Source organism: Dasypus novemcinctus, chromosome 7, assembly GCF_030445035.2.
Source record: "Dasypus novemcinctus isolate mDasNov1 chromosome 7, mDasNov1.1.hap2, whole genome shotgun sequence".
NCBI classification, from domain to species: Eukaryota; Metazoa; Chordata; class Mammalia; order Cingulata; family Dasypodidae; genus Dasypus; species Dasypus novemcinctus.
Genome location: NC_080679.1, coordinates 40,848,587 through 40,920,675, shown reverse-complemented (window position 1 = coordinate 40,920,675; position 72,089 = coordinate 40,848,587). Strand labels below are relative to the sequence as shown.

Sequence of the window (72,089 nt, the reverse complement as noted above, 5' to 3'; positions counted from 1 at the left end):
GAAGTCTCACTTCAGATAATGGATAAGAGGTGAGCCAGCAAAGACAAATAGGCCACCAACCAAGACTGCACATTTTAACTCAAAACATAGAAGGACTTTTTAACAATTGTCAGAGCCCCTAAGTGGGATCAGCCAGCTCAGAAATTGAGCTTATTGGGAGTATTTGGGGACAGGCTGGCCAGCTGGTTAGGTATAGTGGAAGGTATTTCTGCCTTGGATGCTGAGGTCCTTTTCAAGAATATTTCTGGAATATATCATTGACTGTGTAACCCTTTGCCCAAAACAGGGACTCAAGGAGCTATTCTAATTGATCAACCAGCATCGTAGTGGCTTTAGTTTAATATGCTTTCCTAATGATAAGTTTTAATAACAGAAAGGAGAGAAGTAACTGAGGAGGGTACAGGGAGACAAGCATTCACAGGGGTTAGATTATAAACTATGTGAAAGGAAGAGAGAAGAAAGGAGGATAAAAGGAAGTAAGGATGGAAGGGAGAGAAAAGGAAGGAAGAAAGGAAGGAGGGAAGGGAGGAAGAAAAGAAAAAAGGAGGGGGAGAGGAAGGGAAAGGAAGGAATGGAGAAAAGAGAGAGAGAGAGAAGGGCAGGAGGGAGAGACGAAGAGAGAGGAAGGGAAGGAGGGAGGAAAAGAGGGAGAAAACTTCATGGTGTCATCTGGAGCAAAAAGAATGAAAGGAGGTTTATAGAGTAACATTATTCTAGACCTGGATTTTTTAACCTCAGGACTCCTGACCTTTTGGGTTGGACAATTCTTTGTGGTGGGAGGTTATCTTGTACTTTGTAGAATATTAACAGTATCTCTGCTTTCTCCCTGCTGGATACCAGTAGCACTCCCCTACCAAGCTGTGACAACCAAATTTCCCCTGGGGACAAAATCACCCACAGTTGAGAACCTCTGGTTTAGACCTTGTATGTCACTGTATGGAACAATTTAAATCCCCTAAAAGGATGCTATTCCTTCTATTCCTTCTTTTTAAAATCACACTCTACAGGCAACTGAGGATATACCCATGGGTTGGATTATCAGTTTTTAATTTTTAAAAATACATTATTTACTTCCAGGTAGTTTTGTTTCATGGTTTTTAGTTCAACAACGAAAGAGATGTTTCATTACAACCTGTCTGCTATCAGAGCCAAAATATTTCATGTGTGGAAAATAAATTAAGCTGAAAAACAAGTTGAGTTGGTAGGTCACGAAAACGATGTGTGAGTAAAATTTTATGCAAATTCATCTGCATTTTGCTGCTGAAAGAGAAACACTGAGAAGATTTTAAAAAAAGTTGTCACTTATGAAGTACAAATATTCATTTTTTCTTCATTTTCCATAAACCAAAAAGGGTTCAAATCACTATTCTAAGATGCAGAAAAGCAATTTTTACTTGCAAATTATTAAATTGCCCATTCTCCCTCTTTCAAAAGAACGATCTGCCATAACTGGAAAATTTTCTCATTGCAATATTATATGTGTGCCCCCACCCCACTCCATTTTGACACCTTAGCTGAAGGGATTATTTTCAATATTCAAATATGTTCATGTTTTACAGCTTGCCAGTGGTTTCCCACTGTGCTCAGATGAAAGACCATAACCCTTAACAAGGCACCTGGCAGGTTCCCCAGTCACTTCTTAAGACTTGTGGCCATATGGTACCTGTACTTTGGCTCACGTCTGCTCTCAAGTCTTTGAATATGCCACACTTCCTCACATCCCAGGGCCTACACATGTTGTGCCCTTTGTCTGAGAAGTTCTTCCTCAACTTCTTCATTCTAGTTAATTTATTCTCATCCTTCAGACCTCAGCTCAAGCAACAATTTCCTTAGAGAAACTTTAACCAATCCCTACCAAACCCACAATTCAACCAACCTTTCTTTCTCAAATCATCTCATGGTATCATATATATTTTCTTCATGGCTCTCCTCACATTTTAAACTTTATATTTATGTGTCCTTATTTGATTATTTTTCATCTTCTATGGAGGATGGACTGTTTCTGTCTCACCATTGTATCCCTAGCACCCAGCATAGTAGCTTCTCAATGAATATGTGTTAATTTAACACATTAATTAATTAATCAGTACAATATCACAGGCAACCATCTACATGAGGGATCAGCAAAATTATGGCCTATGGCCTGTCATCTGCTTTCTTTTTTTTTTTTTTCTTTCCAGGCACTTTTAGCTCTTCTAACCCTAGAAACAAACTCCATTGTTCCTCCAGTGTTCAGTGAGCACAGATTGGTTAAATGACATGATCAAAAGCTTCTTGTTAATGAAGAAAATGAAGACATAAAAAAAATGCTTAATCATATTCATATCTCAAACCTAAACCCTATGTTCTTTTTTTTTTACCTTCAGGATTGATACAGTACTTTCTTTGCTTTTGTTACAAAACTATTACAGTAATACTAACTATAGTCTATAAGTTACATTGGTTATATTTTTCCACTATTTCCCCACATAGTCTATAACTTACATTAGTTATATTTTTCCCCACCATATTCTTACCACCTTGTGGTAGAAGAACATTCCTATATTTATATTATTAACCACAATCCTCATCTACTGGCAAAATCCCTGTTATATTTTCCCTATATTATCCTCCAGTTGTTCTCCAAATAACATTAGCCTCCCTAGACTACCCGTGTCAGCCCCAATCCCATCCATAGATCAACAGTGTTAGTTATACTCATGATTAATGTGCTACTATCGCCTCCATCCATTATCACATATTTGCAATTGACCTTATTAAATATTCTCGCCAACCTATACTCCATAGTCCAACTCCATAAGGTCATTTTCTTTTTACTTTTTTAAAAACCTCTTTCTATCTTATTGCTGTCATTTGCTTTTGTAAATAAAGTTTTATTGGGACATAGCCGTGCCTATTCATTTACTATGTCCTGTGGGTGATTTCACTTTACAATGGCATTGTTGAGTAGTTGTGACAGAGACTATACACGCTGCAAAACCTAAAATATTTACTATTTGTCCCTTTAGAGTAAAAATTTGCTGACCCTTAATCTAAATCAGTTACTTTTTGTTTGGAATATTAGCCATTTGCCAACCTAATCCCAGGAAAATAGGAAATAAAAGTGACATGCACATCATAGCTCTTCACTGCCTATGCATTAAATAATAGCAATCCTTCAGTGAGCACTTGCCTTATGTCAGCCAGTAGGCTAAGCATGTTACCTACATTATCACATAACACCTTGACTGCATTTTACTTGAGAAAGAAAGCATCCAAATTTACCCAGTTTCCCAGAATTACGAAGGTGTAAACCTGTACCTGCTTTCTGTTTGTTTGCCTGATTCAATCATCAACTGGATGCTGGGGAGACTGGTGAATGGAAACTGTGTGAAAAGCAGAAGTGAAGTGGTTAGTATAGGAGAGGGTGAGGTATAGTGGGAAAGGAGTGAGAATCAGCTGTGGCTCTTATTTTCAGTGAGTCATCTGTGGTTCCATATTGTGGGGTCCTTAGTGGCGAAAGGGAAGTATTGACTAGAAAGGATCAAAATTGGGAACTTGCCTGGAGAAGTTGTGGAGATGGCAGTGAAAGGAGTCATGGGATATTGATATGTCCCAAGGGTCTAATGTGGCCAGATTCGGCAGGAAGAAAATGACAGGCAAGGAACTTGGAAAGTCAAGCATGGAGAATAAAAAACCCAAAATGGAGAACTCATCAATGAGAGTAAGAAGGCAGAGACTTTTTGACATAGGATCAAGAACCTAAACAAAGAATCTGGGCAAACAAAAGTTGGGATCAAGGCAAAGGGTCTGAGACAATAACTATGGGGTACATAACAATGAGAATGCAGCTTGCTGGGAACCTGGCATTCTGACGATCCCCTGCCCAGGAATAGAACCAGATTCTCATAGTGCAAGCACCTAATCCTGATGATAGAGGAAATTTTACCTACATGGCCACCTAGAGTGGGAGGAAGACAATTTTTGCAGGTCTAAGAAAACAAGACTTCAGCACAAAGCCTCTCTGGTCCAGCCAGTTTTGTCTTTCCTTTTGTACCTATTCCTCCCTCTTTCCACCATATTTCTTCAACTCCTCCTCCAGGGACACTTTCTGCCCTTATTGCCAACATAGCCATTATATAGTATATCCTGCCATATTTCCTAAACCTGCCTAGTTCCCTTTGTTCTCTATTCTCTTTCTCATACCATTGGCATTATCCGGAATGCCCAATTTCACCAACAGTAAAACACACACTCCTATAGCAGGGCCCAGGCCAAATTTCACATCTTCTTGTAACTTTTTATGACTCACCTCCCAGCAGGGATTAATTACTTCCTCTCTATGCCCACAGTGCTTCATACAACACTTTCACAAAGGACTTATGGCTCCTGGTAACCTTTAGGATAAAGAAAAAACCCTTCGGGGTGGCTTATAAGATTCTGCAGAGTTCCAGTCCCATCCACCAGCCAAGCTTTGTGCTCAGCCCTTTCCTGTTGCTCCTTGACCTCAGCAGCACTGTCTGGAAGACCTTTTCTCTTTCCCTTTGCCTAACTGAACCTAGTTTTCTCTCAGATCTGAGCTGGGGAGAGCCTCCTTTCAGTTCTCGGGATAGATCAAATCCCTCCATTACAAGCTCCCACAACTCCCTGGGCCTCGTCTTCATAGTCCTGCAATGGAGGTGATTTTACAAATTGTTTGTATGACTGAATTGTATAACCCTTATACCCAGAGTTGAGGAAACATTTCTGTTGTTGCTCGTCCTGTATTTCCAGGAGTCTGGCCCTGTGCCTGGCTCAGGGCAGGCACCGAGCACTAGTGGTCAAGTGAACAGATCGACATTTATTATATTTAGTTGCTTGTAGGTTTTTACCCCTCTCCAGATGGAGAGCACCTGAGAGGCAGCGCTGTGACTCAGGGTCCTGCATACTCCTAAGTGCTATCATAGCACTTGCCACATAGCATGTGCTCAGTTAATGATTTTTAAATTACATTTTGTCTCAATTCACAGTCACAAGTTTAGTCTCAAGTTTGACCAGCAATTGCATCCTAAGTGGTTCTTTGATCATGGGGTTGGCAAGACAGAGAATACCCTGAAGAAAGGTTTCTTTTTTATACTGATTTCCTCTTTAACAGCACTATTCCATCCCTGACACTCTTATTTTCTGTGTAGACTTCTAGGTGAGTGAATTTTTCTTCTTCTCTTGACTTTCTACTTTCAGACTTTCTTTCCTGACAATTTATCAAAATCATATATCCGCATTTCATCCTCTACCCCAAAGTTTCTGCTTTATCTCCAGGACCACTTTTGCTTTCTTAATTCTGCCAACTTTACTCTCATTTTCCCACATAGATTTCCTTTGGCAAAATGACACAATAAAGGGAGTACTAAAAAAGAAAAAAAAGGGAAATTGGATGTGGCTCAAACAGTTGGGCACCCACCTACCACACAGGAGGTCCCAGGTTCAGTTCCCAGTGCCTCCTAAAGAAGACAAGCAAAACAACAAGCTGATGTGACAGGCTGGCAAGGTGAGCTGAGGCAGCAAGATGATGCAATGAAGCAACACAACAAGGAAACACAATGAGAGACACAAGTGGGGAGCTGAGGTGGCTCGAGTGATTGAGCATTTCCCTCCCACATGGGAAGTCCTGGGTTCAGTTCCTGGTGCCTCCTAAAAAAAAAAAAAGGAGATGAGCACACAATGAATGGACATAGAGAGCAACAGCAAATTCAAACAACATGGGGTGCGAGGAAGAAATTAAAAAATCTTTTTAAAAAAAGATTGTTCAAGGCAAATTTGGGAGGAATAGATGTATTTTTTATTTTTATTTTTTTAATAAAAGGGAAGCTGGGCACCTCCTGCTGTTCTTTTTGATTGAAAGCAACAAAGCAATGAAACTTTACGATACTTAAGTTGTAAAATGCTGTGCAAATGGCTTACCCTCTACCCTCGGTGTCCTCATTCTGAATGAGGGAGTGAGAATATAGCTGGGTCTTCCAACCATCTCCGTGAACCTGAGCGCAAAACAGGCTGCTGCGGGAGGTGCTGGATCTGCAGAGGAGTTGGGAAGGGCTCCCAGAGCCTCCACACTCCCCCTGGGCTTCCACAAGAGCAGGGCTGGCCGATCTGTTTGATGCCTGACCTTTTCTCAGTGCCTAGCCTGTGTGTCTGTCTGCAACATAGATGTTTGTTAAATAAATGGCTCCGTTTTACAGACTGGGATTTCTTGTAAGATTCTATTTGAAAATGGAAAAAAAGGAGGGTTTCTTTGATTTCAAAAAGGAGTTTGAAAACCCCTGGATTAAATACTCTATAAAGCCCTCTGTACTCTAAAAACAATCCTATGAAATTTAGAAATTCAGTTACATGAAAATAAGCATTGTAATAGCTTTACGGCCAAAAACGCCTTATAGCATTGTATGAGATACATTTTTTCTTCATGTCAAAATTGTAATTAATAAAATATGCATAAAAACCTTAAAGTGTAAAATAACTGGACACTTAGCCAACTGCTCCAATAATCTTTTGTCCTACTGTTGTCTCCATTTCCCTTCAGCTGCAAGCCCAGCCTCACCAGGAGTTTTCAGGAACAACATGAAAGCAGGTCTCAAGACTTGGGAAACATTCATGTTCTTAGTACTGAATGACTTGTCCTGACTCATCCCTTAGCCTCTCCCAACTCCTTCCTGGATCTCACAGTCAGTACCAAGTGCCCCACCCTAACCTTTGCAGGCCCCAGGCTATAATAAAACTTACCTCTCTGGGTGTGCTGCTTCCGGTGTGTGATATTCCACTCTCTGCAGTCTTGCTCCCAGAAACTCTAACCTGGGCATGAACTGCTAAAGGGGGGTGAGATGAGATGAGAAGTGCAGGAGGCCCTGGTGGAAGCCCAGTCCAGGCAATCCCAAGTCCTGCTCTGGTGGCTCCAGACCATTCTCCCAACAGCTTCACATGTGGTGGGGGATTCATACAGATGTTATACTTTATGGACCCTAAGCCTCAGGTCAGAGCAGTATGTGTGTCAGTTTAGGAATCTCAGCTCCCGGGATGCAAGGAAGTCAGGGTAAGGGGAATGGGTTAGTGTCGTCTTCCTTTACTCCCTCCCTGCTTATTATATCAACAGGATTCACCTCTCCTTTGGAGGACTGTTCCATAGCATTCTATGTGTTAGGCATGTGGCTCTCAGTAACAAACCCCTGTCCTTTCATTCAACCCCTGGCCATGGAATGAGTACATAATTCAGACCTGTCACTTTTCTGTAACCCACTCTCCTAAGAAACAGAAAGGAGTTCATGAGTTGGACATTTGACCAGTAAGGGCCAACAAGAGCCCTCTGAAGGGACAGATCACTGGATGCTGTGGGAAAGAGGATTCTTGTTTTGATGCACCAGGATGTTGGGGGTCTTCTCCCCACCATATCAGGAAGGGCCATCTGCAAAGGCTAGAAAGAGGCCAAAATTCACAGAGAAGCAGAGCTCAGAGGTAGAGACCTGATCGCCTCATCTTCTCCAAGATCCAGCCGTAGCAGAAGCCAACTCTATCCAAGTTACACAAGCTAGTAAATTCTCCTTTTTGTTTGCTATAGATTTCTGGTACTCACAAGCTAACCAGGCTGGGCCAACACTGATCTTGGTGTCTGGAAGGAGGGCATCAACAGTGACAGATGCTTTAATAACATGGAATCACCTGAGTTGAGATGAAATAGGGGAGAGGGAGGAGTCCCCCATCCCAGGTTGGTAAAACAAAATCTTTGTTGTGCACTAGCAAAGCAACGGTTCATTATTGTCTTTGGGATTTTACGACTCAGACCATGAGGCTACCAAGGCTAGACCCTCAGGGAATTTGCTAGAAAAATGCCAGAGTGATAGAGAGTGCTGGCTACTTTTGCAGTTTTCATTATTGCCCTTAAAAGAAGGGTTAGGTTGGTGGGTTGAAAGCAGAGAAAGGAGAGCATATATTCGTTGATAGCCAGAAAAACAAGACTACTGAGGGTCAGATAATTATGTATCTGCGGCATTTAAAATGCCAAAATATCAGTCCCGTTCTCCATTTAGTACAAGGAAATATAAGAGATTATATTGGGACCAGGGAAATGCCAGAATATATGGGAACATATCCCAAAACCTTTCTGCCTGCTGTCATTCCCTGCTTAATAAAGGTACTAATTACCCCTATACTAAGGTCCCATTCAGGGCAGGCCGGGGTTGGATTAGTTTTGCCTCACCACCCCAATTTATTACCTCACATTGTCCTGAAGCAGAGGCCAAGATGGACACATAAAACAGAGAGCTAGGATTGTGGGCAGAGAACCAAGGCTTGTTGCTAAGAGATAGAAAGTGAAAGTCAGGATCCAGATTTACAAATTGCAACTGGGCAAAATTTCTGGCATTGGTTCTGAGCTAATGGAGTTTCCCCAGAATTGATTCAATTAACAGATTACTAGACTTTTAAGGAATTATGTATGCTATCTGAGAAATTCAGATCTGGAAAGGGAACTGTGATTGCTCAACTGCTCATGAAAGTACAGGCCTAACAACCATCCCTTGGGAATTGGGCTAAGAGGCCCAAGAATACCCCTCTCTAACTGTCTTGGGAGGTTTGGAGTTCAGCGGCCAAGAGAGAGCCACCCTGTAAGCAGGACGATGGGCAGGATTGACTTCCCTTAGAACCTCTCCACCCCTAGGGATATATATTCTTATGGTTTCTGTCACATGACATTTGTATTCTTTCCTCATCTCTATTTACCCATAGGAATTTTCAATTGTGGTTATTCTGTGTTCTTCTACCATTTTATACTGGGTATGCTGAGGATCGTTAGCTCTCTTTTTGTCCTAGGTTCTGCTATTGTGAACAGCTATATCTGGACCCAGTCAAAGCAATGTACATGATCTAGAGGTGTAGCCTGGGATGTGATTTAGGGTTGCCTCTCTTTAGGGAGAAGATGATTAAATTCTATGTTAAATGGTGTATTCGCCAAAGGGTGCTGATGCAAAATACCAGAAATCTGTTGACTTCTATAAAGGGTATTTATGTGGGGTGAAAGCTTACAGTCACAAGATCCTAAAGAGTCCAACTCAAGGTACCATAAGAGATACTTTCTCACCTAGAGTCTGTTGCCACGTTTTGACACAAGTGGCGGGTGAAATCTGCAAGTGTTCAGCCTTCTTTCTTCCCTCTTAAGGCTCTGTGGCCCAGCTTCTTCTGTACTCGGCTATAGGCTGGCATAAGGCTTGTCTCTCTTTCCTGGGCTTCTTTCTTTCCAGGCTCAGCTGCTCTGGTCTCTTCACAAGGTCAGCTGTAGACTATCAGGCTCATCTCTCTCTTCCCAGGGCTACAGGATCCTGTCTAATGAGCTGCCTCTCTTCCTCTGTGTTCTCCTTATCCATGCATTAACTTCCATGTGTGTCCATCCACCAAGGGGGATGGGGACTCAACATCCTACTGATGAGGCCGAATCAAAGCCCCAATGTTAATTAATCAAATAAAAGTGAAACATCTTAATCTACTACAATCTAATATGACCAGAGGAACAGACCAGTTTACAAACATGCTCCAATATTTATTTTTCAAATTAATAAATAATATAAAAATGCCACAAATGGGGACATATTTGTAAGTGTGTGTGTATATATATATATATGATAAAGATTAAATGTGCATGCTGGGAACTCAAGGGGTAGAATACAGTCAATATCTGTTGTTTTTGTCATTCCAGGATCTCTTCACCCTTTTTCTAGAAATAGATCCTCTTCCTTTCCTTGGGAAAACTGCCCCTTCCTATTCCATGGGGTGCTGGTGGGGCTATTGGTCACAGTACTCTGTGGTCACAAGGATGGGCAGTCAATGTACCTTTCTGTCTAGAAATAGAGATTGATCAAAAGATTGGGCACATGGACCAAGCAAGTCAATCATAGTTCTTCCCTGAGATTATATATGGATTCTGGGGGAAATAAACATGCCCTTTCTGCTGGAGTTTCTGTACTAGAATGTCTAGGATTAGCATTGCAGTGGTCATTTTGCTCATCAGACAAGGAGAACATCTGCAGAAGTAGACAATGAGATCCCCTTAGACGATGAAGGAGAGGCAAGGGAGGGAAGGAAAGAAATACAAGAAGACAGAGAGACCTGTAACTAATGACTGCATTTAAGTCCTAGTCATTCCTGAAACAAACTCTATTCCCATCTTCCTAGTTACACAAACTGATAAATATTCCTTTTCTTTTAAGCCAGTTTGAGTTGGGTTTCTGTTGCTTGCAACTGAAAGGATCTTAACTAATAGAGTTGGTCATCTAGCATATGAGGACAGGAAATCCCTTCTGAGAGCTTTGTGAGGGGTTTTAGTAGTACTTCCTTCATGCTGGAAAGTGCCAAGGTTACCATTTGCTGCCATAGTTGGGATGTAGGGACAGATAGCAGCATACCTGAGTATGCATACTTGCAAAGCACTTCTACTGCATTGATAGCATTTTGCTCATGCAGTTCTAGAAAGGCTCTTGAAAACTTTCCGTGATGAACCAGTTTGGACTGCTGAGGTCAGCAATCCAGAAAGTCAATTGGATCATATTTATGGTCAGAAGACTGATTCATGTTATAGACTTTCTGAGATTAAAGATGAGCCGTGGCAAGATTGGGGGAGAAGATTCTCGAGTGACTCATCTAATCAAGTCCACTAACACAGAAAGTTGTCAGTGTGACAGGACAGCCAGCAATTTTGTGCCTGGCACTCTTTGCATCAGGATACCCAGCTCCATTTAAAGCAGACTAGAAAAAAGCAAGATTGCCAGACATGACCCTGCTTTCCCTCCTCTGTCTATCACTGTGTGTTATGTTATATTCTGAGTACCAGCTAAAATGATGATGATAGCTAGCACTTATAAACATTTTCTCATTTAAAGCTCACAACAACCCTGTGAAGAAGGCATGATTATTTTCCCCAGTATTATATGTGGAGAGGTTAAGTTCTTTGCAAGGCGAATTAAGTGCTTCCATGTAGTCTCACAGAAGCCTCACAACAATTATATGAGGTAGGCAGTATTATTTTCCATATTTTATATGAGAAAACTGAGGCACAGAAAGGTTAAATAACTTACCCAAGATTAGAGTCCTTGCAATTAACATCATCATAACTATTAATTTATCTCTGTACTCTATTGGTTGGCTTTTTTATTATTGACTTTGTGCAGAACACTTCAGCACATCAGTTTTGGGAGTTCAGAAAATAATGAATGTGTAAGTTAAACAGAGTGACAAAACTGTGGATTGTCATTTGAGGCAATGGGGGAAGGAAGACAGTTACATATTGGATTATATATTATATATAGTTAGCATATCTGCGGATGTTTCAATTTGCAATGGCAAGCTGCTGATTAGGTTTTTGTCTCCCTTTAGCAAATGTTCTCAATATTTAAATATTTACTTATATATAATATAATAGTCATTAAATATTTAAAATCTAGATGATATTTACCCTTACATAAGTAGTTTCCTACTTGCACTGAAATTATAATGACTAGGTTGTCTCGTGACTTATTGGTACATGTTTTTTGAAGGTCACCTTCACCCTCTTTAGCATAAAAGTTCTTGTCCTGCCCTGGAGATGAGGACCTAGGTCTGGGGGTTTGTGTTCCTGAGAGCTTTTTTTAAAAATTGTCAATGAGTATGAAGTTTAATCTCTGTATATAGATTCCCAGAGATCTCAAAAAAAAGAAAAAAGGTTCTGATCAGTCAGGTCACTGGAAGATTTTCCGTAGATAGCCTCTCTCTGCTTTGACAACAAGCAGACAGCACAAATGATTTCAATTTTATCTCCTCTTTTAGGAGGCCAATTAATCTTCTTCATTTAAAAAACCTTTAGTGGCTGCCTGGGAGACTACAATATAAATTTCTAACTAATCTAATTTCACTGTCAAATAATTCTGTACTGCATTATGTGTGAGGCAGTTACCCTAAAACAGAGTATTTCCAATTCCTCCTTCGAGTCTCCATAACATCTCTACCATTTATTTCACTCATCCATATGCTATAATCACAAAACACATCTTACTATTATTGCTTTAAATGGCTATCTTTTAAATCAATTAAGAATAATAAAAACAAATATTTTATTTTACCTCGACTTATTTTTTCTCTGACACTCTCTTTTCTTTATGTAAATCCAAGTTTTTGACCTATGTCATTTTCCTTCTGCCTAGAGAACCTATTTTGACATTTCCTACAGGGCTTGTCTGCTGGCAATGGATCCTCTCAGTTTTTGTCTGACCAAGTCTTTATTTCTTCAGTTTTGAAGGATAATTTTGTTGGATATAGAATTCTAGGGTGGTAGGTTTTTCTTTCTTTCAGTACTACATATTTCACTCCACTTTCTTCTTGTGTATCTGGTTTCTGATGAGGCATATGATTAAATTTTTATCTGTGTTCCTTTACAGCTAAGGGATTTTTCCCTCTAAAGATTTTCTCTTTGTCTTTGCTTTTATGCTGTTGAATGTGATATGCCTAGGTGTAGGCATTTTGCTTGTTTGCTTATTTTTCTGGTATTTATCTTGCTTGGTGTACTCTGAGCTTCCTGGATCTGTGGTTTAGTGTCTGTTTTAATTTTGGAATTTCAGCCATTATTATGGAAATATCTCTTCTGCTCTGTTCTCTCTTCCTCAGGTATTCCAAGTGTGTGCATTTGCACATTTAGAAATTGTCCTCCAGTTCTTGGGGGTTCTGTTCTGATTTTTTTCATTCTTTTTTCTATTTGCATTTGAGTTTGGAAAATTTCTATTGGCATATCTTCAAGTTTATGGATTCTTTTCTTGACCTGTACAGTCTACTGATAAGCCCATCAGAGGCATTCTTCATTTCTGTTAGAGTGACTTTTATTTCTAGCACTTGCCTTTGATACTTTCTGAGAATTTCATCTCTCTACTTACATTCCCTATCTATTCTTGCACAATGTCTGCTTTTCCTATTAAAGTTCCTAATATGTTCTCATATTTATTTAAAGTTCCCTCCTGATAATTCCAAGACCCGTGTTATATTCAGTGTGGTTCTCTTTGTTGCTTTCTGATGACATATTTTCTTATCTCTTGGCATAATTTACAACGTTTTGTTGAAAGCTGGACATGTTGTTTTGGGTAATAGAAACTGAGGTAAATAGTGTAAGGGTTTTCTAGAAAACTGGGTTGTGTTTACTGTTTACTATAGCTATAGGTGCCAATGCCTCATATTCCTCTAGTGCCCTTGTTTTTGTCTCCCCACTTAACTTTGGGGATCCTTAAATACTTCTCAGAAAGAGTTCTATGTCTTGCAGCTCTTTCATTCCATTTCTTTCTTCCATTTCTTCCATTGTTATTATCCCTCTTGATGTGGTGTAAGATATGGGAAATGGGGAGCATTGTATAATCTTACTATTGAATCTCAGTATTTTAGTGACTGCATTTTGGGGATGGGACTTTCAAAGGTGTTTTTCCTGAGGTGCAGCTTTTCATCCCTTGCTTCTTCCTCTACTTCAAACTATTTCCTTGAAGCTCTGATCCCTGCTGGCCATTTATTTTTGTTTGTTTGTTTGTTTATTTATTTATTTATTTTCCCCCTTAGCTGACACAGGAAGACTAGCTGGGCTGGAGTGGGGTTAATTTCCTTCTCTCAGCTGGCAAAGTCTTTCTCTTGGAGAATAAGCTTTCATTATGGAGAAGGCTCTTGGTGTATTTCTTGAGGAGGACTCTTCCTTTTCCCATGCCAGAGCCTAAAGGGCGTCTTTTTCAGATCTATACCATGAGAACTTGGTGAGGTTCCTGGAGGTTAAGCCCGTAAAGGTATGGGGACCTCCACCCCAAGACTTCATCCCCTAGAGGCATTTAACTCTCATTCTAGTCTATACTCAGCCTCCAGCAATTTGTCAAAATTACTGCTGAAATGTTCCTATAAGTTTATGGCTCTAGCAGCTTCTGTTCCAGGACAGCAGATCTTGGCTGGGTCTCTGTGGATGCACAGCTCTCTGGATGCACAGATCTCCAGATTTCAGTGTGGCAGTTTGCCCTGCAGCTTCAGTTCTCTGATAGGTCCAAGAAAAGTCTCTGATTTTTGTTTCTACAGTTTTTTCTTTGTCAACTTCTAAGGTCTTTACATGTTGTAACTGAGACCAGAAATCTGAAGCGAATTTCTATTTGCAAGTTCCTTCTATATGCTTTAAACTTAGCCCCTTCTTTATTTACCATGCAGCAGGAAGAAAAGATATGTGACCATGGTGTTCACACCTTATGCTAATGGCTCTTTGGTAGAAGTCAAGAGTTTAACTCAGCTCAGTGCTCTGTCTTCACTGGGGATAAACCACACACTATCAATCTCTTAAATTCCCTTCAGCACTTGCCAAGTTACATCACTTGTTAATGAGTCAAAAACATCTTTTACTGCAGCTCCTGTCTTCTCTGATAGTAGTTTACCCACAAATCACTCTTCTCACTCCCCGTTTACCACAGTCTTCAGTTTGGTAAATTTCTCTGCCTTTTTTTTTTTTTTATTGCACAGGCCTGGGCTTCTAAGGGAATATAGCAGCACAGATCACAGAGGGGAAAATCACCAGAATGTTTTAACTTCATGGTTGCTCAGCGTAATGTATATGACCTGAGAGCATTTGGAAGAAGTATGGTGCTTGGGTTCCTTGAAATAAAATGAACTGCCAATCTCACTCAAGGGTGTATTCAGCCCAAAGACTATGAAGTTGCCCTATCACGAAGCATTAAAAAACCTTAGAGGACATGGGGCTGGGGAAAGAGAGCTATTACTGACATAATAGTGAAAATGGAAGTTGACATCACGTTATAATTTTCTGCAGTCCTAATGATTGTAGTCTTGTCAGTCAACTATAGTGGTAGAATTTAAACTCTGTCATTGTGTGTCATTTGACCATGAGCCTATCGAGAGACCAAATTTTCATGTGTTCTGTAGAAAAGTATAAGATAAAGCAGGTATTTCATTTTTTCCAAATCTTTTGAGATCATGTGGGCTAGTGGCCAACAAATTTTCCAACTTCTCTGAATGCTAGAAAAGTTTGGAAGTAAATGGAGAAGGACCATTATTTTATATTCGTAAGCTCCTAATTCTCCTAATTCTCTCCTCTTTCCTACCTAAAGTGTTAATTATAAGCATTTTTAAAGGATTGTGTGGTGTGTGTGTGTATGTGAGTCTATGTTTATGTACAAAAGAAGTTTGAAATGTTAAACTAACTATCAGGAGTCATTTCAAATTATTGTTGCTATATTACTAGCACAAAGAAGAAAAATATTGCTCAGGTCTCCTTATTTGCCACAAAGTGAAAAGTTGAATTATACCCAAGGTGATAATAATCTGCACAGCTTATAAAGTCTATGATTAGAAGTCTGGTTTTGGCTTACCATGTGGGGGGCAGTTATATCCTAAGCTAGGGGTATAAGGGTTATCTGCTATCAACCCTTCAATCTCAGACCGGAAAGTCAATCAGGCTAGAACTTGTTTATCTCCCACTGGCAAGCCACTGGACAGGCTTGTGGTTATAAATGGGAGTTATGGATGAATTAAACTTCCTTGGTGTTGCTTTATAGTTATACCCATACTTAACGACTGAATCTTCTGTCCACTTATTTAGCGTTTTGCTTTCCCATTAAACCACAACGTGGAGTGTGTTTCAGGTTCAAGAATGAGCAAGAATGATGGCTTAGACTGAACTCAAGGCTTCTTTTCCATAAGTACTTTTTTTGTCAAAACAAGAGAAAGATGGAAATGGTTAGACATGACTCCCATTCTGCCCATGTTTATCATGGAAACATGGAGAGTTTGGTGGTCATGGCTGTGTGGATAGAGTGAGATGCCCCTAAGGCCAGAAAAGCAGACTTTTTGTCTTTCATGCCCACAACCATGTCCTTACCTTGAAAAACACTTAAACTACTGTATGAGGCAATACTTCTGTTACTTAGTGCTAATACGGATGGTAAGGTAAGCTTTGAAATTCTTCTTGTGCCAGGACTGAGGTAAGTGCCCTTTAACTGCACCTTCACTGCAGAATCCAGGCATTTCTCACGCACGTTTTGTTGGGGACTCTGTGGGTTGACCCCAAATCAGCCTAATACAGTCATTTACAACAGACATGTAGTGGTCTCAAGGAAGTGCTCGGTTTCGGTTCTCTCAAACACTTAAGCTCCACCCAAGCGTCCACATTTATTTTTCGTATTTAATAGTGTCTTGCCATTGCTGCCTACTGTGACAACTCCTCCCAAATTCTCACCTTAGGAAGGACATGTTTGTTCAATAAAATTAACTTCTGAGGAGAGCAGACTCAAGCGGTTGAGTACCTACTTCCCACATTGGAGGTCTTGGGTTTGGTTTCCGGTGCCTCCTAAAAATAAAACAAAACAACAAGCAAAAAAATGAAAAAAGCAACTCAGGGGAGCCAATGTGTCTCGGTGGTTAGGACCTGCTTCCCACATATGAGGTCCTGGCTTCACTCCCTGGCCCCAATACCTCAAAAAAGAAAAAAAAAGAGAAATTAATTTCGGAATATCTTCATTTATGTCTTGGCACTTCTTCTAAGTAAACTTGCAGCTCACCTCCATTAGGTATTGGAGACATCTTGGTAACCTCTTCAAAATCCTCCTGGCTCTAAAAAGTATTATGGTGACTTTGGTCATCTTAAGACAGTTGCAGCTAGATTTGGTTTGTGCCAAGTGTATCTCACTTTCCCTCCTGAGGTGTCTTTGATGAGGCAGCACGGAGATCCCAAGAACTAACTCAGATCTCACATAAATTTAATCTGGATATGCAGGGAATACATGGGACCCCACATGACCATTGGGGAACAGAAGCCGTGGGATGAATGTCTCCCTTTTTCATCCCCTGGACAGATAGTTTGAGTCACATTCATAAGGATCATGGTGGTTTGAAGCTGTAAGTACCTCAGAAAAACATGTTCTTAAATTAATACATTCCTGTGGGTGTGAGCTCACATTGTAACAGGACCTTTTAATGAGGTTACTTCAGTTAAAGTGTGTCTCACCTCAATAAGGATGGATCTTACTCCTATTATTGGACTTATTTATAAGACAATGAAATTTAGCCAGAGAGAAAGGCACAGAAGCAAGAAGCTGAAACCAACGAAACCCGGAAGATAAGGGAGAGACCAGCAGATGCCACCATGTGTCTTGCCATGTGACAGAGGAGCCAAGGATCATGGGCAGTCCATCTTTGAGAAGAAAGCATGGCCTTTCCTGGCCTCAAAACCATCAACAAATAAATTCCCACTGTTTAACCCTACCCATTTCATGGTATGTGCTTTGAGCAGCCTAGGAAACTAAAACAGAATTTGTACTGTTGTTGCTATTACAAATACCAAAAACACAGCAACGGCTTTGGATTTAGGTAATGAGTAGAGGCTGGAATAATTTTAAGTTGCCTGATAAAAAAGGTCTAGATGGCTTTGAAGAACTCTTGGTAGAAATATGGATGTTAAAGGTAAGTTCCAGTGATGCATTAGAAGGAAATGATGAATGTGTTACTGGAAGCTGGAGGAGAGGTTATCCTTATTTTAAAGTGGAAGAGATTTTGGCAAAATTGAGTTCTGATGTCAGGTGGAAGGCAGAACTTGAGAGTGATGAACTTGGATATTTAGCTGAGGATATTTTCAAGCTAAGTGTGGAAAGTGAAACCTGGTTTCTCCTTGCAGCTTATAGTAAAATGTGTACTACATGCAAAACTGATGAGTTTTTTGTGAGATCTGTATGAATGGAAACACTGCCAGCCTGGACTAAAGGGGCTGGAAAAAGAACAGATTGAAAGAAAAATCACTTCAAGGGCAGACCCGTGGAAGCTGATGTATGGACTGAAGATATCTTTTTAGGCCAAGACAGTAGGCGCACCCATGTGTGTGGAGAGTGAATCTGCCCTTGTGCTTAGAGAGGGTGGGCCTTCCACCCTGTCATTCAGGAAATTGCTGTCACCCAAATGCTCTGAGCATGGAACCTGTTCCCCTGGGATTGCAGAGAGTGTTTGAGGAGAGAGTGCCTGCTGGGCAAGCAGTGGAAGGGGTGGGGTTGCCACTGGAGGGCGAAACATAGATGACTCTCAGACTTGAAATCTAATGGAATATGCCCTGCAGGTTTTTAGACTTGTTTGGGACCAGTGACTCCTGTTTCCCTTCCAATTTCTCCCTTCTGGAATAGAAATGTTTATCCTATGCCTGTCCCTCCATTGAATATTGGAGAAGGTAGCTTGTTCTCTAGGTTTCACAGGTCCACAGATGGAGGGAATTGTGCCCCAGGACAGACCACACCCATAATCTATTTTGATGAGACTTTGTATTTAGGATTGTTTCTGAAGAGATTTAAAGCTTTGTGAATGGAGTGGAATGAATGTATTTTGCATATAGAAAGAACTCGTCTTTGGGGATTCAGAGGGTGAAGTATGATGACTGAAGTTGTATGTACCCCGAAAAAACATGTTCTTGAATCTTTAATCCATTCCTGTGGGTGCAAAAATAGGACCTTTTGATGAGGTTATATTGTGTCCCAGCTCAGTCAGGATGGGTATTACTGGAGTCCTTTATAAGGGTATGAAATTCAGATACACAGAGAGAGAGAAAAGCACAGAAGGATGTCACAATGTTGTGTGGAGAAATACACTATCACCTGAATAAAACCAAAATGGAGAAGGATGAGGCAGAAAAGGAGCACAGAGAGTACAGAAAAAAAACTAAAAGGGATCTTGAAATTAAAAGTCAGGTAAGAGATGACACAAGAGTAACTGCTGCAATTAAAGACATAACTAATGTTAAAAAAAAAAAGAGAGAGAAGTAAGAAGCTGAAATCAACGAAACCCAGAAGAGAAGGGAGAGATGAGCAGATGCCACTATGTACCTTGCCATGTGACAAAGGCGCCCAGGGTTGCTAGCTGTTGGTCTTTGGGAAGAAAGCATTATCTTAATGATGACTTGACTTGGACATTTTCCTGGCCTCAAAACCATGAGAGAAAACTTGCTATTGTTAAACCTGACCCATTTCATGGCATTTGCTTTGTTTATTCTAGGAAATTACAACAAAGGTCTCCAGAAGGTCTTGGTGGGATTAAACACCAAAAGCACTCAATTTCCTGCACTCATCAGCAATCAGTTCAATAGCTTTTCCTCACATTGGTGTTCCCTCCTTCCTTGTTTCAATCTCCCTGTCTTGCACTCCTTCCCAAGGCACACTGAGAAATGAATACCTGCAAGCAAGTCTTTATCTCAGGCTCTGTTTTCAGGGAAACCTGAGCTAAGACACAATGATATAAGGATTTAAATTGGGTTCTTTAAGTCTTATACTAAGATGTCAGCTTTACGGCCTTTGTATCATCTATTTCTTGGAGAGAAAGGATCTCTTTTCAATCTCATTGGAAATCCTTTCTGAAATCTGAAAGAAAAAGCATGTGAGAGGGGGTTGATAGGAAATAACCTTGACAGGAAGAAACTAAGGGAGATGATGACTGTTATTTGTTTCTTGAGGGAAAACAGATGGTACACTCAAATCAGGATAATTTGAGTATGACTTTTAGACAAAGAGACTCATTCCAAAGGTGTGGGCAGTGTGTAGGAAGACCACAAGAGTACAGCAGGAACCCAGGGTTAGAAGCTGACAGTGCCCTTGGACTAGGTTTGCCAGATAAAATACAGGATGTCCTATAAAATTAGTATTTCAGGTAAACAAAGAATAATCTTTTAGTATTGCCTGGGAATACTTATATGAAAAATGTCATTCTTTGCGACGGCTTGCTCGGTCGGTAGAGGTGGGGTCTGGCTGCGGACGAGGGGTCGGTCCAGCTCTGGATGAAGGGTCGGTCCCGCTTGGGACGAGGGGTCGGTCTGGCAGCAGACGAGGGATCGGTCTCACAAGGGGTTGCGCGGTTCGGCTGACGGGGTCGCCCGGCGAAGCCGGCGACGAAGGGGTCGCCCGGCGAAGCCGGCGACGAAGGGGTCGCCCGGCGAAGCCGGCGACGAAGGGGTCGCCCGGCGAAGCCGGCGACGAAGGGGTCGCCCGGAGAAGCAGGCGACGAACTGGGGACAAGGGAGGCCAGGCCCTTGTCGGGGGCTCTCAGGACTGGAGGGCGCACGGCAGAAGAACTACCGCGGAGACAAGGTAAACACGCAAGTCCACTTTATTGAGGCAGAGGCAACAGTTTTATAGGGGCTGGGGAAGGCTGATTGGTCAAAGCCACGCCCTGTTCTGATTGGTTGCCAGCAAAAGGTCAGTGGGCGGTACTGGACGGGGGAGGGGTGGTGGTTAGGGATTGGCTGTCGCTGTTGCTGGGGGAAGGGGCAGGGTTTAGGGATTGGTGGCTGCTGTTGCTGGGGTGGAGGGCAGACTTGAGTTTCCCGCCCACGCCTGGCTGTTGCTGCTGTCGGGGGAGGGAAAAGGGCAGACTGGATTTTTCCGCCCACGCCTGGCTGTTGCTGCTGTCGGGGGAGAGGAAAAGGGCAGACTGGAATTTTCCGCCCTGCGCCTGCGCAGGGAGAAGGAAGAAGAAGGGTGCCGCCCCACAGGCATCGTGTGGCGCCATCCGGGAGGAGGGGCGGCCGCGGAAGCATGGCTGCCGAGAAGGGGAGACCCGAGGGCACTCTGCGCCCATGCCGAGCTTCCTTCAGGGGTGGCGGTGGGCCCGACCAACCACCCTATTATGGCGGCAGCGGAATTAGGCCTACCACGGCCGCTCCCCTCGCCAGGCCAGCAAACCACACTTCAGCCCGAGGGGTGACCGCAATTGTTTATATGAAATTAAAATTTAACTAGACACCCTGTATTTGTTATTTGCTGAATCCAGCCACCCTCTCCTAGGCTCATCAGGAAGGGAGAAGATAAGAGAATGGGTAAAGAGAGAGTCATGTAGAGAAGGCTGCATGGGGAGGAGTAGTGAACTTTTGTCTAAGGATGCAGACAAGTCAAGGCAACCTCACTGGGAGGGAACCAGAGAATAAACCTTGTGGTCTCAATCTCTTCACCCTCCTATACCCCACCCTGCCAATCTCCTACAAAGACTACCCACCGGCTGAACCCAACCAGAAGCCAAAGGGCAGGGGAGCCTGTTGATGCAGGTCATCATGTCAGCCTCTGAGGACATGGAGCAGGGGGAAGGATGGCAAGAGTGTGTGGAGGGACAAATGGGAGAGAGCCAGCACAGCAACCATTCCTCCTTCTGCTCTAGGTATACACTCTCTCAGCATTTCCTATAATCTGAATGAAATCATACAAAATGACATTCTTAGACCATGAACCAGGCTGTCTGACTATAACATTTCTCCCTCTCAATGATTCCCTTTCATCATTCTTTTCCCCTCGTCTCAATGGTTCTATGCTTGTCTTAATTCCATGCCTTATATTATAAAAGTCTTGAATCTTTTGGGGTAGTAGGTGGGTATGAATAAAACAAAAAGAGTTTATCTTAGAGCTGTTCTGAAGCAAATGGGATATGTCCAGTATCATGATTCTGCTGATTCTACTCTCCCCTTGGATATTGCTTGTGGATCTTACACCATAGCAGTCCTTTACATTTGTAAATGATACATGGAAAGACATTGGAAAATGTTCATGTTTGAAATGACTTCTGTAATCTATAGCTTCCTGAGTATGGTCCACATGATGAGTATATTCGTGTCAGGGTTCAGGACCATTGCCCAGATGTCAACTTCTAACTGGGAAACCTCACTGTATTCCTTTACAAGGACTTTTCATATATTTCTCATTGCTGTCACTAGCACTGGCATTTGGCTTTTCTTTTCAGGGCTGTTTTCATGAAGAAACAATGTTCTAGTCATACCGCGAGTGAGTGACTGCAAATGCAGCAGTGAGCAGAACACAGGGCTGAGAGGCAGATGCCAGGTGCCCTGACTAGCTAAATGACTCATTCCTCCGCAGAGGGCACGATTCAAATTCACACTTCAGGAAACTTAAAAAAGAATACATACTGAGGAATTTCCCAGTCACTTTTCAATTGTCGAAACTGCAACTATTATTTAATCAAACGTCAGGGATCTAGACTAAGAGCAGTAGCTTGTATTTGTGGAGCGCTCTTTATGCACACGTTCTTATTCCAAGTACTTTCACGGATCATCTCCTTAAACACCCACAACAACCCTATGAGCTGGGTGCTATTCTTAATCCCCATTTTGTCAGTGTGGAAACTAAGATGTTGACGGGTAAACTACCTTGCACAAGGTCCGCAGCCAGTATGTTAAAATTATAGCTGTTTATTTCTTTTTTACATAAAAGAAGCCTAGAAGAAGGCAGGCCAGTGCTAATATGATAGCTCCTGAGTGGCTCCAGGGTCTCTAGTTCTAAATTTCTACACACTATTGTAGCATACCACTTTTATCCTCATGATCACTTCATGGTTCAAAATGGCTGCTGGATCTCCAGCTGTCACATCCAATTGCAATCTGGGAGCAAAAATTTGGTCCCAAGACCACAACCTAGTCCTATGGCCTCCACTAGCTACAAGGATGCCTAGGAAATAGTCTTATTCTGGATGACAATATGGCCAGATAAAAATCTGTAGTATTCTCTACAGTATAAGTGGATATAGGAGCAGCAACCAGCATTCTTGGTTATAGTAGTGGCTGGGTTTAAACCTGGGTATTTAGAGAAGTCCTACTCTTTAGTGACCATACTATGCCCCTCTTGGTATAATACAGCAAAAGTCTTTACCAGGGCGTTTCTTCAAGTAAGTTCTCGTCCTTGCTTTCAGTATCTTACATACTAGTCATTAGTACTGAAAGGGTACGGACTTTGAAAAAGGCTAATGTCTTAGCAGGATAGGACTTCTGACAAATGACCAATGAGGTCTGGGAGAGGGACTGTGATGAGAAGATGAAGAGCTAAGCATGTGAAACCTGCTTGGCTATGTCTTTGCAGGAAAAACTTATATGTCAAGTCCACTAGACCTCAAAGGCCTATCATTTTTGCATCTTTGTTTACATTAATCATTTCCTTAAAATAATTCTCAAAAGAAGATATAAAGTGCAGAAATTTCATAAAACCCATGCTTGCAATGGCAATGAATACTCTCAGCAAAAGTATGTTTGATTAATCATATACATGCATGATTTTTCTCTTATACCATCTGTTTAGAAGATGAAAAATGTATTCTGCTGGTAGTTTGGCATAAAGTATATTTATAGAATGACTTTATTTATAGCCTGCCAATGGATTCTGAGCCTGCCATGACATAGCTTTCAGAACCAAGTATGCTGAAATGTTCAAATATTAATGCCAACAACTTTCTTATCATTAAAATATGAAAGTTAAAATGTTTTCATATTCAATGCATGTTTTGGAGTCTGTGGCTGAAGACTGAACAATCTATTTGGAACCAGGTTTTAAAAATAGTCAACTAGAATTTGATAGCCTTGGTTAATCTCCGTGATGGATGGTATCTAAAAGATTCTGATTAGCCAATTTTATTTTCTGGCTATCCAATATTAAGAAAAACAAGGCTTATCTCAGAAAACATTTCTACAGAATAGAATACATCTAATCACTGGTTTCTAGCCACAAAGAGACTATATTACAGGAACTCTAAAGTAATCAAGTCAACACAGAAGACCACAGGGTGGAATTGAGATATTGGATCTTTGGCTTTAACATATGAGGCTGAGAAATGATTAAGGGATAACACTAGATCTTCTGAAAAAGCATGCTCTCACCCATTGTCAAATCCTTATCCACACACATGTTGCATAAGTTAAAATTTGAATTGCACTTGATTGTATTTTAAATCTCAAGGATGCCTGTGTAAGCTAATGAGCCACTTGAAACAAAAGAAAAACCCTGTTGCTTTTGTGGGCTTCATGAGAAACAGATGGGGCAGTTGGACTCTGGGGATATTTTGGAAGGGTTGTCTTGCTCTTCCTGGCTCCCTGCCTCACACAGCAGTGAGACATAGCAAAACCATCCCCAGGTAGATCTTTTGTGGTCCCTACTGACTTGAAACATTGTTATATTAACCCGCAGAATGAGTCAGATCTGCAGTAGACTAATGTACACTGGGATATGAGAGATCAAGCATTGAAAAATGGAAAGTTTCTTCTTATCAATAAAATCAGGTCATTTTTAACCTTACAAGCAATTAGGCCCATGGATACGTCCCTATGTAACAATATGAGGGAAATAAGTTTATATTGTATGCAGGACCAACCATTCTCGAAACCCAGAAATTAAAGGCAGATCCATGAAGGCTTTTGAAAAAAAATTTTCCCTATTAAAAAAGAAAGTTCCTTCTTTAAGAACACTGAATAGCATTAATAAAATAATTAATATCTTGTCCCATGCACATAACTACCATGCATGATTCTTCAAGTGTTTGTTAGCAGAGTCATGGTGGGAAAGAACATTGTGATACAGTTAAAAAGGTGTTCCTTCTAGCCATATGAGAAAAAAGAACCTAAAAGTAGATAAAATAGAGACAGACAGATAGCACTGTGTATATGAATTTTCAAAGATTTCTTCAAGAATTCCCAGTGGCAAAGTCCATGATCCCATGTTTAGCCAGGTCCTACAAGAACTAAGGTGGCCTTGGAATGGTGAGAAGTGATGGAGACATTTTGATTCTCTTGCTGCATGGCCTTAAAGGGGCAAAAATCCTGTGTCCTCAGGACCCTTTCCTGGACAGCAAATCTCCTAGTACGTGAATATGGTGCTCATGAGGTCAGCGTAGCTTCAAATTTAGTCCTTTTCACATTTGCTGAGACATTTGCAGAGGAGCCAAAGATGAAAGGATCACTAATCACTTAATTTAATTTAATTTAATATGACTAATATCTATTGAGTATAACCACACTCCAGGTATTCTGAGCACTTCAAACTTTTATCTCATTGAATCCTCTCAACAACTCTCTGAGGGATGTTTTAGGGGAATTTTTGGTCAAAATTGGAGGAGAAACCCCTCCAACCCCAAGCTGATAAGTTATTCTTATATGACAGTAAGCGAAGGTTCAGAACCCTGACCCAGCTAACAGTCAGAAGGATTTTTTTTTCAGCAACCCTCCTTTACTTTTGACTCAGGTTATATTTCTTAATAATCAGGTATTACACAAACTGGTTTTTCAGTTCTATGATGCTGAGATCTTTCTCCTTAAGTGCTGAAGAGTTTCAAAGTTCTGAAAAGCAGTCTGTCCCTGTCTCCTTCACCACCAAACACCCATCCCCTCTAAGGCACACCAGGCAAAATGATGTTTGTCTATGAAAAAGTACCACGGGCACAACTTCTTCCCCTTGGGGTGATTTGCCTCCCTCTGACACCTAAGAAGATTGACTTTGATCATGTCAAGCTGCAGGTTCTCATTTGGGGAGCTGAGATAGGCTATTACACAGTGGCCAGGGTGCAAAAATCTCTCATGACAATTCAAAGCAAAGCTAAAGAACATCCAACACTCTATTCTAGTTCCCTTATTCTAATTTAATACATTATTTTGTTGAAAGGCCAAAAAAAAAAAAAACAAAAACCCGGACAAAAAGCCCTAGTCTGTGTGCACAGGATTGTCCAAGAGTCTCCTAGCACAGGAAGGCCTCTTTGTCATCCTCATTTTATAGGAGAGGAAATACAGCCCAGAGAGGTTAAGTAACTTACCTGATTTACATAATTAGAAAGTGGCAGAGGAGAGAGTTGGAACTCAGGCTACCAGAGGCTATTGTCTCTTGGGAGCCAACATATTTGCATCTTTATCTTGACCACTCCCATGGCTATAACAAATTAAAGAACAGAAAAGAAACACAGGCAGGTGGTTCTCAGTACACAATTGAGCAAGGTCCGGTAGAGAGCAAACTCCATTATGTAAGAGTTAGGTAGCGACAGAGAGAAGAGTTTGTTGCTGAAACTCCATTGGAATGAGCCAGGCAAAATGATCTGAAAGTCTCCGCAATTTTCTGGTATTGTTCATGAGTCAATTTTCTTTCAAGGAAATCCTTAAATGGATTTTGAAAATTTGGAGGTTGCGGGTGGAGACACTAACTAATCATATTACTTGTCCTACATAAAAAAATATTCTCTAAGCCCATATTCCTGGAACCAGAATTAGGCAGAAAATTGGACTGAGTTCAAAGAATTGTAAAATAAATGATTAGGAGCTTGGGCAGAAATGAATAACAAGAAAGAGTAAAATTACTAAATGTGCATAGTTAGATTAAGCCATAGAGAAGTGGGGAATGAGAGGAAGACAGATGGGGCTCTTTGAAATTTGTGATCCTCAAGAATGGCCGGGAGGGACTGGATGGCAAATATTCCATCAGAATGACAATGTGGATTTAACCATCAAAAATTATTCTTGACTGTGAGCTATGTGTAAGCAAGGGAGGTACTATTTCACCAAAATGGCATTACCTTGGAAAACACATTGTCAATAAAAAGCAGGGGCAAGACAGGCTATATTTATATTTACAAATATGTAAAATGTGAGCACAAGGCAGGGTTTGTGTTGGGGGAAAAATTAAAAAAAGATTGTTGGTAACATCGCAGGCAGAACTGAATTGTCCTTTGAAACAGACTGGACTTGTTTGAAGCAAAGGCTACCTTGAAGTTTTTCTCCTGGTTTCCAACTGCTTCCTATTTCTTTTTCCTCCGCTGAGTTCCTTCTTCCTCAAGAGGGCACCAACACCCCATCCCTAGGAAGGGTGCCGCTGCGTGTGCTCTGTGTAAAAGAACTCGGTTATGGACCGGTAAGTCGATAATGAGACTTCCTACTTTAGTTTCAAATTTCTCTAAAAACAAATTTGGTTTAAACTCAGACTGATCGCTAAACAAAAAATCTGGCATAGTTGGGAGTAGGAACCTGTGAGATTGTGTTCCTGGTCCCAAAGTGGCACTAAGTTCAGCTGAGTTTCCAACAATTACCTGTGATGGTGCATTCACATTAGCATGCTTGCAGGATATTTTTCTTAAGTCTTAGTGGGAGCATGAAAAAGCAAGAAAGCTCTTGTTTTGCATGTCGGATGGGTATACAATCCAGCTATCACACATTAGCCACAGACAGTCTTGGATACCATCCAGGCAGCAGACATGTTAGAGGTGTGCCAAATGAGCTTAACACTTCTATGTTGAATACATAACACAGACTTTAGTTTGGTCAGTGAATTCTATATAGAAAAGGAGAGGTCATCACTGTGGACTCACAGGGTTCTTTCAATGTCCTCTTTCCTGTGTAGTAACTGTCCTTGAGTCTCCTAATGCTTCTTATTAAATCTATGTCTGGGTGGTAAAAGCCATAAACAGCATGAGCACCATGTCGTATTTTCTGTACTTATTTGAGTTGCAGGAAGCAATGTTGCCTATGGCTTTTGTTTGTTTTTTCAGGTCCCGTAGGGAATTGAATCATGTACTGTGAAAGACATGTTCCTGTCTTAATCCATTTAATCCATGTTCCTGTGGGTGTGAGCCCTCTGTAAATAGGACCTTCGAAGATGTTGTTACTTAAGGTGTGGATTCATTTGTGAACAGGATCTTTGAAGATCCTATTTAGATGAGGCCAAACAGAGTCAGGGGAGGCCTTAATCCACATGGCTGAAGTCCTTATATGCGAAGGAAATTCGGATGCAGTCGGAGAAAGCCCCAGGAGGAGACCAAGGAGACAGACCGCTGGGTGACTGAGGTAGAAAAATGCCAGCCAAGGAACCCAGAACACTGCAAGGACTGTGGCAAGCCAGCTCCAGAGCACGACAGACTCTGGGAGAAAGCTTGGTCTGTGGAGACCTTCCGGATTTCTACCCTCCAAAACTGTGCGACAAGAAATTCCTGTTCTTTAAGCCAAACCACTATGTGGTATTTGTCAAAGCAGCCCTGGCAAATTAAGTTGGGTTGAGATCTAAGGCCCACATGATAGAAGCCACTATAAAGGCTGTTTTCATAGGGTTTACTGCTCTGAGAAAATAAAATTTATAATAATTTAAACCTAACATTTAATGATACACATAATTATTACATAAATGGTAAGTAGCTTGCATAATCAATATTATTTTATCCAGAAGAGTGTTTTACCTTTTTTCTATTTGATTCTGGTTATAGATATAACAATGATGACATTTTTCTCCAAATCATGCTTTTCTCCACTATTTCCTTCTTTCTTTTGCTTTTTCTTTGTTTCTTCTCTGTTTCTCCATCATAATGGCAATTGTCATCATGTAGTAGTAGACAATCTAGTCATCATTGTCACCATCATCAACTTCCCCAAACATTGACATACACTAACATCTACATATATTAGAAGAACAGGGTTTGGGGCTGACTTTCAAGAATGGGGGAACCCTTGGCCCCAGATCCTCCATCTACCTGTTTCCCAGGGTGAGTTTCTCAGGGATTTGCTTTGTCTACTAGTATGCCCTTAATACCTCCCAAACCTACTCCATCCTTCCTGAGAGTTCCTTGCTAGGCTTTCTGCCCCTACTCCCTCTCTTGACTCTTATTTTCTGGCCTGTCACAACACCTTGCTGGGTATGACCTGATAAGTAGTTGGTAAAAGAATAATGTCCCAGAGGCATATTCACTAGGGAGAATGAAGCTGCAGTAGCTCCAAGGTACGAAGACAGTAGATTCCCTAAATGGGGGAGATGGTGCTACCACTGGAAGGAAAGAGGGGAACCCAGGTGAACCGTGAAGCCAAAGGAGGATGGGGAAGGCACTGGGAGAAAACTGAACTGCTGGGAGTCTTATACCAGAGGATTGAAAAAGAAAACAGTTGACTTCAAGGAGAGGAGAGGGACAGAAAGAAGGGCTGCTGGGACATAGATCTCCAATCTTGGAGTTGCATACAAGGAGATGGGGAGAGTACTGCGGGAGACAGGGCAAGATAGAAATATAAAACCACTCATGGTGTTCAGACCCATTTATTGCTTTTAACCATTTTCCTACCGAGAAAAACCTCCAATAATGTGTTGCTGCTTTTAACGGGAAAGAATACATTTTAAACCCAAATATGACCAGGGCAATTAAATCAGGATAGATTTGGCAGAAATGCACATACGAAAATTTGTTCCTTTGCTCATTTGCCCCAGAAGAAGACATAGGAGGAAGCAAGGAGGTAAATGGGGTCTCTAGGAGAGATGGTAGACCGCTGATGGAAGAAAGGGAAGATAAGGAGGAAGCTGTGGGCTTTTTGCTGAGAGTCTTACCCACTTATCTCTATCTCTACAGGGACATGTATAGAAGTGTTTCATATTTAGAGCAGCTGGACTGACCTACATCTCAGCAGGTGTTTCCTGTAAAAAGGGTCTTACTGATAATTATTACCAAATCATATGCCCAATGAGGTAAAATTCATGGGTGACATACCAACATCATGAGATAATTGTCATATTTATTTAAGAACCTTGGAAGGACTTGGAGGCCCCATTCATTGAGGCTGTCACATAAGACCTTTCAAATGATGGATGTAAGGTGATGAAAAGAAAGTCCTACTGAGTTATAGTTTAAGGCCGGAGCAAGAATTTTAACTAACTGGAGGTTCTGGGCAGGGCTTGAGGTAATCTTTGAGTTAGCTTCAGCTAGCTTGCACAGACTTAGAGGTTGTTAGAGCAGAGTAAGCCTGAGATTCCTTCTCATCTAGGCTCCTCTTCCACTGAGAAAACAATGGTCTAGAGAGAGGAAGTGACACACTCAAAAGTCACACAACTGGATTCAAATTCAGGTCTCCTGAGCCAAATGCTCTTTCTACTCCAATGTGCTGCAAAATTTTCAACATCTTCAGTTTAGCTATGGTCTATCATTCTCCAGAGCATGCTGTAATAAAGGTCTTGGGATTTTTTCAAGCGAAGGAACATGTAAGCCAAACAAAAATTTGCTCAGGTAAATATTTGCTGCATGCCTATTTTGCGCTAGAAACTGTACTGGGAACTGAGCCATATTGGAGCATCTGACCCAAAGACATACTGTGCACTATTGAGAATCACAATATCAGTTCTGATCAGCATTCTTGCTTTTCACATTGATTTTTAATTTAGCCTAATATTTTCTACAGCTACTGCTATTCTCATATAAAATACTACTATACTTGATAGTATTGGATCAAGGAGAAGGTGGAGTGAGGTCACTGATAGTAGCTTGTGAAGCCTAATATCAAGTTGTAAGAACCCCTGTGGAACTAAAATAATCACACTAAGGTCTTTTCATTTGGTAGTATGAGCATGTAGGAACCACTCTGCAACACTCCCCATTCCCACTCTCATGCTTTCTTTGGGAAAGATACATTGTTGAACTAAAAAGTAAGTCTTCTAAATTATTCCCTCCAATTTTGGTTCTTTCTGCTTGGCACTAGTTCTGAATCATGGATATGTGTGTTAGTCAGGGGAATGCAATAATGAGTTAAACCACCGATGCTGGCCTAGCATAGTAGGCTATGTTTTTTGTGCATTCTTTGAACTAAAAAGTAAGTCTTCTAAATTATTCCCTCCAATTTTGGTTCTTTCTGCTTGGCACTAGTTCTGAATCATGGATATGTGTGTTAGTCAGGGGAATGCAATAATGAGTTAAACCACTGATGCTGGCCTAGCATAGTAGGCTATGTTTTTTGTGCATTCTTTGTAATTTATGCTTGCATTACTAGGGGTTCCTTCATTGCCTTGGAAGCTACCTGAGAGTTTCCTTCATGCTTTCCTCTCCACCATCCCATATTTATCACAAAGTCCCATAGAGTCTTCCTTTAAACCAGTTGTAAAACTTCTCTTCATACCTACTTCTGCTACCACAATCATAGTCCAGGTACAGCAATCTCCCTGCTTCAGGTTTTGTTCCTACACTAATCTCTGCCAGGTAGGATGACCAGTGAAGTCTTCCTAAAACATCTGTGTCATCTATGTTTGAATGCCACTGAAAGTTGGACTGCCTTCATAGCTAGGAATTTGTTCCTCAACAAATTACCCACTCCCATTACTTTTTGCATCAATCAGATCTGACTTTCAGGACTTTCCTTCTACCCTATACTCTCCTTTAATGCATGCTCTCTTCCTATCAGATTGGCCACCATTTTGATTCACCCCCTACCCTGAGCACTCTTTCTATTTATGGATTTTACCTTTTGATTACACAGTTCTTAGCCCCAATGCACAACTTCTTCTCATCAGACATTTTGTCACCTGTTCAAATCCTGCCTGTCTTTTTAAATCTATTCCAGGCATCAGCTCCTTCATGAAGCCATTTCTAGTCACTCTAGTCAATAATGAGGTCAACCATTCTGAAGGATTTTTACTACTCCCTGAGAATCAGAAACTATAGAATTTAATGATATGCAACGCAAGGCTTAACTACACGTTATCTTGTACTATTTTGCAGTTGTTTTCATGCTTTCATTGACTTTTCATTTATAGAATGAACTCATTGTAATACATCCCTTGAAGGATTGCCAGGTCAAGCAGAAAGTGTCTGGCATATAGTTGATCATTAATGGGTGTTCATTTCCTTCCCTTCCCTTTACCAGAGGACTGGAATTATACATGATAATATTGTATCCTACAAAACAGTTATTAGAGTTCAAAGGATATAGCAGGTTCTCAGTCAATACTCATCGACTAGAATGGCATTGACCTATAGCTCCATACCCAAGAATTCTGAATCAGATATGTGTGTGTATAATGTATATTAATATTATATCAATATTGCCAATTTTATAAATCAGTATTCTAATAATCCATTTATTGCTGCAAACTTTTATCTTACTACAATCATAGGTACTTAAAGTTAAATATTAGTTTGAAACACATACATACTAAAATTCTCTCTCTTGACGGCACAGTAGTGCCATTACCCATTCTGACCTGTGCTTTGAGAGGTGTGAATGCTGAGAACCTTGCTGAAAAGTACACATTTCCTATTTTCATATATGCCTTGCTTTTCTGTTGGCAAAAGCGGAAATAAGAACTCCAGAAATTAGGAAGCTTGGCTGAAGTGAGTCCAAATTTTCCACTTCTCAAAGCCCTTGCCTGGACAGCTGCCCTTCTGAGGGAGCGGTCAGTTTTTACTCTTGCTTTCAAGAGACCAATTTTGTTCTACTCAAATATTCTTTCACAAACTTTTTTACTCACTAAAATTAAAACATTTGGTTTTGACTTCCAAAACATTGTTTATAGTTCTCAACTGCTGGCCAGAGTGCACAATTGCTTCCTGGAATAAAAGCACTCTAAATCATATTTATTTCAGTTACAGCTACTATACATGAAAGCTTGTTTGAGTTTTCTGCATGGCGATAAGATTCATACTGCACACAATTATCCTCAGCTATGTAATTTCTGAAAATAATCCCCAGTTTGGCAATAGTTGTCTCCTAAAGCAGTATTCCTTTTCTAGACTGTACTGTACCATAAAACAGACCTTTGCAAACTATTCTAATCATCTGAATCGAAGGCAACATATTATTTATTTCAAATGGTCAGCAGTGTTCCAAATGCCAGAGCAAATTAGATTAGAAATTATCCAGTTGGTGTGTAAACATCCCACTAATTTACCTAGTGTCTGGTTCTTTTATTTGATATTCAGGATTTTAAATAATTTAAGGTTGTTTAGCTCTCAGTTCAACCTTTGCTTTCTGGATATTTACTTGGAACTTCCCAATATTTATTTAAGGATATTAGATAGTGCTTGGGGAGTATATTTTCACTGCCCAGGAGGTTGGTACAGCTATGTTGTAGCTTTTGTAAAGATAATGTGGCAGTAGGTTTACAACAATCTTTCCTGCTTGGCTGGAGAACTGATTCTCTAACTTCTGTCATGAACCCATCTGAGAAGATCCCCTCAGCTGAGAGATCACCGCCAGGGCTATCAGGGACTGACAGGTGAGACAAAACTGTTGAGACACTACCAAGCTCGTTTATTGCACTCCCAGCCATAGCCACTTTTAATTTTATTTACTTATTTTCCTCTTTGGTTTAGAGTTTTGGAGTCAGACAAATCTGGACTCTTCTGTTTTCTAGCTGTTCAGCCTTCAATAAGTTCCTTAACCTGTCTGAGCCTCAATTTCCTATCTGCATAATGGGAACAGGAAATGCCTTTCTTGAAAGATTATTACAGGAAAAAAAGTGAAGCAAGATTTTTTGGCTGTTTTGTTCTCAAAAGAACAATTCCTTCTTCTTCTATATTTACTAGGTACATTTATTTATTTATAGAAATGACAATTTACTTTAAGATATGACAACTTGCCCTCAAAAAGCATTGTTTTCTATCTGCCTTTTTAGGTACAGTGAAACTTCATTTAAACCCCCCTTTCCCAGTCATAACCCATTCTCAAAGGCCTGAAACTCATCATATTAATATCCCAAGGTTTTACACTAAAGGAGTGTCAGAATAGCTATGGAATTACAGGCATTAGATAGTAGATTCTTTCATTCAGTAATTATTGAAGGGTCTACTATGTACCAAGAGCTGCTCTAGCTGCTGGGAACATTGCAATGAGCAAAACATGAAAATTCTTGGCAATTCTTTGGCTAACTTCTAAGTAGGAATGACTAGGATGGGTAATTTGACCCCCTCCAAGGCGACCAGTAAAGAAATAGTCACATGGTAAAACTGGGTGATAATTAAGAATGCAAACAAGCCCAGGCATGTGTTCTCTCAAGTATCCCCAACTCCATCTCCCCACATGCTCTGCAGTCTATCAAATAGCTCTTCTACAGACAGACGGGGTTAAGGACAACATTTACAGTTTAAAATGTACCAAGTATGGCTGGTGGTGATGGGGGATTTGGGTTAATGGTTCATTTTTATGTATGAGAGAAACTGTAGTAGAAAAATCTCATTGTTCATCTTTGTTCAATTTGAGTTAAGAGATTTTTGGCATTAAAAGCTTTTTTTAGTTTCAAATGCTCAAACTCTAGCTGTGTTTATGTGATGCCAAACCAACTAGTTGAAAATTACAAAATACGGGAAATCAGCCAACTCTTTTGTCTACAAACTGCCAACCAACCAGGTTGCCTGATTTTTTCCCCCTCACTGAATTATTCTATCGTTTGACTAAATTGACTGACAATGGCCTGTGAGAGCCAAGAGGCAAAAATCTGTTTGTATAATTCAAAGTATTGATTCATTGTTTTCTGGTATAATATGCTTCTTGTAGAAAATTCAGATAAAGCTGAAAAATATAAGAAAACAGGAACCCCCTTTAATCCCCTCATATACGCACACACACGCACACACCCCTTGCAGGATTTTCCATGCATATATACATAGATTACAAAACTGGAATACTGCTCTAAATATGATTTTCATCCAGATTTTTCTCTTCTCACTTAAGGGCAAGTTGAAAACATATTATTAAATATTCTTAAAACTCATGATTTTTTTTTTTTGCATACTCTTCCCATATGTGAATGGATCTTCAATTATTTAACTTATCCCCTATGGGTGGGCATTTGTGTTGTTTCCAATTTTTGGCTTATAAATAATTTTGCAATAAACCTTTTTAAATGTAAATCTTTGTGTGTGTCTTTGCTTATTACTTTCATACAAAATTTTAGAAAAAAAATATTTTGAATCTCTTAATCTGCATTTCCAAAACTTCCCACCGGCAAGGTGCTAGCAATTTATGTCCCTATATACAAGTTGTTTATAAGAATGCTCCTTCCACATTCTTGCCAATTTTTAATCTTTGCCAGTTTGATAAGTGAGAAAAAAATGATACTTCATTAATTTATATTTCTTAAATTACTAATGAGAATGAACATTTTTCTTTTTCCTGCCATATGTACTTTTTGTGATCATTCTTATTTCTAAATGCCTTCTCTTCAAAATGAAGAAAAGCAAATAGCAGCAAATTAAAATAATGTTTTAAATTTCCATCTCTTGAAAATCAAAGAAAGCACTTTAATAAATGTTTTATTTTTCTTCAAATGGACACTTTTAAAAAGGGAGCATTTTGACTCATTTGCTCTTCTAGCAATTTTTTTGGATTTACATGGTTAGTCCTTATTAAGAAATTTTAATAAAGTGCTACATCTAAGTTAAAGAAGTTTTAATAAATGAATTTTCTTCTAAGGGGGTGAGGATTTCGTAGCCCTTTAGGATGGCATGTGGATTCATAAGTGTTAATGTGTGATGGCCACTGCTGGGCTTATCTTTTGAAAGCTACTTCCTATATCCCCTTCCCAGAAAAGGCTGTGGGAAAGTCATTGAAGCTTGAAAATATTCATTGGCTGCTTCCTTGGAGCCATTAGCAGAAGTTCCATCTCCTGAAAGTGGTTATTCTAGATATTATATAAAGCAAATTAACAATTATGCTTAATTACTTTTTCTCAACTGTTCATTAAAACCAAGTGTTGTCAGTCCATTTATATTGTGGAGTCATAACTTTGATATGGCCATTTCCTTTGATTCTGCCTAAATTTCCTTTCCTTTGTGCCAAAATAAGCAGATCACGTGCTTATCTATAAAAAAGCAAAACCCTGTTATATTTCTAAGAGAACAAACTATATGGCCTTGACAGAAGACTTTCTTGAGATTTTATTTTTTAAATGTGTTTTTTTTTCTATTTTGCTATAAATTTTAAACAAGAAAAAATACAAAATCAACACATGGCTAGTATATCTGGGCCTAGGTCTATAAATAACCATGCCAGCTAGTCCTAATGTGGAAAAATGGAAAATCAGATCCTCTTAACAAAAGGAAAATTCCATTTTTCATACATTGTACTGCTCTTACTCCTGGCCTAGTAAGAAGCATGCACTTCCCTTTTCTCAGTATTTATTATCTTAATGTGTTGGCAATACAGGTGTTTCAATCTTTATAGTAATGGCAAAAATCTATCACCATACACATTTCCCACAAAGCCTGGTCTTTGCAGAAGAAAATTGGAACCATCTTGTGTCTTACATTTTTTTCTCTCTTACATTGGTTGATATTGAGATATAGGTCTTGCCTTACAGCTTGCAAGGGAGATTACAAATCGGGAGGATTCACTTTTTTAGACAGGTCTTAGTCAATGGACCTCACCAGACCAGCAGAAAAGGCAGAAGGAACCATGAAAGAGAGCAGGTGATAAAAATGTAACCTTTCGGGAAGTGGACTTGGCCCAATGGATAGGGCGTCCACCTACCACATGAGAGGTCCACGGTTCAAACCCCGGACCTCCTTGACCTGTGTGCAGCTGGCCCATGCACAGTGCTGATGCATGCAAGGAGTGCCCTGCCACGCGGGAGTGTCCCCCACATAGGGAGCCGCATGAGCAATGAGCGCACCCTGTAAGGAGAGCCGCCCAGCATGAAAGAAAGTGCAGCCTGCCCAAGAACGGCGCTGTACACTGATACAACAAGATGACACAACAAAAAGAAACACAGATTCCCGGTGCCACGGATAAGGACAGAAGCGGTCACAGAAGAACACACAGGGAATGGACAGAGAGCAGACAACTGGGGGGGGGGGGGGGGAGAGAGGAGAGAAATAAATAAAAAATAAATCTTAAAAAAAAAAAGTGTAACCTTTCATCATTTCCCCTTAGTTCAAAATTGTACTGTGTTGTATGATATAATTCTTTTTTCATACCCTGTAGAATAATTTCCTTTAATAAAGTGGGGCTCTTTAGGAGAAAGGAGAGTTAAAGAATCACCTCTTTAGGCAGGAAAGAATTTTTCACCATTATATTTTCTCCAACATTTTATTATGGAAATGATCAAACAGACAATAAAGTTGGAAGAATTTTACTTGAACATGTGTACACCTATCATCTAATCTTATCATTAACATTTACTCTATCACTCATATATCCATCTATGTATTCCTCTGTCAATCTATTAATGTATCTTATCTTTTATGCATTTTAAGATAAATTACAGATATTGGTATCCTTTGCCCTAAATACTTCAGCATGCGTATAATTAAGAAGAGTTTGATATTTGTTTATACTTTGTTTCATTTGATGTTAAAGGTATGCACAATAAAATGCACAGATCTTAAGTGCACATTTGTGGTTATTGCAAATACATACACTTGTGTAACCCAACCTCTTACCAAGATACAGAAAATGAACAAAATCCCAGAATGTTTCCTCATGCCCCTTCCCGTCATCCTAACCCCTAGCTCCAAAGCAACTACTATAATGAGTTTTTTCCCCCATTATATATTTGTTTTGCCTGTACTAAAACGTCATATAAAAGAACTTGTACAGTATGTTCATTCACTTTTGGGTAAGGTTTTTTACACTTAGCATAGTGTTTTTGAGATTCAGCCATGTTGCATGTATTGGTAATTTGTTCCTTTTTATTCTTGAGTAGTAGTTCATTGTATGCCACAGTTTGTTTATCCATTTTCCTAGTGATAGACATCTGTTCTGTTTCTGGTTATGTCTATTATGAATGAGGTTGCTATGAACATTCTTCTTGTAATGTATTTTCGTAGATATGTTTTCATTTCCTTTGGGTAAGTAGGAATAAACTTGCTGGGTCACAGGTAGGTATATGTTTAATTTTGCAAGAAACTGCCAGATCATTTTCCAAAGTTGTACAATTTTACATTCTCATCAACAAGAGATGAGAAGTCCAAGTGCTCCACAACCTCACTAACATTTGGTGTTGTCAGTCTTTTAAAGTTTGGCTGTTCTGTTGGGTGTGGCCACCACTCTATTTTAATACACGTTGTTCTAAGGCTAACCTCAATGCTATTGATGTTTAAAGTTTCTAGCTATCTTTTACCACCTTGGAGAAACAGTGGTTCATTAACTTTTATCTAACTTCATATTTTCTTGCTTGGTAGTACTGAGGAGATAGATGCAGAGTCTAAAACAAAATAACCAAACCAAACCAAACAAACCAACAAACAATATAGCATGGCAATATTAAATAATTGACAGAGATCTGATAACACTATCAGCTACCATCATATAGGGAAATACAATGCAAAATGTACTCTATTAAGCCCTTTATAGGAGATTTTGTCATTTACTTTCTTCATGAGCTAATGAGGTAAATATACTCCATATTACAAATGAAGAAAGTAAAATTCAAAAAGATTAAAAACAAAAACAAGAAACAAAAAATTTGCCCATAGCCACATTGCTACCAAGAGGCTTGATTAACTCACAAAGAAGGAAGGGATTTAAATGGCCAACTAAAACTATTATTTAGCTTAAGTAATAAATAGGAAGTGTGTATTTTCCACCAACTGGTAAAGACATTCATAATTTCAGTGACCCTCATTATCTGTGGCATTCACACAACAGTGAGTTAATTCATTATCAGACTTCAGCATAACCCCTTAATGGATAATTCAGCTTTCATGCAGTCCATTATCTTTTACTTTCTTTTGTTTGCTTCACAGATGGAGTACTTTACAATGTCTATGAAAAATTTTCCATCTGGATTAGATCAGCCTCAAATGGAAGTCAAAGAGAGAGGTATATGCTCCTATTCATCCATTGGGATCATCTGGATAGGAAGGCTTTTCCAAAAACAACACAGTTTAGTTTCATAAATTGGACAACAGGGAGATCTGGTGCAATGAATGATAATTACTTATATATGTTTCCTTGGGTAGCTTCAGATTGGGTATTCCTCAGATATTATTAGATGTTTGTAAGATGGTTGTGGTGACAGCCAATGGGCTGTCAGTTGGACATTCTTTTAAAGTATTTCTTGCCTTCTTTTGCTCACATTCCATATTTATCTTGTTGTCATCCTCCTCTAAGTGATTATTAGTGATACATTGCATTTTAATGGCACTTTTACCTACTTTCATTCATTTTATTCTCACCATGGCTTTTTAATGGGGAAGTAAGAAAGGAAACTAAGGTGCAGAAAGTAGTCATTCATTTACTCAACCCATTTTTTTCAATATTTAAAGATCACTATTATATGTCAGGCAGTCACAGAGCTAAAAAGACAGTCTTTTCCTTTCAAAAAGCTTATCTTCTATAGACAGAGACAGATATATTAATAGATAATCACCTTCAGATGTGAAAAGTGCTATGAGAGATTTATGTAAAGGGTTTTATGGGGCAGAGAAGAATGGATGATCAAGGCTGGGTTACTTACTATTGGTAGCAAGGTCTGAAAATAGTTGGTCTGGAATAACGCCTCTTTCATCAACAAAAATAAAGTTTACTCTTTATAGATTAAAAAAATACAGACTTGGTAGCAAAATAATTTAGAGACAAAATGTACATGTAACACAAATTATTTGTGCATGAGATTATAACCTTTTCTAAGTGGATTCATGGCAAATCTGAAAGGTATTTCTCTTCCCTCCTTTTCTGACTTTTTTCACTACCAGCCTGAACACAAGATGTCTATGCCCATCTCAAGATGTAAAGATGCTTGAGAAGATTTCCAGGGTACAAAAACAAATCTATGGTTGCCCCATCACCAACTGTTATCCCCTACCCCAACAACTAACATGCAAAAAAGTAGGTCAGCAATAGGTTAGCAGATAAATGGCCTACTGCCCCTCAGCCCTGTTTAATAGTGCAGGGTAGATGGGGTGGGGAAGACGTGGTGAACAGCCCTTACTTTTACCAATAGGACCCTAGGGACCATTTCATATGCAATCATTTTCACAAACCTCCACCGGAATGGCTTTACTTGGAGTTTCTCTTTAAACGTTAGTGATTTAATCCACTTGCCATCTTTGGAGATGTGATGCCTGGGAAAAGAGGAGGAAGAGGAAGAGGAGGAGAAAAAGATGAAGGAGAAAAAGGTGGAAAAGAAGGAAACAGAGGAAGAGGAAGAGAAGGAGGGAGAAAAGACCAATACACTGTAAGAAAGAAAAGAAAAAGAGTAGAGTAGGGGTGTAATAAAGTCTTATGACAGTTTTGAATGAGAGTTGGACATGGTGCTTTACCTGTTGGATTAAATAAAACCAAATGAGAACAAGCTGTTACTGAGCTTTTAACTAATTTTTGCTCTCCTTTACCTCTTTGCTTAGAAGATGGAATGCATTAAAAATAGCTCCTCTTTCTTTAAAGGAGGTGCCTGTTTTATTTTCCAGTCCAATCTTCCATCCATCTTCACTTTCTATCTGTGTCAGAGCTTTGAGAAATGTCTTGCTGCCTAGAGAAACCCATTCCCTCAATTTGCCATCAGTTTCCCATTCCATTCTTTTAGGCTTTGGACACTTGAGTTATGGGAAGCTATTGTAACCTTCTATAACCTTTTAACTATTGTATCAGACAAACACCAATTCCAGTAATAAACCATGTGCTGGATTCACTCTTTTTTCAGTGATGGAAAATCATTTAAAAATGGTGTTTGGAACACTCTCTTGGCACTTTCAGCTCCATTTCTGGTATGTTTCAACAAAAATCTATTTGGGGATTATTTTTCTCTTCTTTCACCTCCTTCTTCCCTTCCCCCTTAAACAGTTGGAGATCCTGTAAGTTAAATTAGTGCTTGATGTAATTTCCTGTAATAGAAGACACAGGCTCCAGCACTAACTATCCTTTCATGGAAAACAGCTCGTTGCCCCTGGATGTGGAGTCACACCCTTGAATTATGAGTCTGGAGCATTGCTGAGTGGATCGCTTTGGAGCCAGAAATCAGGGTGGTAGCAGGAGAAAGGAGTTGGCAGCTGGAAGGGAGGGAAAGGGTTTTTCAGGAATGAGTGCCAGGACAGAGTTTAAGGAAAGCAGAAGTGCGGTGGAGCCAAGGGAAGGGCAGGCATGCTATGTAAAGAGAACTGAAAAGCCAGGAGTGAGCCAGACTGTTGTGGGCTAGACTTCAGCTTGCCATGCAGCAATTTTATTTCCAATGGTAGTGAGAAAAGAAAAACCCCTGGATGATAATACTTTTCAAGTGATGATGCAAACCACTGTCTTTGGGATGTCAGGTGGGCAAATAACCTGATGAGCCAAAGAAATTCTACATGTGGGTTAAAAGCAAACTGTATACATTTGTAGGTCTTTGCTTCTATGTCTTTCTAAACTCATCTGTAATCTCTCAGGTCAGGAAATTAAGCCCACATGCCAGACTTTCCTGCATTGATTTATCTGTTTGTGCTGATTTAGACCAGGTCAGATTGCTGAGCAAACAGGACTTAACTGGTGGTGGATTATTATAGATTATATTTTTTCCTGACCCTGCCTAAATACAAATATTGAAACATTCAGTCAAGTTACTGTGCTTAACTCTTTCAAACTTTCAGGTACTTTGGACCTGAGCCTAATTTTTGAATAGAGGATAAAAATGGTAGACTAGTTTTCTTCTGAAATAATCTTAAACTCCATTTTATTGCTCAAAATAGGATATAATCATACAAGGATGCCTGCTTTGTCCTGGTTACTCAAACATCAGAGGGTAATAAGTCAGTCTGCACAGTAAAGTATGTGTATGTCCCAGAGGTGAGAAAAGGATGGGCACAGGCAATCCTTGGGATAGCAGTGAGTCTAAAATCCATATAAACTTATACTCTTTTTCTAGAGATTTTTTTTCACATAAACAAAGATGCTATCAAAAAAAAAAAAGGATAAGGATAAGATAGCTGTGGTAGAATACACAAAAGGGAAGAGAAATTTAGGTTTCTGAAATACTAAAGAAGAAAGAAATATTGGGAAAAAATAGATTTCAGTGCAGCCAAAACATGATTGGCACAAGAACAGACTGCATTATAAGGACGGGAAAGCTCCAGCCATCCACACACTACAGCAGTGTTTCTTAACCTTGGCACATTCCACCACACTTTGGATTGGATAATTCTTTGTTGTGGGGACGGTTCTGTACACTCTGGGATGTTTAGCAGCATCCCTGATCTCATCCCACTAGTTACCACTGGATACTCTTGAAAACAAATTCATTCTTGTGTTTCCCAAAGGATATTTTTTTTACATTCATGGTTTACCTGAACTTTTAGAATATAATACCATTTGTACATTTATCACTTAAGTTTCTCAGTTTGTTGGGACTAATTGATTAGCTACCATTTTCATGTACTGCCATTGGCACTGGGGATCCAATGCCAAAACAGATTTGGTCTTTGTCTTCCTAATAATTTTAATATTTTTCCTGGTGAATCATCAATACCATTGATTTTTTTTAAAAATCATGATTGCACAAATCCAAGGAGGGCATAACCTTGGTCTAGTAAATATGGGTGTTGGGAGAGGTAATCTGAAGTTACCCTATGGGTCTCTGAACCTTTTTGCTGAGTATGCCAGGAATGCAAGGCCCTGGCTGATCTTTACCCAAGCCATTCCTCAGAGGTTTTCTGCAGTGAGCAAGCTTCAGAGATGAGGCAATGCCTTCTTGTGAGATAAAGAGCAGGCTTGCTTACCATTTGCTATAAGAAAACAGGTTTCCAAGCTCAGTGTTCCTCTCCTGTAGTGCAGCTCAATATGTGCACAGCATTTGCCTGAGCCTCTCCACACTGCCCCTGTGGGACTTTGGGAGCAAGTGGAACTGCCACAAACATGAGGCTCACACTGCTTGCTGATCCATGATTACTAAAGTCCTTTGTCTTGCTCTAAAGCTAGGAGTCGCTTGCCTTTTTCCATCATCCATGAAATAGTAACAGGCTAACATATTATCTTGTAAGTAGGGTAAAATTAAATCGCAGACTCTGGCAATAGCATCCAAGAAACCAGGGCTTTAAAGCATCCTAGAAGAAAAGGATGTTTCCAGTATGAATATGATGGGAGACTCCAATGCTTCCACTGAGCAATAGACCTATTGTGAAGGAAGTAGGAACATATGGTTCCAGGAATATCTTCAAGAAACAGACGAAAAGAAGAAATTCCCTGATGTGCTTAAACATAATGAAAGGCAATATACTTCTGATGGAGAGTGTGAGGCTCAAGTGGCTATAGACTTCAAGAGACTTCTTGAAGTTAACCAAATGATTCTGTCTTACAGCAAAGATATCAAATATGTTACCTTCCCACTTAAGCCTCTTGTTTCAGATAGCTTCCAAATAGCTGCCAAGAGCTGAGAGGGAGAGAAATGAAGGTGAGGAAATAAAGAAGTCAGGATTGAGAACTATGTCTAGGAAAGAACTTTGGGTATAGTTCTGATACGTGCAAGTAACCAGAAGGCTAATAAAGTTTAGAGGGAATTGTATGGTCTTGAAGGAACATTCAAACATAAAGTGTCCTATAAAACCTACAAAGCACATCCAAGGAGAGCATATGTATCAACATCCACTTCAGATGTGTCAATTGAAAATAACTGTGTGGAAGAATTTCTCAGAGGGCAAATCCAGGACAATGGATAAGGAAATCAATGTCCAAGTAAAGAATTTGTCAATTTCCAAGAGATGAAATCTTGTCCATAGGATTTCATAATTGCTGTGTTCCAGTGACTGCTCTGTGTCTTCTATTCTTCAGTTTCTCCACTCTACCACTGGCTATTGGGTGAGTATGTTGAAGGGCAGGGGACAAGGGAAGCAAATTACTTGTCTTTATAATTCACAGGTTGTCAGATCATGGAGAATTAGATCTGGATCTTATGGAGAGGACTGTGCCTTGGTCTTTGACAGGGAAGCAGTGACTTCTGGGACTTTGGGATGTCTCCCTGAGGAAGGACTAAATTACGTTCTATCTGGGGGAAGAAGGGTGAAACATATAAATGCTGACCAGAATTACAGAGACTACAATCTGTTCACCAAATCCAAATCCTTTTCTTCTAGCAAACATAGTTAGATTCCATTTTCTGACCTCCCATGAGTTCTGACCAATGGGATATGAATGAAATTTTTTCAACCCTGTCCCATAGAAATCTCTCTCTCAATTCTCTACTCTTTTCTCACTTCAGCCTGCCAGCAGATATAAAGGATCCAAATGAAGATTCCAAAGCCCCAGAAGATAGAGGAGTGCCAAGATGGAAGGAGCCTGGATCCCTGAATCGCCGCCCTGTGATGATTCCTCTCACCAGCTAGGAACATCTCCTTTGGATTTCCAATAAGTGCAAAATAAACTTCTATTGTGTTAAACTGTTGAGATTTGGCTGCTTCTTGGTTACAGCAGCTAGTGAATTTACTAAGCATATAGGTGGGAAAGTACAGCAATCGTTAATAGCAGAGAAAACACAAAATTTTCCTGCTATTAAGGAATTATAATCTTAGCATACTATACAATTTAGTTGTGATTAATATTTATATAATTATAATAAAATAAAAGATAAGCATTCATTTTTAAAAATTTATGGTATAATTTCTTGCAAGAATGAGAGAAAAAGGAGAGAGAGTGAGAATATGGAGAGATTGTGTGAGTTTCACAGAAGCAGAAGGGACAAGAGACATAAATCTTTGTCATCCTAAATTGGAAGTCAATAGACATATCTAAAATGGGAATATCCAGAAGTAGCAGTATAAGTTACTCAGCAGTATAATGCTTTTTAGAAACATGGAGACAAACATCAGAGCAAATATCAATCAAAGTGAGGAAAGAGAGTCAGGGATAAAAATGGGGGTTATGTTTTTCATTACAAGCTTTGTAGAACTATGTGACCATTAAAACTATGCTTGAAATAGCTTGGACAAAAATCAAAATGGAATAGAAGGAAACCTGAAAAATGACTGAAAAGTAAAAGCCATTAAAGTTGGAGAAAAGCTATGTATGGCTATAGTCCTCTAGACACCAAGGAGATGGAATAATCTGAAAAGTGAGTGATTAAGAGAAATGAAATGCTTTGGAGATGCTAATCAAGGTTAAGACATACAGTGCCCACTGGATTCTGTGACTGTCATTGGTGACCTCAACTGAGTAGTAGGAGTGGGAGCAAGAAAGGGGTGAAAAAATGGATGGGTTTATTTGAAACTACTTTTGGAAAGGTTTAAGCTTTTTTATATAAGGTGATTCAGATTATTGATTTTCTAAGATCTGTGATCCATTTCTGCCTATGAATGTCATGCTGTTGTGTAAAAAGGGAAAAGAAGAGAAATGAGCATACTTGACAACACTTACATGAATCTTCTTCCATACTTGCAGAACACAGGCCCAAAGCACCTTGGCAGTTCTGAATGCTTCACCAAGAACCATGAGGCTGAAACCACCTGGAAGTTTGGATTTGAGTCATCACAAGGCTTCAGGGATGAATCTTCACTGGATGATTCCAGCTAGCGATTTCTTCCTCTGTTTTCCATTTAAGGGAAGGCATGATGGAATCATTTAGAATGCATCACCCTTAACAAATAAAATATAATTAGATAACAAAATACTTCATCCATTTTCACAGTAATTAGACCTTTTATGTATTAGCTTTGCTTTTCACAGTAAAAAAAAAAGTTTCTAATGACTTTTTCAATTTTACACACACATCAGGAGAACAAAAGCTCAGGGGAATCCCTGTTTAATATAGAAAGAAAGAAAATTAAAAATTCAAAGGTAAGGAGACGGTTTGTGTATTTTCACAAGGGAAAAAAAATGTAGACCATAAGTCCTCTTACAATTGTTATAAAATGTGACTCATTTCTTTTTGTTTCTGACACAGAATTAAGGGAGACACATTTTTTCATATAAAATATGATTCCTTCCCATTCTTGAGAATGGGAAATGTGCAAAGAATTTAGAAAAAGAAAAGAAAATACAAGTTTTAGGTAAGCAAAACTATGAAAGTAGGTCTGTCGGGGAGAAGAGAGATCCTTATGGAAATGAATCTGCAGGAGTAAGACAAGCTATTTTAGAAGCATAACTGGGGTCTGAATATCTGTTTCTCTGTCCCACCAGGTGGCCTGTTTCCTTAAGATGAATATTCTTGTTTTGAGTAATCTGTCTTTTCATAGATTCCCTGAGAATCCCTTCTGCTTATTTATCCCTGGGAAATAGACCTACTTTAGACACTTCCCTGGGGCAACTTCCCCATAAAGTCTAAGTCATTTAATTGAGAATCCACTATGTTAGGAGGCATACATATACTTCTTCCTTTGGATTATCTCAGCAACCTAACAGAGTAGATACCATGACCCTCATTTTTCAGTTAAGGAATGTGAGGCCAAAGAATTTACATTAATTTATTAAGGTCAAAGCAGCTATAAGTGGTAGAACTAGGATTCAAACCAGGCCTGGTGGCTCTGAGCCACTCATTGTAAGCCCTGGGTGGCAGTGTCTTCACTGTTTCCAAGCATGGGCCTTCTTCATCACACTGGATTATTCAACGTGATATGTCTATAATCCCATCTAAAAACCCAGCAAGCACTAACAACTCTGCTGTGTTTGTTTTCATCTTCTCCACTTAAATACTAGCTCTATACTTTTGGTGAAATATTTAACATCAAGATCTAGTCTGCCTCAGTCACTGCCTAGTGGAATTACTGGAGGTCCACCGTTCTTCTGTAGGTGTAATCTCTCCTGTGTGGGTGTGTGTACATGTGCACATGGAAGAGACAGAGGCAGGTGTGATGTGAATGTGTCTATCTGCCTTTTTTCCCAATGTAGATGTAGATTCAGATGCAAACAGACTCACACATAAAGAGCTCTTGTCTTTCCAATATTGTCCTAATACAGAAGCTGTAGATTACTGCCCACGTTCAAGTCCTTTGAGCCAATGAGAATCCAGTGAGTCCCTTATCCTTGCCAGTAGATGGGGATGGATTACTCCTCAGCCTGTTACCTAGTCTGCTCGGGATATACCACTGGACCCTGGTGAGTGAGTAGAACTGCAACTATTATTTCCAAAAACTATGTTTTGCCTGGTGGGAATGCTGTGAACCCTTATAGAACTGTGACCCACAGGACCCAGTCCTGGAGCTGTGTCCCCTTTTAGAGGAACACAAGCAGGAATCCCTATTTTTACTTACAGCGCTCAAAAACATTAAGAGTATTCCAGTATATGCTGAGCAGCCACTCTAATCCCTGAGAATCTCATGAAGAGTCTGATTCTTCACTAAGAGCGCTCTTTTGGTTGGCATACTCTCCGCCCACCATTCTTGCCTTTCTGCTCACCTTGTCCTTGGTGTTCCCCTCTAGATACAAAGCATGCATTCAAGACCCAGCCTATCTGCCGCCTGACCCACTGCCCCGGAGAGAATCTGTCCATTCAGCTCTTGCCCTTTCTCCCCGCAGAGACTGGCAGGGAGAGAGAAACTAAGGAAACACCCAAGTGTTCTCAGGATATGTAGCAATAATTTTTGCCTCATCACATCCTTGAATTTCAAATGTGACTGGACTGAGTTTTGAAATCTAGACAGCTTTGCTGGGCTCTGAAACCACCAACTCAGTCTTGACACATCTCTTTCTCTCTCAGTTTGGTTTCAGTTCCTGTACCCCAAGTACAGGTCAGGGTGGGGTGAGTAAAGTGGGTCATGGGGAAAATGGTAGTATTTGAAGTTAAAATGTAGGAGGGATCCCCTCTTAGGGTCTTTATAGCTCATGGTGAAGACTTTGGATTTTTACTCTTCTGTCACTGAAGGAGAGCACTATGCCATTGAGCAGCATTATGACATAATATGACTTAAGCTTTTAAAAGAATATTCTAGATGCTCTGTGGAAAAAGGATTATAGGGGACAAGAGTGAGAAAAGGAATAAAATTGGACATTATTAATATAGTCCAGGTGAGAGATGATGGTGGCTTGAACTATGGTGGTAGAAATAGAGGTTATGGGAAGTGGTCAGATTGGGGATACATCTCCAAGGTCAAGTCAACAGGATTTTGCTGACATACTGACTGGGATGTGAAAGAGGCATCAAGGATGACTCCAAGATGCTTTTACTAGAAGAAAATTTCCTTTGAGTTTTAGAAGATTAAGGGAATACCAAATTTAGGGGATGGAAACGAAGAGTTCTGTTTTGGACATGCAAGTAGAGTTGCTAAGGGGACAGCTGGCTATGCAATTATGGAACTGAGCACAGAGAGGTTAAGTAACCTACCCAAAGTCACACAGCAGTGAGGAGGTAAGATCCAATCCTAGGCAATTTAGTTCCCACACTCTTGCTCTTAGCTAATAAACCATACCCTGAATCAAAATCCCACACCTTCCCTTATATAATATTTTTGTGCAAGATGGGTACATTTTCCATAGGCCAGCCCTATACCTAACCCCATTCCTACAGCCCACGTGGTTTCAGTTTCTCCCGTACCATCGGAGGTCTACTGTTAAGGTCAGTTTACCTTCGAAAAATGAAGATGATGGTCTAATGATGGCTATATACTAGAGAGGAAATTTTTCCAGAAAAATGAAAATACATTCTTCTAATTTTACCCATGTACTCAGTCTCCCTTTCATATATTTTTTAATAGAATGAAGTAACAGAAGAGTCTCTCAGGAATTCACCAGCAAACATTGACACCTTCCTTGTGGATTATCTTAAAATTCTGTGTATTTTCATTTCTTTAGACCTGTTTCATTTGGGCTGAAAGTAAGTGGTACAGAAGACAGTAGTATTCTCAAAAGAAATATTAATGACAGGGAATCATCTTAGTTGAAAAGATATCCTGAGTGCCTGCAATTATACCACATGTCCATTGTAATAAAGACAAATACTGCTATCAGTGCTATTATTAGTATATAGCTATTCACATCGAAGATATTAATAAATGAATGAAAATGATGATTTCTTATGCATTACTATAACAGTAATTAAAACTCCATTCCCCTTGAACGCTTTAGCCACAGAGTGGAATATCAGAACTGGCAGTGCCTTTTGAGTTCTAAAAGCCCAATGAGGGTGGCTGACTTGGCCCAGTGGTTAGGGCGACCGTCTACCACATGGGAGGTCCATGGTTCAAACCACGGGCCTCCTTGACCCGTGTGGAGCTGGCCCATGCGCAGTGCTGATGTGCGCAAGGAGTGCCGAGCCACGCAGGGGTGTCCCCGCATAGGGGAGCCCCATACACAATGAGTGCGCCCCGTAAGGAGAGCCATCCAGCGTGAAAGAAAGTGCAGCCTGCCCGGGAATGGTGCCACACACATGGAGAGCTGACACAACAAGATGATGCAACAAAAAGAAACACAGATTCCTGTGCCACTGACAACAACAGAAGCGGACAAAGAAGACACAGATGCAGCAAATAGACAGAGAACAGACAACCGGGGTGAGGGGAGGGAAGGGGAGAGAAATAAATAAATAAATAAATCTTAAAAAAAAAAAAAGCCCAATGACCTCATATTTTAGATGAAAAAACTGGGAACAGGTGGTTGCAGGCTGAAAGTAGTCTGTACTGGTGGCATACGGATGTCTTTTGCTTAGAAGCTAGGCGCTGCTTGCAAGGCCTTTTTTTGTTCATTCCCCATCTATTCCTTTACCAGGCTTGACAACTCTGGATATCATCACCACCTACACACCTAGCTACACACCAACTCCTGAGAGCTTGCAGCTCTCTACAGCTGTGGCCCATTTTGCAGCTGTGCTGAAGGGGTAAGCCAAACTGAGAGGTTGCTGGGTGGATTTTCTCTGACCTGCTCATGTGGACATCCCCTTGAGTGTCCCAGCCTGTACTGTTTCAGATAGCCTGCTCTCCCAGTCCATCCAGCCCATTATGTCATAAGCATTCAGAGGTTCAACTTTGTTTCAGTCCATGAAGAGTTTATGTTCTATGAAAGTTTGAGATCGACTTCTTCCCTTTTACGCTTAATGTGAAAAACTGCCAGTGGAAATAAAAGAGCTCATACATCTAAATGATTTAAATTAAGTAAAATAAAATTTTCCACTCTTTTGAATTAGGCCATTAAAACTATAGCTTAGTCTAAGTACAGTATTAATGAGCAATATCGCAAGGAGAGTATTAATTTTGCATTTCCTGACATAAAAATTTAAAACATGCAATTTTAGTTCTGCTTTAGGTAATATTTTGTATTCCCATGACTTTTATTTGGGGATATCAGAAATTAGGGTAAAAATGGGATAAGGACAAAATCACATGTGCTGAGCCCTTATGTAGATATACACTACCCACTCATCTAGGTGTTATACTGCAGACTTACGCCAGGCCTACGATCATATGGCATTTCACACCATCAAAGCCATGAGTGGTAAAGGTGTAAATAAAGCAGATCATTTAGGCCTGTTAATATGTTCAACACTTCTAAGTATACTAACGAATGGTTTAATAAATACAGGTGATGATTCAAAGGTATAGTGACATCCTCCAGGCAACTTCCTAGTGGTTCCTAGTGGTCTAGCCTAGTTGCGTGATGATGTTAATGGGACCAAGGTTGGCTCAGGTGCAGTTTGGTTCTGTGTACCTAGGGTAGCTCTCCCAATCCTAGGTCATGTGAGAAACTCAGGACCCAGGTGCTGCAGAGCTCTGGCGGATCCTGAGGTGGTGGAAAGACTGTAGATTCCAGGACAGGGGCTTTGAGAAGTCTCATGATTTCCTTTGGCTTTAGGCACCACTAATCATGTGAAACCAGAGGTGTGGGATTACACACCAGAGGCCTTTCCAGCCACCTGAGCACTTCAGTCAAGCAATTGTCATCCTCGAACAATGGCCAGGTCCTTTAATCAGGCAATCCAATTAGCTACACATAAATTATGAAGTCGATGTACCTAAAGCAATTTGTCTGCAAAAATTTTAAAACCTCCCATATGAATTCGCAATCAAGGCAAACTCTTTCTCTCCTTCATTTTTTTAAAACTGAGACTTGGACACAGGATAGAGTAAGCAAACATTTCCAACTTTGAGTGTTGCCTAAGAGATTTTGATGTATCAGCCAACATTTTGTTTGAATAAGTTGTGAGTGAAAGAGGAACACAGAGGCTAAGATTGGTAGTTTAATTGTATCATGTTCCCTAACAAGAGATGGCAAATATTGTATTTGATAAAAAATTGAGGATGTCTTATTTCCATTGTTACCTAGTCGTGCAATGAAAGATTGCTTGTCATAGCCTGCAGCACTGTCAGTCACAGAGGAGCAAAATTAACCCTCGTTTTCCTGATCTTTGCAGCATTCAGCTTCTCTGAAAGCAAAAGAATAACTAGGAGCTTGAATCGCAGGGATTTTATGGTTGCTTATCTTTCCATTTAGTCTGTGCATTGTTCTTTACCATGTACACATCACCTTGGATTAGACATCTAAGAATTCTCACTGCATCCTCCCATACTTCAGCTCTTTATCAGAAAGGACATTCTGCTGCCTCCCTTGGAGGACTCCTTTACTTGGTTTATATAATTTTAGAGATGGGAAAGAGTCCAGAAGAGAGTCAAATACAAACTTCATTTTACAAATGAAGATTCTGTGATCCAGGAAGTAAAATGATGTGTTTAAGATTACACAACTAATTATTAGCAGACTAAAGATTAACTTTCAGAGCTCCTGGCTCCTGGGCCAGTGCTTTCATACTGTTATGAGAAAATAGAACAGGAAGATTGGTCGGGGATAAGGCACAACTTTCAGGAGCTTGTATTTATAAATACCTTGATGAGGTAAGTGAAGATTCTGCAAGGCATCTTAGCTTCAGGGAGAAATTTTGGAAGGGTGGAGAGGGATCTGATTTTTCTCATTCAGGAAGTTCAGGTATAGCTTGAATGTGTGGTTCAGCAGAGAGCAGGGTGCCATATTCTGGAAGAAAGATCTGGTACGGAAAAAGGTAGAGCTCTGGGAACTCTGCAAACCCATGTCTACTTTGGGCTAGAAGCCTCCATGTTCTCAAGGGATTGAGCCAGAAATAGTGACCAGGAACTGGCTACCCCAGAAACTATTATAAGGCAAGCTGTGGCAAGATAATGATTTGTATAAAATATCTACATACGAGACATCAAAAAATAAAATGATATAAAAGAAACGCCCTCTGTAATTATGTTGTACTGGATTATATCAACTTGGCTAAGGCTCAGAATTATGTCTCCCAAAATTCCCTTCCCTATATAGTTCCAGTTTGGAGTTGGCCAAAAGAGGAACTTGCCTGATATTTTGAAAGCAGAAGTGAAGCAGAAGCCAAAATTCTTATTCAGGTATTGTGACCATCAGACACCCAGTGGACACCCAGTGGATCCCAGGGCCCCAGTTTGTCTTTGCTCTTCTCTGTTCAATATCCAGTTGGTCTTCTGACTCCTGGCCATACTGATCAACACTGACCCCACACCTGCCACCAGGTGCTCAGCTTCAGAACCCCAGAGGCCGCAGCTAGGACAATGGCCTCTCAGAAGCAGCAGTTTTTGTAGCCCCCTCTATGAACTCCATGTCATGGTCCCATTTTGGTGGTCAGACTATGCTTGACTTCTAGACTTTTCTTTTAACTCATACACCCACATCAGTGCTCTAGGGGGTGATTACTGACTGTTTCTCCAATCCTACAACTTCCAGACAGCATTTCTGCAGTTTCTTCCCATATGTGTAATGTCTAATTCCTTTAATAACCCCCCAATTTCCACAATACTTAGAGTCTCTATTTTTCTTACTGAAATCTAACTGATACACATCTATGTCTATACTGTTGTGTTTGTTTTATTTTTTCCCCATCATAAAACAGTTAAGCTGCTTCTTCTCCTCCCTCTCCTTCAGCTCCTCTTCCTTCCCCCCATCTCCTCTTCCTCCTTCCCTTCTCTATCCCCTCCTCTTCTTCTCCACCTCCTTCTCCCCCTCTACGTCCTCTTTCTCCTTCCCTTTTCTATCCCCTCCTCTTCTCCTCCTCCTCCATCTTCTCCTCTTCCTCCTTTTCTTCTTCACAATCATATTGCAGGAGCTAAGGGCAGGAAAGGTGGATGATTCATTGTGTATTTGTGACTAGATGTGGTGTTGGAGCCTGTAGAAGTTTGATACTGTTTGTCAGTTCCAAAAATAGTTATTGGATTATGTTTGTAAACTGGTCTGTTTCCTCTGGTGTAAAAGATTGTATTAAATTCAAAGGTTTCACTTTTACTTGGTTAAATTATGGTTAGGGCTTTGGGCCACATCAGTAGGATGTTGAGCTCCTGCCCTCTCGATGGGTGGGAACTCACAGAGAAAGCCACACGGCAGAGGAAACAGTTGAGTTTTTATGCTGGAGCCCCAGGAAGTAAACACACAGAAGAAGAACACAGAGGAATAGAGATGACTCTATAGATACAGCAAAGGGCCTGGGAAGAGAGATGAGCTTGGTTGTCTATAGCTGACCTTGTGGAGAGAGCAGAGCAACTGAGCCCAGAGAGGAGTAAGTCCCAAGACAGAGATGAGACTTATCCCAGTCTACAGCTGATACTGGAAGAAGCTGGGACCATGGAGTCTCAAGAGGAAGAGAGAGGCAGAACCCTTGCAGAAGTCGGCAGCCATCTTGCTCCAACATGTGGCAACAGACTTTGGTGAGGGAAGTAACTTACGTTTTATGACATGGTAACTGTAAATAAATACCCTTTATAAAAGTCAATAGATTTCTGGTATTTTGTATCAGCACCTCTTTGGCTGACAATACAGAGCTGTTCAATCCATTATCATTCAGTCACTTCATACTTATTGATTTTTTCAGATACATGAATAATATACAATCCCCTGCATTCTGGAACTCACAATCGAGTAGTTGTAGATGAGGCAGTGAGTGTGCGAGTAAAAGGTAACTTCTTAGCAATGCAGAGAGCAGGATGCTGTGCCAGAGCCAAGGCTATCTGCAATCAGTGTTGAATCCTTCTCTCAGCTGGCCACAGAATCACAGTAACAATTTCTTAGGTATGTAGGTTTTTATAAAACATAAAAAGATTTTCTAATTATTAATAAAAGCTTTGCCATTGTATTGATTTTAAAATTTATAAAATAAAACAAAGAAGAAAATAGAAGTCAGGAGAAGGTAATCATGTTAATTTCTTGGAGTCCTTCCATTGAGTCTTTTTTCCATGTGATACACACACACACATACATACACACAACCATTTTTGGCTTAAAAAAATAAATTGGAGTCAGAATCTACATTATCTTCCACATCCTTCCTTTTTCACTTAATACCATGACTATGTTAATATCCTTAAACATACTTTAAAACAGTGCTTGATCATATGACATGGCATAATTTACTTAAGCAATTCCGTATTGTTGGACATGCAGGCTGTTTCCTTTTCCCTTTATGCTATTATAAATGATGTTATAATAAACATCCTTTTACATAAATACGTGAGTGCCTTTTCTGTTATATCCTTTGGGATAAATCCTGAGAAATGGATTTTCTGAAAAGAGATATGACATTTTTAAGACTCTTTATATCCTGCCTCCTACAAAGGTTGTATCCAGATATACTTTTGTCAGTATTGTGTATAAGGACCTGTTTTTTTAGGTAATTTTATTTCAAAATTGCTAATTCAACTTGATTTTCTAAGATAGTATAAAACACTGAAAACATAAGGCAAAACTTTCAACCTTTCAATCAATAGAAGCAGGAGTCAGGCATATTATAATAATAGTGTCCACTATTAATGTAGTGATATTTTCAAAAGGTCCTTAAGTACAGGGAGTGTGGATGAGGAAGGTGAGAAGGGAAGGGAGTTCTTGAGTGGTCACACAAATCTAGGATATCACATTCATTTCTGGATTCACATTTCCCAAGGCAGGGACCATGCTAAGGGATCTCTGTTAATGTTTAGCCTGGCATAGAGAAGATCGAGTGGGGACATGATAGCAGTCCTTAGTTATCTAAAGGGCTTTCACATGGCTGAGTGATTTGATGTACCCTGTGTTGAGATCACCGATCTCAGATGTGTAGAGAAAGCACAGGAGGTGGATTTGACTCAGACTCAGGAGACCCCCTTCTAACAATGAGTAATTTCCTAATAGAGTGGATTTCCTTGTGTGATGCAGATCTCGCCATCATGCAGAGGCTCATAATGGAAGACAGATGAGTAAGAGGGGGCTCTGGAAGGTGTAGACATTGGATTAGTTGACCAGTGGGGTTCTGGGGTTATTTTAGAGTTAAAAAGAAAAGTACAGCAGGTTCTTTGGGAAAATGAACTTTGACTCAAAGCATAAAAAGTTGAGTTATCTGTATATATTTGAGAAATCCTGAGAGCAATAATATGGATCTCCAATGGACATGATGACAACAATTAACATTAATTTATGCTTATTACTTTGCTGATATTGTTCTAAGTTTACTATGGGCATAATATCATTTAATTTTCATAGCAATCCTTGGGGTGGTGTGGTCCCATCCTCCCCACTCCCACTGAGAAGGTGTCCACATCCTAATCCCTAGAACCCATTAATATGTTAACTTATATGGAAAAAGGGACTTTGTAGATGTGATTGAGTTAAGAATCTTGAGATGAGGTGATTAACCTGGATGGTTCAGATGGTTCCAATGTAATCACAGGATCCTTATATGTAAAAGAGAGAGGCAGGAGAGGTAGAGGCAAAGAAAGAGATGTGGCAATAGAAGCAGAGGTTAGGGTGTTGTGATTGCTGACTTTGAAGAAGGAAGGGGACCATGAGCTCAGGAAAGCAGGCATCCTCTTGAGGCTGGAACCCACAAGGAAACAGATTTTTCCCCAGAGCATTGAGAAGGAATGCAGCCTTGCGGACAGTTCGATTTTAGCCTAATGAGACTTGTTTCTGCTATAGACTTCTGACTTCCAGAATGGTTAGGTAAAACATTTGTGCTGTTTTAAGCTACTAAGTTTGTGGAAATTTGTTACAGCAGCAATGGGAAACTAATACTTGTTGTCACTATTATTGTCCCATTTTTCAGATGGAGAAATGGAGGCATGGGGAAGTTAACTTCCCCAGGATCTTACATCTAGTAATTGGACAAAGCTGTGTGTGGAACTCAAGATGTTCAGCCCTCAAAGTCTGTGCTTCAAGACAAAACATTACTATTTATGTCTTCCTTATGTTGAGTTCTCAGGCCTTAAGCAACAAAATCCTTATGGGATCTCTTGAATTCATTTTATGATCAGATAAGTTGCAAAAATGCAAGATTGTTTATGGGTCAGACCCAGATTTATCAAGTCCATCAGTCTTTCTCTCTGTGGGACATACAACAAATCACCATAGTTCCTCTTAATTCATTTATGTATCTCTTATTCATGGATTTTTAAAATCCTCACTCTTGTTATATAAAGTAGAACTCTTTTTTGTTATATCTAAATGTGCTCCTTGCAAACTTAGTCTGTGTCTCCCGGGATTTAATGAACATATCAGTGTTCAGTTTATCCCCTATAATATTTACAGACCGAAGCTCCTAACATGCAAATCTTTCTTCATACAGTGTTCGCCTATTGCCAATCAGTGTGACCTCCTCTAAGCTTTTCTAGCTCTACTTTTCAAAGAATTGGGGGAAAAGTGAAACCAAGTGAAATGATGGCTTCCTACAGTTATTCTGGAAATCACTGGCAAATTAAGAATAAAACCCAGGACTTCTGACTCTCAGTTCATTTCCCTACTCCAAGCCACAATTGTTTTAAATTTAAAAATCTTCTTTTGGTGTAATTGTTTGGCAATTTGCTAGTCAAAACTTAAATGTCAATAATCTCAGTATTTAATGGCAGAGCAACAACACTGAAATGAATGGAAATTTATTTTGGGATATTATGGTAGAATACCAAAGCATAATTAGGAAGGGAAAGTTCCTGTTGATGGAAAAAGCCAGTGTAATGACTTGATTGGCCAGGCTAATTCAAGGGAAGAGTGAAAACCTTAACTATTTTTTTAATTTTTTAGGGTAGTGCCTGAAATATGTAGTAAATGAAAGTCCCCAATCTTTTGAGAGTCCTCATATTTTTTCATTTCTCTCAATATCTTGACACTGTTTCCTCTTCTCTGCTGGCTGGGGAAGTTTGATATCCTACATATGAAGTGTTGAGTGGAGAAGAGGATGTCAGTGTTGTTGCTGACAGGAACATTTTAAACATTAAAACAGTCTCATAAGTATTTATTGAGTTCTTACTATGTGCCAATTACCAAAACATGCTCTGGGGAAAGAGTGAATAAAACACAGATTTTGCCTATGATAGGGTAGTTTGTTATAAGTGATCAAAACCAACCCCAACGTAGCTTGAGCTACGTTTTATATATATATATATAAATATATATATAAAACAATTTTATATATATATATAAAACAATTTAATGTTATATATATCTTAAGAGTTCAGGTCCCTGCTTGACAAGGGTTCAAATGATGTCACCAGGTCCCAGTTTCTCTTTTTATTTTTCCATCTCTTAGCACTACCTTATAATATGTTGACTCCATATTTTAAGAGGCTCTTGTAGAACCACTGATCCAGCACATCCTATAGGAAAGGTACAGAGTTTAATATCATCTCATTGACTATCACGCCCATTCCCAGGAACTGCAATGCTATAATGGACTTAGTTCAAGTCCCATCCAAACAATATGGCTCAACAGGAGGAAGTGGTTTTCAGAAGAAAAGTGGAATACTGTTTCTATAGGGTGAATGGATGCTGAACAGAAGAGCTCCATTCTATTCTCCACTGTCCTCCTAGGAAACTGCAAAGCATATAGGGAGCAGGAGGAAAGAGGGGTTATGGTGATCAACAGAATTTAGAGATTATCACCAAATTGCAATCTACCGATCAGATATCTTCCTCAAAGTAGACACGTAACAAGGGTCACAATGATACTAAAATAATTTTAATCATCCCACCAAACACATTATTGTGTCTACCAAGTAATCATCCTTTAGTCCTTTTGTATAAATCTCTTTACCTGCCATCTTCCACCTCCCTCACTTTTCATCTCTTTAAAAATATATGCATTTTCTGCCTTCCCCCACACTTCTGCCTCTCCTCCCCTCCAACTTGTAGTCATTGTGTGCCTAAATTTTGTAGAGCATAATTTTCAACAAATTAGAGTATATTGTTTGTTCCCCTATTTTAATTCTTGAGAACATTTTAGAAGACAGGCTATACAAAAGATCTGATGTGCCTCAAAGCTATAATATATTATCAGGTTTGAAATGCTAATGTCTATGGAAAAAATAGTTTAAAAGAAATAGTGAGTTTAACCAGGGGAGAACAAATGCAAATTTTGAAGAGATGTGAAAGGTGTTCCAAAAAATGGTTATGGTTTAATAATACTGGGACAGTCCATTATAAAAAAGAAAGATATATTTAAGATTCAGCTAGGGAGACTAGAGTCAACATTATTTCCTATAATCAAAACCCCCATAAGGCTAGTAATCTAGCCTTGTAGACAAGTGTCAGCAGCCAGAGAAACAGTATCAGGCACAAATGTGTGAAATGCATACACTGCTCACCTCGGTGAGGTAGTAACTTCAAAGTGGGGAAGGCGACTGGAAACATTATTAAACATGTCAGGGTACAGATTGGAACTCATTTTGGGGTTAGTATAAACTTTTTCTGACCACCTAACTACTGTTGGGTTCTTTTACAGGTCTTGGCAGCAAATTTCAACGTGTGGCTTATTAGAAGGAATGGAATGTTGGTATTTACTGGATAACACTTGAGAGAAATCTCTCCGAGGGAAACTTTGTGCTTTGCCCAGAAAGACAGTACTTTGATAGAAATAAAAAATATTAACTTGTTTCAGTGCCTTTCTTCAAGACAATACTATTACCTTGATTTAAGTTGTGCCTGTTTTTTCATAGGAGCTCAAAGTAAGTTTTATGGGAAACATCGTTTCTGTTTATCATCACAAATTTCCTTGGAAGAAAGAAACGTGTGGGTATTACTATTCCTATTTTAAAGTTGGTGAAAAAATGCTCAGAGAATGACTTAAATACCACTGCTTTAAAATGCAGGTGATAGCTTGATGCAAATCCAGATATCATCATTAATCTAAAGAAACTAAACCAGTACCCCCCCCCCCACCAAATCTCTGAGATCACTCCGATGAGATTGCTCTCTAAATTTATAGAACTTTGAACACCCCCTACTTTGGAGGCCATGAAAGAGAAATTTTCTGTGCTCTTGTCTTTCACAGCTGGATAGGCTGTGTTTGTGTTCAGTTTTTAGACTGCTCAGTAACGATTATGCTCTGATTTGTAAGTTGGCTCCTCCCTTTAGCCCTGTGGGAACTCCAAACACTCCTGTTTTTTAATTCTTTCCCACTGGATGGACTGTGGGAGAGTGTGGGCTATGATGTGGACCATTGACCATGAGGTGCAGCGGTGCTCAAAGATGTGTTCACCAAATGCAATGAATGTCTCATGATGATGGAGGAGGTTGTTGTTATGAGGGGAGGAGTGGGGTGAGGGGGATGGGGGCTGTATGGGGACCTCATATTTTTTTAATGTAACATTAAAAAAGTAAATAAAGACAAAATAAATAAATTAATTAAATAAAGAGCAGGGGTGCCTGAGAAGTCACTTGAAGAGTCAAGAATTACTCCTATTTGTTTTTACCCACTTCTCTTAACTCTCCAAGGCTTTGTTCCCTGCACTATGATGTTCTCACTGAAAATTTACCAGCTCAAGATGGGAAATCAAGTTGAAAACCATTGTACTAGACCTCGGTGCACCTCCTGTATAGCTTGACAGTTTTATGAGAATCACCTGTGAGCTGACTAAATGGTTTATAACCACACAGCAGCTGATTGCTATTAGGTCTTTTTTCTAAAAAAAAGATTTATTTATTTTTTATTTATTTCTCTCTCCTTCCCCACCTCCCTCCCAGTTGTCTGCTTCTCTGTCCATTTGCTGTGTGTTCTTCTGTGTCTGCTTGTATTGTCAACGGCACCCGGAATCTGTATCTCGTCAGCTTTCCGTGTGTACGGTGCCATTCCTGGGCAGGCTGCACTTTTTTCATGCTGGGTGGCTCTCCTTATGGGTTACACTCCTTGCGCATGGGGCTCCCCTATGCAGGGGACACCTCTGCATAGCACGGTACTCCTTGCACGCATCAGCACTGCGCATGGGCCAGCTCATCACACGGGTCAGGAGGCCCTGGGTTTGAACCTTGGACCTCCCATGTCATAGGCAGACGCCCTATCCATTGGGCCAAATCCGCTTCCCGCTATTAGGTCTTAAGACACAACCAAAAAGTCATTTTTTCACCATCTAAGTCAGTGTTTCTCAATCTTGGCTACTCTTTTTTTTTTTTCCCTAAGGATTTATTTATTTATTTAATTCCCCCCCTCCCCCGGTTGTCTGTTCTTGGTGTCTATTTGCTGCGTCTTGTTGCTTTGTCCGCTTCTGTTGTCGTCAGCGGCACGGGAAGTGTGGGCGGCGCCATTCCTGGGCAGGCTGCTCTTTCTTTTCACGCTGGGCGGCTTTCCTCACGGGCGCACTCCTTGCGCGTGGGGCTCCCCCACGCGGGGGACACCCTTGCGTGGCATGGCACTCCTTGCGCGCATCAGCACTGAACATGGCCAGCTCCACACAGGTCAAGGAGGCCCGGGGCTTGAACCGCGGACCTCCCATGTGGTAGACGGACGCCCTAACCACTGGGCCAAAGTCCGTTTCCCAATCTTGGCTACTCTTGAGGGTTACCTGGGAAGCTTTAAAAACTCTTGATGCTTAAGCCCCACGCTAGTAATTCTGATTTAATTGCCTGGTATAGGGCTTAGGCCTTAATACTTTTTAAAAGCTCCTTCTGGGATGAGAGCCACTGACCTAAGTCTTGAAGGTGGTAGTCTGCCTCTGTGCCATTGTTAATAGTGCCCCATGCTCTGCATGTGCAAGGCCATAATAAAATATATAATATGAATTGAAGGTGCATCATGTACCTGGTTCTATGCTAAGTACTCTACATGTACTATCTTATTTAATTTCCACAATAACCCAGTGGAATAGTCACTATTATTATCCTCATCTTACAGATGAGAAAATTGAAAAAGAAAGAGGTAAGCAAGTTGCTCAAGGTCACATCTCCAGAAGTGACTTCAAGATATGTCTGTTTGGCTCCAAAGTCAAGGCACCTTGACCCCTGCAAATCCTATGCTGCCTCTCAGGTATGTCTCTATAGCCAAGTAAGTTCTGTGCCTCTACATGAAAACATTTGCTACTTCTAACACCCTCATTTCATGGGTATGGATTCCTCAAGTCCAAGCAGTAATAGAGAGACAACAGATACCAATCTGATACCTAGAAACTTAGGAATTAAAAAAAAAAAATGCCATGATGGAAGCAAAGTTTTGGATGTCTCCAGGCTAGCTCCAAGAGGGGCATATAGAAGAATTATTTACATCAGAAACCCCTTCTTCATTGCAATATTTCACAATCCATTCCCATTTTCAGTCCCTTCCCACCACCATACCAACCTATAGGGCAAGGAGGGGGAACAGTTACAAAAGAAAATTCAATCTTCAGGGGCTTCAAATTATACTACTTTTCTGAGTTTTAATGTTTTGGTGGCATGTAGTGCCTACCCAGAGCACTGAGAAATTTAAGAGTGGATCCTGGCTTCCACTTGCACCCTACACCAAAGGTATCTCTGTTGTCCTACTCAATAGATAAGAACGTAAGAGATAGATCATTCATTGACATAGAATAACAAAAGGAAAGAAATATTAACACAAAGGCTTTGACTCCATTTCCCTGCCAAACTGTCTCCTGGTCAATGTCAGATGACTGTATGCTGGGCAGTTTATGTAGGGGAAAACCTTGAGGTCACCTCTATAGGATACAGGTAAAATCACCTGATGTGCCTTCACCAACATTTGTATATGAAACTTAGTTGAAACGGGCATGAAAGCCAGGCTTACAGACAAAAAGAGTAGCCTGAGATCAATAGATGAAAGAAGGGATAAGGGAAACTACTATTTTTCTTGGGATAAGGGGCAGGGGGATGGCTGGGGCACTAGGACAGGTTATGGGCTAATTATATATAAATAAACCCTTTTGTTCAATCCTTGCACAACTCTTTTTCTTCTGAAATAATGCCCAATACTCCTCCCCAACCCCCTGCAGTTGAATTTTCCTCATCCTTACCCCCAATCCAAAAAGTATGGAATTTATTCCCCTGGATGTCCTTGTTTTCTATACCACAGAGAGGCTTTGTGCCTAAAGAACCCTACTCAGTGGAGCTCCAAATACATGGAAACAGAAATGGACAATTCTTATGGTCAAATTTAGGGTATTTGTTTACCCAGTCCTGCCACAATTTTAGCACTGAAATTCTCAAATTCTGGGAAACCCCTCAGTGCAGGCAAACCAAGTTGGTTGGTTACCCTATAATATCAATCTTCCTAGTTTTAATTTTGACACTCCATAGCAGAAAAGAATCCTTCCTGTAATTTAATTGCACTTATATACAACTCCTTTTCCAGCCATTATATATATACTCATTGAAACATTTTTGGGTCCCAGAGGGACTCCAGAGGTCATGTCTTTCTAGTACATCTATGAATTAGGTGAGGAGAGAATAGTTTCGGCAGCTAGTTTAGAGTCAGGGCTAATTTTCAGATAACCCACTCTTCTGCCTCCTGAGACATTTATGTGACCTTCTGTTTCTCCTGAGTGCATTTGTGTTACCCAAGGGTATAACACCCATTAGTTCTTGGTGAATGTGAGTTCTTTCAAGCAGTTGTGAAAAACCTTAGCTGCACTGTGTTGAAGAAGACTATGCTAATATTTTTCTCTTCCTAATGTAACTCGGAAATTACTGATGATATTTAATGACAAGGCCTTTCCTGAGGAAAAATGAAGAATCAGAAATTCCACTTTCCTCTCCCAGCATCCTGCTCCCCTTTCATTTCAAAATAAGTAATTCCACAAAGGTAATTTTTTAAAATCTCCATTTGGAGGCAAATAGCAGTGTTATATTTAAGAGCAAAAAAGTAACCAGTTGAAATCTGATGTCATCCTCTCAGAATAAATTATGCACTGGCCAAGAAATTGAAATTGTATTTCAATAAAAATTCTTATTTTTAAAAATCCATACCATTAAAGAAAATTACTAAGCATATTTTGTTTTAGTATAAATTAATTCATGGCTAAATTACTCTTTCCTGTTTTGTGGTAAGGAGTCATCAGTGTTTAACACTCATTCTTTTCTTCTGGCGGGACTGAGGTGAGGCAACACCTTTAAGAAAGACCATTACAAATGTCTACAACTTGATCCTCAGTGCTTAAGTTACTCATTTTAAGAATAGCTGAATGTTAAAAACAGATGTAAAACACTCTGAGCATAAAGGTAAGGGTAAGTGGTGGAAAGTTGAGTCGTTCATTTGAATAAGAGTCACTGGGTAATGACTGGGTACAAAGTGCAGAATAAGACATTTTTTCACCCAGGAAGCTTACTCTAATGAATGTCCATCCATATTTACCTAATGCAGGAGGAGAAATCATGTCCCACATAAGCATTAGAATTAAAGCCATCTTTTTCGGGGGGTAAAATGATTTTATGTTTAGAATCTCTTAAAATGCTTCTCCATTGTGAAAACTGACTTGTACTGGGACGCTGGAGCAAAGAACACACAGAGTTGGGGGCACAGAGACAATGTTGGCTCCCCTTAGATTAGGCAATTAGTCCCACATTATTTCAGTACCCAATTTACTTTTACATTTTAAGGTTGTAAAGTGCAAAATGATTTTTTTCCACTTCCTAATTATGAGTAATAAAAATTTAAGGGAATATAAAGTTTAACTTGTCTGTTAATTGAGGGGAAAGAGCCATGCTAAATCAGCCAAGAACAGAATGGTCACTGAAGAAACACAGAAGAAACTGCCCATGAGGATCCCAGTTGCAATTTTAATTAGCATCTGTCAATTAGAAGCAAATGACATGGGGGTAGGAATCCTGATTAATGAAATCATCATCCCAAATTGAAAGGGAAGGTCAAAAAGAACATGATGTCTCATTCGATATCATCTTGAGGGTCTTACACATCTAAATTTCTGGAATCCTCTTTTAGACCTCTTGAGACTAGCCTGTTAATCTGACCACTCAATTAACTCTGGGTATAATTAACTGCCTGCACAGCCCTGAGTCGAACCAAACCTCTCTGTCAGCAAGATTAGTGCAGCTGGCTCATGTGAGGGGGCTGACACATTTCTTCTCCTGCGTACTTACATACTGACAGGGGGTCCAGGGAGAAGGTGATTCTGAGTCACCCTCCAGCCCAGTATCTGTAGAGTATAGCTGTTTCTGTATGAATTGTCCAGGACATGCAGGGGACCTGTGAGAATCTTAGCTGCTGTCTGAACAAATTTCACAGTGCAATAGGCCAATTTCAGACGCTGGTTTGGTAGCTAGTCTCAGTCATAAATGGAAGGCCTCTAAAGCTTCATCAGTTACTGAGAAACAGCCAACCTAGTTTACAGCAAATAACTCTTCCTGTGACTTTAGTAAGCAGGGCATCTGTCTGCCATCTTAACAGACATGGCACAGATGCCAGTTGGCACTCAGCAGTTCTCCATCGAGTGATGGCGGGAAGCTACTACTTCTGAGGCCCTCCTTTCTCAGCACAAAGTAAAGTCTTAATTTGCGGGCAAAATTTAAACTTTACACATCAAAATGTTTGCTCTGGTTTAAGGAGGTGATGATCTCAATGATAGTGTTGAATGATAACAGCCTGGCCTTGTGTCTTGCCCTGCCGCCCCGCCCCCCCATCACATCAACCTTTCTGTAAGAAGGTAAAGTGGAACAACGAGATGCATTAGCTGTAAAAAGCAATCAAACAGGAACTCTTTGGAAATAGCTGGGTGAAAGATGAACATTTTAAGGGTAGAGGGAAAAATGTTTGGAAAATGTTAAGAGAACAATAGACATATATGCTATTGCTATTATTTGTGTCACATTCTTTGTCCCTACATAGTTGCAGTCAAAGTCTTTCAGTTGCTGGTTTAGGAATCATTTAGGGTAATAGAAAACATCCTAAAACAAGAGTGGTTTAGTGGGCCTCTTAGTGGAAATAAATACCCCCAGAAGATGCTATGTGAGTAAGAAACATCTTCATGGAGGTAATTCTGATTTTAAGGAGAGAGAGAGAATGAAAAGAGCAATTAAGTCACAGAAGAAATTTATTATAAAATATGAGGATATAACTTACTCAAACAGTAACTGATGGAGAAATTTAAATCATTTATCAACATACTACAAACTCCACAGAAAACCAAAGAAAACCATTCTCTTCTAAAGTCTCCTTAGACTCCATGAAGTCTATCATTGTGCCACTAACTTTTTTTAAAAAAACACAAAGTGGCAGAATTCAAGTGACCTGAGATGTGTGTGTGTGTGTGTGTGTGTGTGTGTGTTTTGGGGGGGAGAGGGGGGTTGTTAAGGTACAGATCTGAAAACTGGTGTTTCTACCCTGGTTCCATGCTTCCTAGCTGTGTGACTTCAGATACTTATTTAACCTCTTTGTGCTTCAGTTTTCTCCTAAAATGGAGGTGATAACGATAGTAACTACCCCATAGGGTCAACATGAAAATTCCACAGGTTAATCCAGGTGAAACACTTAGCACAGCGCCTAGCCCATAGAATGCACTCCATAAATGTTAGCCTTTTTTTTTTTTTTTTTTTTTTTCTTCAGTTCTCCCTGTGGGCCAGCTTGCCTTTATCAGGAGGCCCCCAGAAATCAAACTCGTGACTTCCGATGGGGTAGACAGGAGCCCAATCACTTGAGCTATATCTGCTTCCCTGAATGTTAGCTTTTACTATTGTTTCAATCTAGGATCAAGGAAACCCTGTAAATCCTGAAACCTAATGAAACAATGCCTGTGATAATGGCTGCCCAACTCTGTGGGTATATGAAAAACCATAGAATTGTGCACTTTAAATGTATGGATTGTACAGTATGTGAATTATATCTCAATAAAGCTGTTGCAGAAAAATTAACAATGCTGAGTGAGAAAGAGATTTTCCTATTTATGGTGAATTTTCTTCTCTGTCTCATGTAAATGAAGTGAAATGGTAGAGTTCTGTTTCTTTACTAAACAAACATAATTTTCATGTTTCTGAACTTCAGTGTTTCCTTCAGCTCTGAGTGGTACCTGAGACTGAAGTACTTTGAATGACCAATGTTTGAAACTGTGGAAATAAAGTTTGCCCAAATGAGAACCAAAAAATTTTATTTATTTTGTTTGTTCTAGCAAGGGAGTCAACCACCATCACTTGCGTTTGGCAGAGACTCAGAGGCAAGCAGGAGAGTGGGAAAGCTTTATGGTGAAGAAAGAGAAGGCTCTGGGTGCTCTTATAGGAGGTCATTAGCATGAGGAAACTGGAGGTGGGCTACATGGAAGTGGAGCACCTTATGTGATTGGCTTGGGGAGCATATTTGGCTTTCTCCCCTGATTTGGAAGTAGGAGGTAGGGAAGTTGGGGTGGGGGCAAAATAGGGAAGTGGGCAGTCATTTACCATGTCCTCACCATTCTGGGCTGATTGCTGCAGAGGTTAAGGTTTAGCTTTCTGGACTGGTTCCTGCAGAGGTTGAGTCAGAGTTGTATTGTCACATATGTTCTGACCATTGTCCATTTATATGTTCATTTGCTTAAAATGGATCACATATTTGGCCAAGGATTCCTGATTAAAGACAATTGAACATCTTACCAAAATTCTTTAACTGTAACCGCTTTCTATACCTCTCAGAATGATAGTAAGAGTTTAGAAAAGTATTGACAGAGGAGGGGAACAAGGTAGATAAAAGAGAAAGATGCCCCCCTCCCCACCTTTTTTTTCTTTTTAGGAAGTACTGGGGGTTAAACCTGGGACCTCATACCTGGGAAGCAGGCACTCAACCACGGAGCTACACCACACCCCTGAAAGACATCTTTTTTAAGATAAAAATCATTTAAGTTGCAGTTGAAGGTTTTAAAAGTGAGTACAGGTACATTAAAGCAAAAAACCTCAGCTGATCTACCCGAGTAGCCCAAATTTTTTCACCTTATTTCAAATTGTTCTAGGTGGCCCTGATTCTGCCTTATGACCCTTTTAAGCTGTAACATATAAATTTTGATATGTAATTTTGTAGATTAAATTTTGGTTATGTGAAAATTATTTTATTTCTATGAGCAAGACTTTCTGACCCGCAGATGAATTGAGGTGCATTTCTTTCATCTCATTTTTTATGTTTTAATATTTTTCATATAAAAAAAAAAGTACATATTAACTTAGGAAATTTGAGTTTTACATTGAAATATAAAGAAAAATTCACTCAACATCACTTCTTTGTTAATATTTTGGGTTGCTTATTTTCAGCCTTCTTTCTGTGCAAAAAGAAATGTTTTAAAGAGGAAAAAAAAGTGAACATAGGGAGAGTTCATTGAAAGGGAAAGTCTTTTTTTTATGAGTAAAATAAATTATCCCTTGTAGATGATGGTAGTAAATGGCAATAGACGGCAACGAGACATATCGACTATTCTACCGGAGTACTAAGAAATCAGACTTTTGGGTATATTTCACCTTGTGTGAGTAGTTTTGCTTTTTAAAAAATTTTTTTTTACTTATTTTAAGGTCCAAGATGGAGATACCATATCATTTTTCTTTCCTGTCATTGTGGTTCTGGCATTGAGATAAATAACTTACCCTTGCTTAGCCCTTCAGAAGCCATGTTACAGTGTAGGAGAGGGAAGTCCCAAACTCAAGTGTGGCAAATGTCTGTTGGGCCTCCTTCTTAGCCAGTTTAGAGGCGCATTTTAGATGCACAGTCCTCTCCATGCTTTATCATTTAAAATATATTATTTTCTTTTCCAATTATAATAATGACAGAAAAATACTAGTCTGCTGGCAGTTACTATAGTAACCGAGAGCAACCTACTTCTTTTAAATGGGAAATGGACACTTAACTCTGAAATTTTGCTTCATTTTCTGAAGCCAAAATGTCGTGATATGCTTTGTAAAGTCTGTATTTCTGAATAGTATACCATAAATTGTGTGTATGTTTGTGTGTGTATAATTTGTGTATGTATACATACACATAAAATATTAATACAAATCCATGAAAGGCTCCCATCATAATTCATTTTTTTAACTAAATTACCTTCTGACAAAGACATGTGAAATTAATTGAAATGCAAATAATATCCAAGAGATAGATTTAACACATGGCTTATTACGATGTTTTTTGAAACTTACAGGAAACTGTTACTTCCCTTAGAGGACTAAAGGATGCTTCATGGCTTTGAGTCATGCAAATGCATTTCTTTTGGAGAAAAAAGAATGAACTGCCATTAGTGAGATGACTGCCAATATTTACATTATTCAAGGCAGACTGAGCCTGAGCCAAAATGAGGAGGATTTGGGTTGGGGGTGTGAGAAGCAGTAATTTTAACCAAAACTAAAATAAACATTGAGATGTAACCTGAAATGCGAGATAAATCTGATAGCCAAGTATGTCCAGCCTGAACCTGCAGATAAACAGATGAACGGATTGGATTCAGTGTAGTACAGTTTGGGTCTTGGAAAATACATTTTGAAATAGACAGCTTTATAATGCAGAATGAATGGAACTTTTAAATTCCTGGCAAATGCATAAAAATATTTCTGCTCCAAAAAAACACACAACATATTCATGCTCAAATCTATCATGGCATTTTAAGGAGTGCTGACTCCATAAATTCTGACTTTTATCAACAGCAGTTCAATAATGTTCAGAAAATAAACTTCACAGGAAAACCTCGGGTGTTCAATTAGCGTTAAATGTTTTAGGGCAGAAACTGAGATAATGAAATTATGAGGACAATGGCAGCTTAACGTTTTGTGGCTCACAAGAGATTTATGCATTCCAATATAACCTCAAGCTACGCATATGGCATAATAAAAAAAGAATGGATTCCTGAGGAGGGAACACAAGCAGGGAATTTGACTGTACTTGTCTTAATACTAGTTCTTTGTCTTGACAGAAAGACTAAAAACCCTGTCTCTTTTTCTCAGTACAAATTTGGGCTTCGCTTCCCCCACCACTCCTTGCCATTATGACTCAAAAAAACATTTGAATGGAGTATAGCTTCTTTCACAAGAATTATTTTCCTCTTCAGAGCAAATTGCATTAGGCTCACAGGGGGTCGTGTGGGAATAGCTGGTCTAGTCAGGGAGAAACGCCTGGCCTCTCCCCAACCTCTCTATTAAACAAGAGTGAGTGGCCACCCTTGCCCAAGTTTTTCCGAATTTCAGCAGGTGGTGAAAGTAGGAGTCAATTGTGATACCAGTCTCTCTGCCAGAGGCATCTGGCTGTCCCCTCACCCTGCTTGCTGGCCCTGACATGAACACACTCTTTTCTGGGATGGGAGGGGTCCCTTTCGGAGAGCCCCTGTGGATCTTTCAGAATTTCTCACAAGGCTCATTAGGTTGGAGGACTGCTAGGAAAATTGGAAAGCCCCCTGAAACATTTCAGTATCTGGCTATTAGGGTGTGCCCAGCAGTCTGCAAAAATTAAGGGACAGAATGCAAAACGGCTGCCAATAGACTTGTTCCTAGTGGGTTTCTCAAGCAATTTATAGACTCTGAAAGGGTAATTTGGAAACACTGGGTAGCTTTTCTTTTTCCAGCTCAAGTTTACTCTTCCAGGGCTAGGGGTTTGATGATGAGCTGGGTTATCATCTCGGTTTTAGGAGATCACCCTTGGGTGGGAATCATCACATGATTTTAATGAATTTGAGGTTCCCACTTCTCATTTGAATGATTGTTAAAATGCAAAGTGAAGTACATTTTCACACATGACGGAGAGGTTGGTCAAATGATAGTCCATCATCCCAATACAAGCTCTTACAGGGACAGAGGACTTAAAATATTACCAGAGACACAGTCTTGGAATTCTACATGGAAGGGTTTGGAAACACAGAGACCTGGATTTGGATCTGACCCAACCACTTGACCTTGGGAAGGTTATTTAGCTTCTCTGAGCCTCAGTGTCCACTATAAAATGGGGACAATGCCTACTTCAAAGGGTTGTTATAAGGATTAAATTTTATATGTAAGGTTCTTAGTAGAACACCCAGCACATAGTAAAAGCTCAGTATATGGCATCTTATTTGGGGAAGGTTGGTTGAAAGTGTAAAAATCTCTTTAGAATCAGTGGCTAGCAATTGCCTTTGGTGATGCTCATGTCTGTAAAACTCTTCCCATGCTCTGGGAAGTGATGGTGGAGTGACTTTCACTAGCTGGCTTGTTTTCTTTCCAGTAATTTTGCACCTGGTATCCCACTGATACCAAGCAGGTGTATGCTAATGAGTAATTGGGGTGGGGCTGGCTCGGATTCCTTCATTGATAAATTTTAAGGAACTGTCTAGTGATCATAAGACTTTAAAGTTGTGAAACAGACTAGGGGGTGGGTACAAAATGGGAGTCAGCCACAAGGTCTTTACAATCGCAAGATAAAGGTTAAATAATTTTACAATTATTATCGGAGCTCAAGGCATATGGATCCTAGTTCAGCAAGTGTCATTAATTTCAGGTATTTACTTTTACAATATACTAGAAAGTAAAAAGGCATCTATATAATGATTCAGTAATCATAATCATTTGTTAATCCTTAATGCCCGGTTACACCACTTCCAGTGTCAGGCTTTTGATAAAGCTGGGAAGAGGAGTGTAATTACAGACCTAAAAAGAATTTCAAGGGCCCATTCTATTTCTAGAAATATAAAAATCAGCAATAATGGCTACCATTCATACAGCACTTACTATATGCTAGACAACCCAAGTGCTTTAAATCTCACTTAAGCTTCACAACCACAGGATGAGACAGGTCTTAATTCTATTTCTATTTTATAGATTAAGAGAGTGAGGTACTGAGACTTGCAAGGCAGCTCGTGGAAAGTTCAAGACTGAAAATTCAAGTCCATCTGAGAGCAAAACCCATTCTCTCAATCATGGTATAATACTGCCCTATAGCAATCTAACATAGATAACTGTCCATTCCTGTTTGAAATTTCCGTAAGGATGAGGGATGCAGCTTCAGTGTCCAGTCACCTTTATAATGAAGAAGTCTTCCTTATGTCTAGCTATGTATTTTCATCCCCAAGTAGTTCATATGTTTTGATTGGTAGTCTATAGAGATTGGAATAGAGAAAACTTAGTGTGTTTTCTGATCATAGCAACTATTTTCAATTATATGAAGCTTAAGTCACTCTTTAACCTTCTTTTCTATCAGTAAAATGATCTCCAATACTTCAGTGTACCCTTATAGGGGTATTTCCTTCCCCGAATTGCAGTATCTCTACTATTCTTCCACATTGCATAATATGTAGAGAGTAAATCTGGGCTTTACACTTCAATAACAGCCCAACTGCTTTAGGTTGGGTTCCTCAGATCCTGAGAAGAATTTGTGCAAAAGCATCAATTAGGAAGTATTCCCAGGAACCAAAGAAGAGTGGGGGAAGAGAGACTTGGGACTTGACAGGGAATGAGGTCTAAAGAGGGTAAAAAGTCCCATGGGAGTAATTTTGGCTCAGTCCAGCAGGGGGAGCTCCGGGGTCAGTACAAATCACACCTGGGCATTTTGATCATGGAGTAGAGTGCTTATACATACACCACACCAAGTGCGCAAAACAGGCTCCCTCAGCCTGATGGTAACCCACTGACAAAGAGATGCAGGTGCTGTCTATTCGGGACTGGTATGCTTAAAAATGGGAAGTAGCCTGAGGGGTTATGGGCGGAAGGCAGATAGCACCTGCCACACTTTTGCTGGGGAGAGCAAAAGGGTTTCTCTGTGGTCTGGGCATTTCACATTCTATTAATACTTCCCAGGGTCTCATTTACTTTCTCTCCTCTCAAGCAAAGAAGGAATTCTTTCTCTATTAGAGAGGTAGCAGAGAAGGGTTGCAAGAGCCTGAGCTTGTGGCCCAGCAGTTGGGTCATCATCTTGGCATTCCTTAGCTGTGAGATCTTGGGCAAGGTACATAACCTCCCCAAACCTCAGTTTTCTCATCTGTTCATGAGCCAGACAGCACGTAACTCATAGGATTGCTCTAAGGATTCATGAGATAATGGATGTTTTTTAGTTTCCTCATTGCTGAAGCAAATATCGTGCAATTGGTTGGCTTAAACGATGCTAATTTACTGGCTCATGGCTTTGACACTAGGAGAAATCCAAATCAAGACATCACCAAGGCAATGCTTTCTTGCCAAAGACTGGCTTTCTGGGGTGGGCTGCCTGTGGCCTTTAGCCCTTGACTCCTTTGTTACATAGCAGTGCACATGGTGGCCTTTCCCTTCTCTTCTGGGTCCTGTTAACCTGTTGATTTTCAACTTGCTTCCTGTGACTTTCTATCTGAATTTCATTCTGCTCATAAAGGACTCCAGTAATGGGATTAAGACCTATTCTAAATGACTTGAGCCATACCTTAACTGAAGTAACCTCATCGAAAAGTCCTACCTACACTGGGTTCGCACCCACAGAAATGGATTAAGTTTAAAAGCATGTTTTTCTGTGGTACATAGCTCCAAGCCACAACAGCACATTAAGTGTGAAGCAGGGTGTGGGGCACATAGCAAATGTATAAAAAATCATAGTCGTTATATTACTTCTCTTACCTTCTTCTCCCTACACTGCCACAGATAA

The 72,089-nt window shown here is 39.9% G+C and overlaps 1 long non-coding RNA gene across 4 annotated transcripts; it reads left to right on the top strand.

Annotated features, from left to right (window-relative positions):
• The first annotated feature begins 32,585 nt into the window (after positions 1-32,585).
• LOC101417094 (uncharacterized) lies at positions 32,586-58,226 on the top strand. 4 transcript variants are annotated; one of them, XR_011649214.1, is made up of 10 exons: positions 32,586-32,762; positions 38,230-38,305; positions 43,168-43,246; positions 43,647-45,217; positions 45,324-45,429; positions 46,337-46,474; positions 48,070-48,188; positions 49,079-49,187; positions 51,641-51,723; positions 58,083-58,226. It is a non-coding gene; the product is annotated as an uncharacterized lncRNA (long non-coding RNA). The 4 variants fall into 4 exon arrangements; XR_011649212.1 differs by having other exon boundaries at positions 43,647-45,429; XR_011649213.1 differs by lacking the exon at positions 43,168-43,246 and having other exon boundaries at positions 43,647-45,429.
• Positions 58,227-72,089: the final 13,863 nt, after the last annotated feature.